Source organism: Cydia pomonella, chromosome 14 (assembly GCF_033807575.1).
Source record: "Cydia pomonella isolate Wapato2018A chromosome 14, ilCydPomo1, whole genome shotgun sequence".
Classification (NCBI taxonomy): domain Eukaryota; kingdom Metazoa; phylum Arthropoda; class Insecta; order Lepidoptera; family Tortricidae; genus Cydia; species Cydia pomonella.
This window is the reverse complement of record NC_084716.1, coordinates 12,690,156-12,762,244: the sequence shown is the minus strand read 5'-3', so window position 1 is coordinate 12,762,244 and position 72,089 is coordinate 12,690,156. Positions and strand designations below refer to the sequence as shown.

Below are 72,089 nucleotides of genomic sequence, written 5' to 3'. Positions count from 1 at the left end.
ACCGACGGTCGTAGCGCTACGTCGTAGCTGATAACATGGGTTTCCCGGTATGTTGCGGAAATGTTGCGTAGAGGCAAAACGATAACGTGTCGTGATTAGCGCTGAATAGGTTAAAACGACATTCTGAAATAATATAAAATTTGACATAAACATTTAAGTAATTGTATGTATGTCTGGAACTAGTTTTGTGTAATACAAATTATTGACATCTATTAAAGCTTAAATAATTTTATATGTCCTGCACTAGAGGTTTAAATTTAGTATGATTATGTGTATGTTTATGATTATGTTTTACTATATCTCGGGACCATGGGGTCCAGGACAAAGCCAACATCGCAGAGGCCCTTTAAGACAGGTTTCATGTCATGTAGAACGCCCAACTTTATTATTATGACTTTTTATTTATTTAATTATGTAATTTATTTATTAATTAATGTAGGTAATTTGTATGCGATAGAATAAGACATACCTTTGTATATTTTATGTTGGGTGCTGTGATTCATGGCGCAATGCGACTTTAGAAGTATGTACACCATCCATCAATCTCTAGCTGCAAAATACCAGTATAAACTGGCAACTTTGCACCGGCACCTTAAGCTCTGGCTCGCGTTACTGGGCACGTGTGCCTGCAATTTGTTCTGGCAGTCGGTCGGTCATTAATTGCGACTGACGCGACCCGGTCGCGATGCTTTATATATGGGAAGACACGAGGTGAATACGGGAGCTCGATAAAACTGCGCCAAACTGTAATAAGGTAGAAGTACTAATGCTCGACGCTGCACTAGTACTCGACATGGGCAACTTATGTCAAAGTGACAAGGATTAAGTTCGAATACAGAAAAATCTTCTTTGTTCAAATTTAACCAAAGTGCCCATGTCGAGTACTAGTGCAGCGTCGAGCACTAGTACTTATACCTTATATGTGAAATATTTGAACCAAGATTCTAAAGTAAAACAGGAGTGGTTTGTTAATCTGTTAAGGTTTTGACATTGATATGATACGATTACACTATAGAGGTATATACAATAATATAGAGATGAAATGGGGGATGGGGGAAGTGACCGAACGAGATGCTCTTGCGGAACTTTCAGTAGGAGTAGCAGAGAAAGCGCTATTCATTATATTGTTTGTCCTTCTCATAGTCTCATTTGTCATTTCTGCCTACTTCTAAAAAGTACTAAGTGACGTACTCGTAGACATTTTTGTTACCCACCGTTTTTTATGGTGGGTAACAATGAACCAGACCAGAATTACGTAGGTTGTTTTTGGTATGTTGTCAGGAATGTTAAAAACGTGTTTTTTAATTTTGTCGCATTGCGTATGTTCTGTCCTCCTGTCTCTCACGGGCACACGCGGTATAGCAAATCTATACGATCCTACCATCTATGGATTGCACGCGCGAGTGATCGTACATTGGGGAAACTAGGCCTTATTGGGATTAGTCCGGTTTCCTCTCGGTGTTTTCATCATTTTCCTTGCGTTGTTCCGGCATTTTGCTCGTGTGAGCCTGGGGTCCGCTTGGCAACTAATCCCGAGAATTGGCGTAGGCACTAGTTTTTACAAAAGCGACTGCCATCTGACCTTCCAACACAAAGGGTAAACTAGGCCTAATTGGATTAATCCGGTTTCTTCACGATGTTTTCCTTCACCGAAAAGCGACTGGTAAATATCAAATGATATTTCGTACATTAGTTCTGAAAATCTCATTGGTACGAGCCGGGGTTTGAACTCGCCACCTCTGGATTGCAAATCGCACCAGCACTTCTTCTTACGGTATTTTCCTTTACCGAAAACGAAAAGCGATTGGTAAATATCAAATGATACGAGTATATTGTACGTAAGTTCTGAATAATTCATTGTTATGAGCTGGGGTTTGAACGCGTGACCTCCGGATTGAAAATCGATCGCTTTAACCGTTAAAAAACCAACGCTTCAAATAGATATTAATGAATTTGTCATAGGTAAAACCATAAACCCACAGGTAAATAACAGTCTTCCAAGAAAATGTAGATTGTTAACCAAGGGATGAAAGGCACACATTTCTGTCGAGGTAGTTTGGCGCTCGAACACAGTGAAGCGCCAATATTTCGAGACTTAAATGGTGCTCTTCACCCGAGTTAAATACTCTAAAACGAGGAAAGTAAACTACATGTGTATTTAGAAAAAAAATAAGGCGAAGTATTAATAAATAGTTTGAAGTTTACTTCTGTAGTACAGTATATATGTATGTATTGTAATTGATCGTATTTTATGGAATGGGGAGATAATTATCAGAAAGGAAGTTGTACAACAAATCTATTTAAAATCTACATTTTAGTTGCTTATCATAAAAAAAGAAAAAAACGCACTCAGAAAGTACAGTGCTCTAGAGCAGAAACGTATCATTTTCTGGACACATTTTAGAACAACAACGACCCACTTTAAGAGCATGAGAAATGAAGAATTAAAATGACTAATTTTGTCGCATGTCGCGCTTTTCATCGTGGCTGCGTATGTAAATTAAATTGAGAGAAGCTAGACATTCACGAAGTTTCCCCTTTTATTTTAATATGTAAACCCGTTTAACGCGACGTATCCCGCAATTGCGGATGCAAATTGAAAGTGTTACGCGGTACCCTTTTATTGTGTTGCTGCTACGTAGGAATTTTATTTCGGTTGGAACTAGAGTACATTTTAGAAAATGTTGCAGAAGTGTTTTAAAACACTTGGTAAGAATAAATACTCTAACTCTAATAAAACGGGACGATGTTCTTGTCTCTGGTGGTATCTGCAATACGACCACTTGGACACCAACATTTTTAAAAATAATCATTAATGTTGAGATGTGGCTGTATTGCAGGCAGCATACGAAATAAGTGACAGCAGCGCAACTTATCAAATAAACCGACAGTGACGTCGTCTATATTCCGCTGCTGCACCAGCAGTATTACTGCAGTCACCATCCGAACGTCAGCTTTAGCCATTATATTATATTTGACATTTGTATAACAATTGCATTTCTTTGTTAGCCTAATGTAGTGACCCACTGCTGGGCAACGGCCTCTCCTCGCTTTCTTCACTCAACCTTGTCTTTTGTAGTTTCCCGCCAATCCGGATAAAAATGCATCCAAGTCGTCCCGCCATCTCCTTTACGGCCTGCCTGCACTCCGGCCAGCACCATCTTTCGTGTTCCGTGGGTCCCACAGAGTCCCACTCGGTAACTATTTTGGCCTACCTTTCAAGGTGCATGCGACAGATATGTCCAGCCCAGTTCCAACTAAGCTTAGCGGTCTTGACACCTACATCTACAACTCTAATTTTTTGAGCGCAGTTCCGTGTTTCTGATTCTATCAGTTCTGCGAACACTTAGTATAGAACAGGCGTTAGGTTAATAGTAATAGGTATGTACCGAGATTTTAATTCCAAAACTGAATTAAAAAATGTTCCAAGATAGTTACTGGTGTATAAAGACTTCAATATATTTTGCTTAGTTTGCTTAGATGCTTAAAACTTCACTCTAGCAGCACAAAAGTGTAAAAGTCATCTTTAGGGGACGTCCGCAGTTGGTCATCAATTTCAATGTGTAGGGGCTTCCGCCACGGTCGTGACGGATTTACAGCGCGCTGAATTAGAGCAGCGGCGGCAGGGTTAACGTCACGGTACGTTACTTGTTGACTAATGGTATTATACATTACTGATGTGTATCGTATTAAACCATTATTAAGTTATCTAGGTAGGTAGAAAATTTGATAGAGAGAGATACAGGTTACACATTGATTAATATATGTATTTAGGGTAAAATATGACTAAGGCCAATTGTACTATAGAACGGATTTTTCTGCAACTATTAACCTCTCAACTTCCAGAACTCCGGAACATCATAATCTTAGTCTAACTCTCAGGTGATTTGTCACTTTTCGCTGACGCGATATCGCGTAATGTTAAGATTGAACCAAAAATGAAGAAATTCGAGATTCGAGAGGCCGTTTTAATTTTAACTAAACTTCAAATAAAGAGACTTTTGAGGCCTCAGATATTATTCTTTATCCAAACCAGTCCGAAATGAGAGAATTAAAAATGGCTTACCTAACCTAACCAAACCAGTCCGAAATGAGAGAATTAAAAATGGCGGCCTGTTTTCGTGATTTCGACTACAGACCCATATTATGAGGCTTTTGGGTTTTGAGGATAAAACGCGCAGTTTCCCAATGTATTGACAATGGCCCATTGTAAAGAGCCCTACCTACTCTATGGCCACGCATATTTACTTGCATAAGAGTTGATCTGTATAAAAAACCCTCTGCAAATCATTTTGGGCCTTCTTACTCCATATTAACTCCTTGATCGATCCTGCTCAAGTTTGAACTTATAAAATGACGTCATCTACGCTAGTACCTATTTTAATTTTATTTAGAACAAATGTACTAACTTTATCGTGGAACAAACTATCAAAATCGAAAAACTCAGAATTTCCGGAACATGCCGTAGCCAGTCTACGGAGTTGACTAAGAACTTCGTTTCGCTTGCTCGTTCGACAAGTATTTAATAGTTCTATTAAATATCTAATAATGTATTTTTACGAGTATTAGAACTGTGTTTCGTACCATGCAATGAGGTCAGACGTCTGACGGGGGTCCTTGTTTCACGCATCGCCGGACCCCGGGATTTATTGATGGTCCACACTAGCTGAATTTATTGCAGTTTGTGATACTGACACTATTGGCAGAGCTATGAAAACGATTGTTTATTTAGTTAAAAAATCTACAACAATATTTATTCTTGATAATTATTTACAACATATTTTTGTACAGAAACAGTAGATAATAAAGCAAATTACTAAAATAATGTCTAATTATAAAGGAAGCATAGAGTGCTCACTCCATACATGAGTTTTCTTACCAAAACGCTTATTATTTTCGTAGTCGACATCTAGCGTCACGTAGCAGATTTATCAGTACTGCTAGGTACTTGAGATTAGATGTCGCGACGAACGAAAAGTGTAAAACTCAATAATTTTCAGCCAATGTTATAACTGGATTAACCGGAACTCTATTTTCAACTCCGACTGCTTGTAATATTAATAGTAAGTAAGCATATTACTTATTTCTCTATGGTCAGCACAAACAGTAGCAAATGAAACGACGCCCCAAAAGTAACTGGCTGACTTCGAGTACTTTTTCAAATAGAGATACATAGTCGTACATAATTATATTCTCTATAGTTCGCGTTCAAAAGTATTTGTTACAGTTTAATTATTTTACATACGGAAATATGTATATATTTTTGTTAAGTTAATAAATAATGGTAGATAATTTTGACGTATGCGTCTACTCTCCTACTTAAAAGATGCTGACTGTACAAGACTCAAACTAATAGTAATAATATATAAAAGTTTGTAATAATCTGTCATTTTGATTTATGTACAGTTAGCAAAACTATTGGCTTAGCATCCCTGCATATTAAAATGTATGCAAGGGTACTAAGCTAATAGTTTTGCTGACTGTACCTATTTGAATAAAACATGAATTTACTTATTAAAAAGGCTTGTAATGTTTTATGAATAACGGGGTAAGTATATTAAATATGTCTGTAAATATCAAGAGGTAAATGCTACATTTGTTCCCATTTCGGGTCTTATCTCCAAACATGCAAACGTCAAACTGGCTCCACGTAGGTGTGCTACTAGAAATCAACCTTATGGGGATATATTTAAGCTCATATTGCAGTAAACGTCTTAAATACAATATTCAATATTAGAGCACCATAAAGTTTGTATCATCACGTAGGATCAATTCATCAGAAAAAAAATGATTGATCATTCGCTGGGAATTTTTTGAGTGTTATTTCACCCGAAAATAGTCCCTGGGTGGCTGTTTTCGGAGATCGAACTCGCTTGAGTTGTGCTCAATGGGAGATGAAGCTTACGAAGGCTAAGTTCATTCGGTGGTTATCTTAACAGGACGTGTTGCGTCTCGATGAAAGTCGTGCCATGAAAATGTTGAACATATGAAGAACCATGTCATACTGAATTGAGAATTCAACTTCGATGAATGCCGTTCATATAAGATTTCTTCATTGATTAAGTACGATATGACAAAGGGCTAATAATTTTGGTATTCATTGTTATTTTAGTCTTTAGGTTTAGGAACTATTGTAGTTTTTAGGGTTCCGTACCTCGAAAGGAAATAACGGAACCCTTATAGGATCACTTTGTTGTCCGTCTGTCCGTTCGTCTGTCTGTCAAGACCCTTTTTCTCAGGACGCGTGGAGGTATCAAGCTGGAATTTATATTAAATACTCAGATCTACTGTCCCTTGGAGCTATGAAAAAATCAAACTTCTAAGCCAACGCAATCAAAAAATACAGCCGTTTATGCCGTAAATTTCCGCATATTTTCGACACTCGCAAGGGGATCAAAACCTACAGGGTACTTCCCGTGAACTCAGAATCTTGAAATTTGGTACGAAGCAACATCTTATTGCACAGATAAAGGAAAAATTGCGAACACCGTAAATTTTTAGTTACATCATATAATAAAAATATTTTTAATAATTGAATGACTCGATTGTCGTGATGGGTGAACTTTTACTTATATACCTACAGGTTTGTACGGAACCCTCGGTGCGCGAGTTCGACTCGCACTTAGTCGGTTTTTTACATTATTATTTCTGTATTTTTGACTAGTATAATTGTTGTGTAATAGTGAATAGTGCTATTAAAAACGTTACGTTACATTTTTAAAGGAATTTTATGCTTGTTCTGTTCTTTCACACTCTGTTAATGCAAAGTCTGTGCTGTAGAGTTAAGTTTATTTCGGAAAACATTTCCCTGATCGAAAATGGTTCTTGAAGACCCGTATTCGATTTGCAAGACCTATTCAACGACACCCCACACAATAGGGTCGAAGCAAAACGAAACATGCCACACTTTACCTGTAGTATATTTTTTATAGTTTTTATTTTACAACTTTGTCGCTGGGACTCCTTTAATTATATGATCATAACAAATTGCAGCTTTCTAGCACTAATGGTCAGTGAGCTAAGCCGCAAATGGACAGACATGGCGAAACTATGGGGTATATGTATATGTCGGCGGCCGATCGTAAGATTAGGTAGATCGAGAAAGTCCTATGCGTATGGTGAAATTTTACGCTTTCGCGGGCTCCTATTTCTGGACAGTTTGCCCTTCGGGCATCTGGAGCAACCTAATGAACCAATCCTACATAATACCGTCAAAACATTACACAGGAACATTACGATCTGCCTGATCTTACGATTGGCCGCCGTCATATATAACTCTAAAAATGTTATATTTGTTGGTACGTAACTTTTTAATAGTTTTCAATGTAATGAAGCTTACTCGTAACACGATATAATTATCAACTGAAATGAAGGCCTTCGGCCACTGAAAGGCTTGGGCAATTTTTGTTTAGTATATGAATGATAACTAATTCAATTTATTAGCTATGTACGGTATGTAAAAAAAAATACTTTTTTACTGGAAAACCAGTCTTAATAAGCAATCAAGCAAGAATAAGCGAGGCCTAACCTACTGATGTGCCATCGAAAAAAAATCTTAGCGAACTTCTCATATTTTTTTATGGGAATCGAATTTTTACCAACTTTTTCGAAACTTTCTGCAATTTGCACATCTGTAGGTTGGCTAACCCAAAACAGACAACAGTGGTATACTCCTATATTGCAAATGCAAACGGGCCAGTCCCTCGAGAGAGCCCAAAGCTTAAATAATAATCGCTGTCTGTCCAGCCCGATACCATTTGGGACGACTCTCTGTCTATATTCACAAAACAATCTACCCGACTATGACCCATGTCCAGTACCCCTGAGGGCTTAGCCAAGATGATAATCGTACATCGTCAAATGCTGATCAAAAAGTAAAAATATATAGAGATGACAGATGCAACTAAATCTTATCTTATGTTATGATTTTTGGGGGCCCTTGCGGATACACTTCGACCCATAGGGATCTTTTGTACAGTTGCCCCCTTAGGAAAGATCCAAGATCAAGAGCTTTTTCGACCATCTCCATGTGTCGGATGATGGAGCTCAAGGGTAGCATTTTAAAATCCTTTGGTTTGAGATAGCCAAAGTCCTTCATTCTTTGTCTAGCGAGGGCGTGACACGAAAAATCACGTGATCATTCCATACATTACTTCACTTCCGATTGGCGTTTTCTATCAACGATTGTCACTTGACTAGGCTCCCTGGGCCCGAAAACTGTCATAAATATTCGTGATCTGCCGCTTATTTTACGAACTTGACAATTGACACCCGACTAGCAATTTCCTGTACATTTCTGGGTCGGTAAGTAACGATGGTACATAGCGCCAATTTTTACATGTTAGACCCAGCAATGTACGGTCAAATGGCAATGTCAGGCGACATTCAGCGTCGTGAAACAGGCCATTTAAACTTACATTGGGACATCAAAATTATATCTAAAAGTGGTGCATGCAGTTCGCTCGTACCTCTCCGGCCCTTCATGTACCTATAGGTGCGAGTGAGACGCACGGGTGATTGGCATCATCATTTAGATGTTGATAACACAAAGTGATAAATATGAAGATAGTTTATTATTCAAGTAGGCATATTACAATGCGCTTATGAACGTCAAATAAAGTTACTGCGGCTCTAACCCTACACCTCTGACCCAAGAAGGTTTAAATCCTCCCTCAATTGGAGGAGCGTTTCCCAATATGGACCGGTAAGAAACTAGGCGGGACACATCTTTTCAAAACATTACATCTTATAATTAACATGCATTAAAGAAGAAAAAAATACAACTTAGATTACTATAGAAAGTGAGTTTTAATTTGCCTGCAGGTTTATACTGGCTTAAGTATGACCAAGTTAAAGGTACATTTTGTGAATCAACCATTGCATTAACATCCCGTTCGCTTAACCAACTCTGCAATCGTAGACTTAGTTATATTATATCTAGATTTTCAACCCTGTTTCTGACGTCATACGGTTGAAATCAGAATTATATCAAAGTTAAGTCGTTGTGTTAATGCGCGTTTGAATGCTCTCTAGTCTCTCTCTTGGTTAAAGTTTGGTGGTAAGCTTTAATTAAGTTTTACATCTATAAATGAATATATATTATAAGATTAATTGTTGCACTAAAGTCATATGAAATAAGTATACAATCTTAAACGGAAAGTGTGAACATTGAGTTGAATATAGAAGTACATTTCAAATACTCAGGAAGGCAGGAATTAACAACGCGCAATTTGTGTTAAGTCTTACCTACCCAAGTAAAAATTTAATAGGTACCTACCTAAAGTAGATTATGTTGAAACTAGGCTTTACCTACTACTAACAGACATTATGTTCGTCTTTTGTATGTTAAGGTCTTCTTTTGTGCGATAAAGATTAAATAAATAACTAAGTACTAGAAAACTATATTCGTAGACTTATTTACCAACCGCAACCGTCTGAGTCTCATTATCTTGCACATTAGTTACTTAATTAGTAATTTAATGAATAAACTTTAAAATTAAATCTGCAATGAAATTTTTATGAGAATCCAGCCATTTACTATTTGAAATTGTGGTAAATAAATACACATTACTAAAATGTTTCCAATACAGTTTACTTAAATCCCGTTGCACGCTAAAGATATTTATGTTTTTGTATAAAACTATGTAAGCGGATTGTATCGCGTATAATGAATTAAAAATACATGCTGACGTGTCCTGGGATGTATTTTAAATTTATTACAGGCGATATAATCCATTTATATAGTTCTATTTTACGAGTAACTATCGCGGTAACCAAAGACAATATTATGTTTATTATTTATGAAAATATACGGTACCTAATATCACTATATACCTAATTGCAAACATTCCAATCTTTCGGTATGCTAATTCAAAAGATAAACTATACCTACCTAATCTGAACTGATAATCAGATAAAATCATAATAGATATATCGGTAATCAGGTAATAGATATCTATTTTAATTCATCGCAACTCTTAAGGTTTAAGATAAGATAAGATTGCAACTAACATGAAAATAATGTATGATATGAACAACGTTGGCTCATTAATACATAAGAGATCTTTTGTTGCAGTATTTTGCAATATGTTCACCTCTTAAGGGGCTCCCCGCGGTTAACATTGATTTTTGACTAGTTTTGAGTCGTTGCTCCTACATTAGCACTATAGATAGAATTATAAGACAAACGACTATCGGTTCTTTCTCTCCATCTCTCTTTTATCTCCATTCTAGTCTGCCGGATTTTGAAAGAAATGAACACTTATTAGTATTATTTTTTAAACATTGTCTAAAAAACACTTTTTTCGTTACTCGATTGCTGTTAAGGATTTTACATGTACGAAATCTACTCATTTGTGTTCGTCTTCGACGTCTCTAGAAACTGGTCAAAGTTTTAAATTTTAAACTAATTAACACAAAACTTATGGCCAGTAAACCAGTTTATGGTCTAAATTTGTTCAATTTTGATACCAAATATCTCGAAGACGAAGAACTTTGAAGTAAATATGTGATACTATTCTGCTTACAGCCGTTCCTGTTAATATGATTAGCTACAAAAATCATTAGAAAACTAAGGGATTCAGATCGAAGGTCATTGGCGTTGGGGACCCTCTTAAGAGGGAGGTACCACGTGATCGTCCATACAAAAAGAGAAAACGTTTTTCCACTTCAGAATATTTTCCATTCTCCATGATTTTTAGTATATTATTGACACAATGAAAAACTTCCTTTCCTTTTCCTTTTTTTCGAAATTTGCAAATTTTTTTAGTTTTTAAAGTTTTTTTTTTAAATTAATACCTAGAATATATTGTACTAAAGCGATCAACTAAGTGATTTGTTAAGATTTAGTTAGTGGAAAACGTTTTCTCCCGAAATGGAATTTCATAAAAAAAGTACCGTTATTTCGCTAGGATCGCAAAACTATTCTTCCCTCTTAATGATACTTTTTGACATCTCATATATATTTTTTTCCAACGGTTATTATAGTAAAAGCCACTCAAAATGCAATAAGGCAAGCGAAATTACCCGAGCATTATTCCTTCAATGCCCTGAGTGAGCGGCATTCGAACTACAAAAATCTGTTATTGAATTGTGACTATTGATGTGATAATTTAAATGTCGACTTCAATATAAATATTATTCATGTGAAACAACTAATTGTGACCGCGGCCGGCAAATCGTCCCCCTTTGTCGCTTGCCATAAGGACTACTTGGGAGACAAGGAACCATGGCCAAGTACGAGTATCAAGATCAAGTCTCAAAAGCTGTAATAGTTTTGCTTGCAGTGTCCCGGAGAGGCATAGGGCGCTGTTGTTTCTAGCTGTTCAACCGTATGTATTTATGTTTGTTATGTTTTAGTTGATCATGACATTGACTTATTAGATATATAGTAGTTATGTATTCTGTACACATTTATATGTTGTATTGATTTGTAAAAGAGCCCTTGGGGCCTAATTGGAGAAAAAAAAATTGAATTTTGAATTTTGACGCCTTGTCAGGTTATTCCTATAAAGATACAAGTAAATCTCGTTCTTATTGCAAGTGACAAAGTGGGAAGTGGCCGCGGTTACATGACGCTGATGATGTGGCTAGCAATGCCACTGAGCGAGCGGGACAACAATATAATTATTCGCGTGCGACAGAGATAGAAAATGGCGTGTTAATGTACGGAATTCTTCGTGTTAGCATCCATAATTTAATCTTGTACTTGGACTCAAGAATTTGTGTACTTACTCAAATCTTTTATTTATATCAATCTCTAGTTAAAATATATGTTAATTATTAATAATTCAGTCAAAACAACCTTCGTAAACATGTTCGGTTACATGTAAAATGTTTACATAATCTGTCATATTTGTTTACATTATTGGCCATTTCCATTGAACTAAGATGATTAAAGTCTAAACTAAGAAAATATTGTGCCATGAGTTTGAAAGCTGAAGAAGATGGTGCTTTGCGGCGCCATAACGTGTCGTGGTTTAAGCGGCCCACGGATTACCAAGTTCGTCGGACGATATCGGCCTGTCAGTTATTCGCGATTGACAGCTTTAGTGAATAACTGACAGGCCGATATCGTCCGGCGAACTGGTATTAGTGGGCCCCTTTACAAATTTAAATTATCTAATACAATCAATGAATATTTGGTAGGTAAATGTCAACATACAATACCAGGATGATAGCAAAATTAGATCAAATTGACATCAATCTGTAAGTTCGAATCGCCCTAAAGCGGCTTCAACTTTATATTGGAATCGAATGAATATTGTCATTATAAGGGTCTATCGCAACATTATGCTTGGAGGGCTGAGTTTATTGCTTTAAGCGCTAAATTTGTTGTGATGGCCTCTTTTTTATACATAAATGCATAAAAAAAGGACATTGGATTCAGTTACAAACGTATATTCACGCTCATGAATTTTAAGTCTATTACGCAAAGCGAAAAGTTAATTGTGATTTTATCCGTAAAAATATACAGTTCAAATCTAACCTTTAACAACATGGCAATACGAGTGAAGGCACGCGTCGTCGTGAATGTCACGTTCTATAATCATTATTATTTAGTAGGCATTAAGAGTTAGATGAGGCAAATGTCGCCAATTACACAACTGGATCCTGGAATTGTTTTGTTAATAAAAATACCCAGAGTGTAGGTAGTTATAAAAAAAATGCCTAGTTTGGTCAGACTTCTCGATAGCTAGTAAAAATGAAAATATCCGAGGTAATTTTATAAATAATAATAATTCAGCCTACATACGTCCCACTGCTGGGCACAGGCCTCCTCTCATGCGCGAGAGGGCTCGGGCTATAGTCCCCACGCTAGCCCAGTGCGGATTGGAGACATACACCTTTGAATTTCTTCGCAGATGTACCTATGCAGGTTTCCTCACGAACTTTCCTTCACTCTTTTCTTTCCTCAGCTGGTGGTAAATGTCAAATGACATTTCGTACATAAGTTTCGAAACACTCGTTGGTACGAGCCAGGATTTAAACCCGCGGCCTCCGGATTGAAAGTCGAACGTCATATCCACTCGACCACCACCGCTTTTTTATTAATTTTATACCTAATAAAGCCGTTTTTAGTTGAATAACTGGCAAACGGGTATAGAACCAAAAATGCCGGCATTTCCACCGTATATCACTAATAAATTTGTGACATTAAATTACATGTTATTTGATCGTTACCTTTTATACCTATCTGTAATGAATTCGTTGCCTTGAAGGGTATTCTCGTCTCTCGTCAAGTTATTTCATCGTTGACTCGAAGCAAATATAATTCTTGCTGGTATTTCGTTTTGTAACTTTGCGAATAGAGCCAATATCTAGTTATATTATTTTACTGTTATAATAAAATGAAATTTCTAAAAGATTCGCAAAAGATATATTTCATTTCTGTCATTCCTTTGGCAAATATCGAGTAGAGAGACAAGGTTATTGGTTTACTAAAAATACTCATATTTTACAAAATATGTCCTCAGACAACAAGTTATACACATTATTATTGGTTTTCGGATCAATATCCGATGACTCAATGTTTACTTAAAGTAGCCTATTATCACCGAAGATAGGCCAGAAAACTTGGATATGATGCGTTTAAAAGATAAATTATAATGAGATTATATTCACTTTGTAGATTGGGTATTGGGTATACGAAATTTTATTGACCCAATATAATCTGCATTATAATTTTTTAAGTGTTGTCTTTATCAGTAAAGACAACAATATTTATGAATTATGTATGTAAATATAATAATGAAATCTACATTGATTGTTTATGTAATCAGAAACAAATTGTATTATACACAATCAGACTAGTGAAATACTTAATTTTTCTTTTATTGTACCGTAATTAAAAAATATGTTAATCCCATCCTCGTCGCCAATATAGTATACGGGGGTTGCTGAGGGATGAAGAAACGGAACACAGCGTTGTTCGTACGGCGTTTATTCCAGAACTGATTTTTACATCATTATCCACATGATATTTTCATACATTAGTTGAGTCTACCCTAAGTACATACTATATCACAAAACTCATACTCTTTAGTGTGACAAGACACTAAAGCAAAAAGGCTCAAAACATCATTTTTTAAACGTTTTTTTGCACGTCTAATACCTACGTTAATAGTGTCAGTGATAAGATAAAACTTAGGTGCAATTGATATGTGTAGCATGCGTCACATGCGTGACATGTGTAGGTATGAGTAAGTACTTGTAACGTGTGGGCGGCATACACAACCTAATATAAAAATTTCAATCCGTCTGTGCAGGATACCTACTCTTGAATCAATTATCCAACGCATTGTTTCACTCTTTATTTCATTAAAAACCTAAAATAAGATGATAAGACTATTGAACAGAGATCCTAATAATAATAACGATGTAACACTGGCAATAGAAGCAGATGATTTGAATCCCTCGATGCCCGCTGTGATGAGCGGGAACTTATCCCCACAGAGGCCGTTGAAGTCGTCCAGATCGGCAGCCCAGTACATAATTCCGGCCAAACCCATTTCTTTAGCGTATCGTGCCTGTAGAAGTATGTATAAGAAACATGAGCATTTTCTGAACAAGAAGGTTGTTCTCCACAAGAGATTGACAAGAGGTGTGTTAAGTAAGAGCTAAACTAAATAGGGTTCGTTGAATACATTATCGATCGGTTGATCAGTTTGTATTATAGGTAGTTTGTACAACTACAACATTTGAGGATTAAAGAGTTATTAAAATATACATTTTTAATATTACGTTTGGAACAAACATTAAATTTCATATTTGATTGATTTCGGATTCAGTGCACCGTTAAAGCCGATGATACAATGAACATAAATTTCAAATGGTACATTTAAGGGCACCTCTACACGATGGCCCAACTTAGGCCAGTCTAAGGGACGCAGCTATGCGGTGGAATGAGATAGCAATATCACTTATTCCCTCTAACGCATAAATGCGACCCTTGGACTGGCCTGCGCTGCATACAAAAATTGCCAAAATCTTACCTTAGCATAGATAGTGTTAGGATTATCGTAGCTGACCCACAAGTGATCCTTGTTGGCATACACGTAGTTTCCCTCTACCTCAGTGATGTTCCATGCAGATGAATTGTTTTTTTGATCTTCGCAGATCTAAAAACAAACATCTGTGCAATATCCAAAACAATGATTGAGAAAATCAAGCTGCGATGGAAAGGTAAGGTCGCTTGGCAATCAGCTGTTATAGAAAATGAGGCCCGGACACGGGCCGGTCTAGCGTGAGTCATCCTTAAGTTTTATTTTTAGTGATACTCGGAAATCTGAGGATGTCACTCACAGGATGCCGAATTTATAATGGTTGATTTTAAGAGGATTATTAGCGGAGAAAACTCACATGGTGCTACATGGCTACACGTCGTATTCACCATTAATGTCTTTACCTCTCAAACTAAAGTAAGTATAAAACTAAAAAACTTACTGTCAATCATTCCAATAACAGAAATTGATATAGGTATCCATTTATACTTTAAAAGAGCCAAATCCATGGTTACTGTAAAAGAGCCAAATCCATGGTTACTGTCAAAAGGAGCGGTATAGTGATTGATACCTGGTAATTATCAGAGCTTGAGGTAAGAAATAGAACAATGCCACTTACCTCATAGTAAGCCAAAACGCCGTCTTCGTTAGTATAAGGGCCACCTTCTCCTGGTCCGTCGAAGGGCGCCCCCGTGCTAGTGTTGTCCAGGCTGGTCAAGTTGAAGGTCTTTCCGTAGGATGCTAGACCAAACAGCAGCTTGGATGGAGACGCGCCGTTTTCGATCCATACGTGGACAGAGTGGTTCTGTGGAAATTATACATAGCATGCATGTATGCGCTGTTGCAACTGCTGGTTTTACTGTTTATGTATCGTTTTTACTAGGTAATTTGGCAGCATCACCAAATATGGCAGCGCCACTATCACCGTTGTATTTTTTTTATTAAAAATACATTTATGGCGGCGCTTTCACACTCTGTCCCATGCCAATTAATTGGCTTAGACGGAGTCTCCTTTTAGTATAATCCTGTTTTATGTGGATTATTTTTTGGAATGCAAAAGTTGGTTAGCATATAAGTTTATGTTACGAGTATTACTATAATTTTATTTATTTACTAGAGGCAAAGGAATTGCTTACACCATTCAAATTGACATCAGGGCCATCTGTTTCCTGCGGGAAAAGTGGCGCGTTCGCACCAGTTTCTGGATCCCAGATGCCGTGAAGATCGTATGTCATCAAGTTTATGAAGTCCAGGTATCTGTAAAACATATATTTATTAGCCTGGTCCAAATATTTCAAAGCTCAGATTTATTTTAAGGAGTATTTCATTCGCAAATTATTCCTCTTTTGTATCCTCACGTACTCATTGAGTGCTACGACATCATAGGACAAGTCAATGTGTTCCTGGGTAACGGCCACGGCTGAGGTCAGTAGATATCCTTTCGGAGTGAAAGCTTCCTTTAATTCCTTTACCAATAAAACGAACTTTTCCTGAAATTAAATAAAAAATATTTTTCAGCGGAATGTCTGGCTCAAAGGCCTCAAAATATGGCTTAAAAGGTTCGTATTAGTATTTTAGTGGGTTGTTAGAGGGCTCAAAATAAGGCTTAAAAATGTACGTATTAGAAAGTACCCCAACATGCCTAGATAGATAGAATATTTGCTACCACATATCCTCAACGAATTATCCGAAGTAACTTATAATAACATTAGTAACAACCCACATAAATGTAAACAAATATTGAAAGCCGCATATCTTAGGTAAGATAATCAAATGTATGTCACACTTATAAGAATATCTCATTTCACGAAGGCGGGTATAAGCGGAACCGAGATCCTAACACCTTAGAATAGGGATCAAGATTGCCGACTTCGTGATATGAAACACTCCATGGTTTTTAAATGTAAATAATAAACCTACTTATATAATATTATAGAGTGTAAGAGCGATTCCAGCGGCAGTTAAGCCCTAGGAGGCTTTGTTCGCTGGAATTATCTTGAAAATGTATAAATTTTTTTGTGTTAATAAATAAAAAAAAAAAAAAAAAAAAAAAAGATATGTTTGTGGAAACCTGAATTAACTCAAGACATCAATCGAAAACACATCTAACCTTATCAGATTCTAGGCCTCCTCGTTGTGAAGGGTACTCCCAGTCCAAATCTAAGCCGTCGAAACCATTGCTGTCGATATACTCGTACAAATTTTTGACGAAGTTTGCCCTCAGAGCGTCGTCGTTGACCACCTGGCAAGACAAAATTATATTAAGATACTTCAGTGAAGCAGTAAAGTTAGCAGTTTTCGATAATATTCATTAGCATTAATCTATTGCTTATAATTCACGTTTTAACTGAACCTAAAATTACGAGGTTCTTAATTCCTCAGGATCTTGGTGATGTGCAATTATCAAAATTATAAAATTGCGGCTTTAAATGCCAAACTATGTTGTGAAACCAGTGTTTTGGTTAAACATTATTAATATAGTTAAATTATTAATACCAAATATTTTTTGATATTGCCAATGAGTAAAATTTCAAATAACAAAATAACGAGAAAGCTCGGTAACTTAGTTAGATAGTTATTATTCCATAAATTATCTTACTGGCGAAAAATTATCCGAACTCTCTACCCAACCGCCAACAGCAGCCAAGATTTTTAAATCGGCATTCGACTGTTTCAAGGCTATGAGATCGGCAACGGCATCTGAAAAACAAAAAATGTCCTACCGACAAAATCGAAAATGTATTATCTGTTTCTCTGTCACTCGAATGGCCTGAGTACTCGGTACCTACTAACACCAATCTTGGTGTTAAAGGAAGAACTATAATTGTTATATCGCAGCCGCGGGAAACGGGCATTGTGCACGTCGTACAGGCCTCGTTTCGTCATTCACCGTAATGACAGAATACATAATTATTTTATCATACTAGTTTTTCCGTCAAACGTGGATTCAACAGGGTAAGTCAGGTTCCCCGTGGGCCCGTCGAGCAAGAGGAATGAGTAGACGATGTGCGTGCAGAGGTCCGTGGGCAGATCACTGACGCCGAAGCTGCCGGCTCCCGGCCTCTTGTTGGACCATTCGCCGTAGTAGCAGAAAACCACGTCAACTGATTCTGAAAAATTATACCGGTACTTTGTCAATCTGGTTTTGTACTAGTCCAGTTTACTTCATTGTTTTCCACTCAAACAAGCTTTGATTATGTGAGGTGCATAATATATAAACCAATAGGTAATCTACTTAGTTCTCAAATCCATCAATTACTTAATAGTCTTGGTGAAATAGCTGGGCTTCCACCCGATGGGAAAAGACTACAAGGTTAAGCTCACTGATTCAAATCCAAATGATGCTTTCCGAGAGCAAATACCCAAATCACTATAGGTGTGCCTATAATGGTGCATCCACACCGCAGTTAACTTTTGTGAAGGAACTGTGGAGCAACACTGTGTAACTTATTTACATTAGGTACTCGTAACTTACCTACAGTTATTTAACTGCGATCTAGATGCACCTTAACATTTGAAGAGATCCTCCTATATGACCAGGACTGAGATCATCAGATCATTGTCTTCTTTCTTTTTCTTATGATAAAGCTTCACGGGAAGGACAGAAACATTCAGCAGTAGCTGCCTGTTATTTACATTTAATATTTAATACTTACCACTTCTAGATGATGCTCCTAAGCTAGGCCAAGCCAAGCCAAAAAATAGTAACACACCGAAAAAAAGTAAGCGCTGCATTATAACAAATGGCTAATACGCAACTAATCTTAATACCTACTATATTTCCATTATATATATGTTATCGTTAAGATAACATTCAGGGTCCCATTCAAAACGATTTTAGTGAATTATCATCACATTGCCAAATTCATGACAATAACGATCAAGTCAATTTTAGCTAATCTGCATATATTTATTGAAGAAGTTTCTAGCTACAAGAAGTACTTATAGTTTTATCATGAGTAGCTATTTAAAACCATGTAGTTTTACATCTAAAAATATTAGAAGATATAAATCTTGCAGTTTTAGTTTTTAGTTTTAATATTTTTGTTGTAATTTTTAATATTGATTAATTTTAGTTTAAATTTTTTGTTGTAGGTTTTAATTGTTATTTTGATTTAGAGGATATTGTAATAATGGTGCAGATCATAGGTGAGGCAAGTGCATGCACCGTTCCGTTTCTTCAAATATCATTTTAATATAGCTGCAATGTGCGACTTCCTAAGTATAGGTACACTAAGCCCTCGTAGCACACGTAAGCACACGTAGCGTAAGCGTAAGAGACGCGTAAGCGTATCGTACGTAGTATGTATCGTTATACGCGCGTAGAACAAGAGCGCTACGAGCACAAACAACTTCAAACAAGTCCGCACACGAAGAATCGTCGTAGCGTAACGTATGAGGTTTCCGTCGTCATTACGACAAGCGTAGCATAATGCACGTGTAAAAAACAAAACTTCAAATAGTAAAATAATCTTCATTTGACGAGAAAATAAGATCGTCGATACATTCACCGAAGACATCTGACGCCAGCGACTTCATGATTTCAACTAATTAGATTTTACTTATAAAACGATTAGACGATTATGCTTACGCGACGCTTACACGACGCCTACGCGACGCTTGGTGCCCAGAACTCTACGCGTCTCGTACTCGTAACGTTTTTACGATACGCTTGCGCGACGCTTACGCTTACTCTCCGTGTGCTGAGGGCCTACGTCGACCTTTTATTAGTAGGTATATTGTCAAACTTTTATGTGTCATGAAATGGCGGTATATAAACCTCTGCTGAGCGTTTTAGATACGTAAATTATATAAAATATTCGAGAAATGCGGTCGATTATTACTTCATCCATTACGATAAAAATATTTAATGAGATCTCGATCTGATTTAGCTCAGTCTATCTGTTGTTTATCAGCCGGTTTGAAACATCTATAAAAGTCTAGACTCGGTAAACGACGGATAAACATCAATTGAAATCGCAAATCGCAAAAGTTATAATCAGATATCGATAAGCAAATTAGGTAACGCCAAAACGGACCGGCATACAATACATATTAGATAATCGCAAACAAGTATTTTAGTTGACGTGAGGAATTCTGAGGAAGCTATAGAACGTGCGCCGTGCGCGCGAGGGCGGCGCAGAGGCGTGGGCGTCGCTCGTGCAGCCGCTCCTCTACTCCCCCTTCTTTTAAAGAAAAAAAAAAATAGGCAACCACCAATAGTAGATTGTTAATCAAGGGATGAAATGGTGCTTTCATTCGAGTCAAACACTTTACGTTTTAACATTTCGAATAGGAGGAAAGTAAAATACACGTGCATTGTAAAAAAAAGAAAAAAATACTTAGAAAGTACAGTGCACTATATAATAGCAGAAACGTATCATTTTCTGAACACTTTTTAGAACGACAACGAACCGCCTTCATGGGAAATCAAAAATTCTTATCGAATTATATGAATTTGCCGACATTGCCGCTCCCCTCTAGGCCGTCGGCTGCCGACGCCCTTGCGCAGAGACATGGTGGGCAAGCACGGGTTTGCTTGAAGAACACCGAGCTCAGGGTGTCCAGTGTCCACTGAACTGTATAAACACGTTTTGAATCTTTTTTCGCGAATAGATAAGAGGTTTAGGTTGATAAAAAAACAAAATATTGGCATGCTTATTTCTCACGCCAATAATTAGCCTTTATATAAATGATATGCTTAAAAAAAGAGCATGCAAAAAATCTATTTTTCATATTAAATGTAAGAAGAATGCGTGAAATCATCGGAAGATCAGCGCTGGAAGCCACCAGGAACATGCTGAGATGAGGCCATTTGGTGGCACTTTATACTTTTTATGTTTTGGTTATATTATGTAATTTGTCTTGTTTGTGTTTACGATTAAAATAATTCTATTCTATTCTAAGAGGCGCGGAGTAGTGTCGGAGGCCAAGATCCTTTTTGGTTAAGTAAGTAATAAATAAATAATAATAAGTAAGTAATAAGTTAGGGAAGATCTCTTAGTATAAATTTTACGAAGCAGCACGGCAGCTGCCCTCAGTGCCCCATTAAAAAAAATTACCTGTATATTTAGAATGGCGTAGGATGAAGATAAGGGTAAAGTTCTATAATTTCGTTCATTAATTCATTCAATAAATACTCTCAATCAGTTTAATAATTTTATTTATATTTTAATTATTACATACAAATTACACATGCATGTAAAGTACATATTTTACTCTGTAATAACAAAGAGAATTTAAAATAGAGGTGGATTATCAAAGAAAACTTTGTAGCCACAGTAAATTTACTGCCATCTTTCGACACACGATTAAAACTTTTAGAACACCATTTGGCTTTGATCCTTATTCTTATACTGATATCTTTGATAAATATCAAACAGTGGCGCCATCTAATATCGTTTCGAGTGATGGCACCATAACCTTCAGGTTGTGCCCGGTAAGATGACGCCACTTTTTGATATTTAACAAACTCAATACATATCAGTGAAAGAATAAAGATTAAAGACAATGGCGTTCTAAAAGTTTTAATCATGTGTCGCAAGATGGCAGTAAATTTACGTGGCTAACTTTGTAGCTTTTTTTTGACAATACACCTCTATTTCAAATTCTCTTTGGTAATAGTTAACTTAATTTTAACTATTGAATATCTGTTTTGCCATATTATGATAAAATAACAGGTATATGGACTATAGTTTTCATTAGCATAAGAAACGCTAATCCACATATATCGTCGGTTTCTACCCTTATTTCTGCACCTAAATAATTTGGATTGAATTGAAAACGAGCCCCGTTGCACAAGTTTGTTTAGAGGCATGATTTGTATCCCTTGACGCCCGCTGAGATGAGCGGGAACTTTTTCCCGCAGAGGCCGCCGAAGTCGTCCAAATCTGCGGCCCAGAACATGATGCCGCCTAAACCCATTTGCTTCGCAAAGCGTGCCTGTAAATTTATACGAAACATTAGAATGATATCTTTCCCATTACGGAACAATGGTGTTCCGGACATTTGAGAGGCGTGCGCGGAGCCCAAGCCAACACGTAAGTAGAGGCCCTTTTGACACTTATGCACTTTAATGAAATGTAAGGGGTACACCGAGGGGATACTGCTTTTGCCCTAGTCATGGGACGCGCGCCTGGGTGTAAGGACTATTGAGAGTTGATGGAATCTAAAAAGATCTATGCTGCATGAAAGCAATGGACTTAATTCTAGGCTATGGGATATAAAACCTAACGCCTGCCTAGTAAAAGGTATGCAATTTTATTTCCGGAAGACGGTGACTCGCCCCCACAAGATGGACCCGCACATAAAGTGACATCTAAGATGGCTCAAAGGCAACAACACCGGTGTGAGGGCTGACGGTAGAAGACATGTAGCCAACTCGCCGCTTTTCCACATCTACCCTCGAGAACATAGCTCTCGCGACTCCACTCTGGACGGCCGGCCAAGGCAAATCAGCGGCAGAGAATCCTGTCCCACCCACCCACTTTCGGGTGACAGAACTCCACAGGAGCATGCGGGTACGTGAGGTAGCGACCCCATGAGCTGATAGGGAGTAGCGACCCCCAACAGCTCGCTACAAGCTGCCATGCGTTGCACTGAATGCACTGGTAAAACCAGCGGGCGATGGGGTCGTCACATTCTTTCGATCTATTATTAGTTGTTTTCCGCTGAAGTTAAACAACAAATCACTTGTTAGGGTGCTTAGGTTAGATTAGATTTTATAAGAATAGCGAATGTTGTAAGTGTAAATGAACGCTAATCTTTTAACGATCTTACCTTAGCGTAGATAGTGTTAGCGTTGTCGTAGCCGACCCACAGGAGGTCCCTGTTGGCATACACGTAGTTGCCCTCTACCTCAGTGATATCCCACGCAGAAGGATTGTTCTTCTGGTCTTCGCAGATCTAATACAAATGTCAAATCAAGCTATTTATTTATTTACCAATTTAAACTTTATTGCACAATAAAAAATAAGTACAAATGGCGGACTTAATATCTTAAGGCATTCTCTACCAGTCAATAATAGGGTAAAACCGAAATTCTCGAATGTGGGTGCGGTGAGAAAAATAATTCAGAAAATATAACAATTATACACTATCTTGGATAACAATTTTGGACATTGACGACATTATTTACAATGTTACACATATTGTATTAATTATTACATATATATATATATATATATCACCTAGCCATCCAATACGATCGATGCGACTGGAGCAGCTTCCAACTTGAAGAGTTGACGCGAGCTCCCCACAATGATGGCTTGGCACTTTGGCAATGTGAGCCAGGTGAGCATTGTGGACAATGGTTTATTTTATGTGTGAGTTTGCGTAGAGAACTTAAACAAGTTGAAAATTGTGCCCACATGTGACAAGCTGCATTATCGGCCTGACTATCAACCAATTATAAAGTTTCATGTCAATGCAGTAACGGTCACTTGCACCACCCAGGGTTAGCCACTAACAGGGGCATTTACAGTTAGCCATTAACCGTTAACCCAGGGTTAAATTTTACTGGTAACTCCGGGCTTAACCGGTTAACCCTGAGTTAGTGACTAAGTTACCATGGATGGCGCCAGTGGCCCATATAAATACCAATTTTTATCTTAAAAGTGGATTTTCTTTAATTGCGACCTAAAATTAAATTCATGAAACACAACAAGGCCAGTTACCTCATAATAAGCCAAAATGCCGGCTTCGCCAGTGTAAGGACCGGCTTCTCCGGCCCCGTCGAAAGGCGCCCCGGTGCCGGTGTTGTTCAGACTGGTCAGGGTGAAGGTCTTCCCGTAGTTCCCTAGACCGAGCAGCAGTTTGGATGGAGACGCGCCGTTTTCGATCCAGACGTGGACAGAGTTGTTCTGCAGAAATATGATATACCTATGATAAAACAGCCGAGTACTTGAGAACTCATTCATTGTAGTTTTCTAAGTCTGTCTAAGTTAGTAACTATTAGTAAGTCCTGTTTTATGTGGACTGTTATATAAATCCAAAAGTATGGCAAAGCATATGCTTACAACATTCAAATTGAGATTAAGATCATCTGTTTCCTGGGCAAAAAGAGGGGCGTTGGCGCCTGTCTCAGTGTCCCAGGTGCCGTGAAGATCGTATGTCATCAGGTTAATGAAGTCCAGGTATCTGTGAAACGTATAAGTAATTATTCAAATTTTAGTTAATTTATTGAGGACTAAACTAAAGGACGGGTCAAACACAATTTTCTTTTATGACGCCAGATTCTTCTTATCACACTTTGGCTCTTTTATGACTCGCCAATGCGAAATCAGTGCGACATCAGTAGGTATTTTAAATGATGGGCGGGGAAGCTGGTGTGTGTCCTGCTCCCCACAATCTTATACATACTGTATAAGTAACTACTTTGTCCACTTTTCGCTATGCAGCAAAGTGGTGACCAGTCAGATAGGGAATTTCTTGCAAAAAGAGAAATTTCTGTTTTGTTTCATACGTACTCGTTGAGTGCTATGACGTCATAAGACAGGTCAATGTGTGACTGCGTGACAGCCACGGCAGAGGTCAGTAGATATCCTTTAGGTGTAAACGCTTCCTTCAACTCCTTTACCAACGAAACGAATTTTTCCTGAAAATATAAATGAGCAATATTTTGATTTTATAGTGCATTTGTTGAAAAAGAAAATGCTGGTGACCTAGCGGTAAGAGCGCGCAACTTGCATCCGGAGACAGGTTACAACATGGTTTATAAAAGTAGCGTCATAAAGAAGCCGGACATTTAGTTAGCTTGATACAGACGGTCTCCGAAGTCCCATCATGGGGCTTTAAATTCAGGCGTCGATTCTAGTCGCTATACTGAGCTATTTTTATTATGAGACCGACCCCGAAATTACTTTTGGCATTTCCATAGAAAACATTTAAAGCCCCATGATGGGAGACACTTAACTACCTTAACCTAAAGAATTCGAGAAAAAAAAAAGGAGAGAAGCGTAAATGTTTTTGACTGGACCACACATCTAACCTTGTCTGTCTCTAGGCCTCCTCTTTGCGAAGGGTACTCCCAGTCCAAATCCAAACCATCGAAGCCATTGGTGTCGATGTAGTCGTACAAATTCTTAACGAAGTTTGCCCTCAGAGCGTCGTCGTTGACCACCTAGCAAGACAAAAGATACGCTAATGAAGCAGTTGGTAGGCATAGAATGATTAATTCATTCAATTAAAGGATTCACTGCAACTATGGATCAAATACAATTATTTTAAGAAATATTACTTCGATATCCATTAAGTATGTCATAAATTTTCTTACCGGTGAAAAGTTATCCGAACCCTCTACCCAGCCGCCAATAGCAGCCAAGATTTTCAAATCAGCATTGATCTGTTTCAAGGCTATGAGATCGGCGACAGAATCTGAGAACAGATATGTTAATACATGGTTGAATAGTTTAGGTATCACTTGTTCATACATGAACAGATGATGACTCAAATCATGTATGAACAGCTGTTCATAGGTACATGGTTTGAATAGTGTAGATATCACTTGTCATGTGATACATGTGAAGCGTTAAATAGTATTTACAGAGGGAGAGTAGGTATATGGAACAATTTGATTAAAAAAGTGTCAGATTCGGAAATGAAAATTGTCATGTATTCCTATTTAATGGTATCTACTCAACACTTTTAACTCGTTGGTTTCACTATTGAGTAGTAATGATAATTATTTATAACTAGATCAAACAGAGATTCAAGAGCAAGAGCATAAGTCAGGTTCCTCGTGAGCCTGTTAAGCATAAGGAACGAATACTTATGAGAGCCTATTTATTTGCCGTTGAAGCCAAAAAGTCATAACAGAATACGCCACTGAGTGGTTACTTTAACTTGCTACCTACTTTTTGCTTCAAACGTGGTTCCAATAGGATTATGGTGCTCCCCACGGTGCTCCCACATCAGCTGTTATAAAAAGTTATATAACATTGTGTGACAGGGATAGCACGATAGTATAGATAGTGTTTTATTATATTGTCCCTGTCACACGATGTTATAAAACATTTTATAACAGCCTATGTTTTACCACCATTGGATCACTTACTGGTCTTGCCCTCGTTAGTAGTATCTTCAGGTATAATAAGGTTCCCCGTGGGTCCGTCAAGCGTAAGGAACGAGTAGACGATGTGCGTGCAGAGGTCGGTGGGTAGATCGCTGACGCCGAAGCGGCCGGATGAGGGTCTCTCGTTGGACCATTCGCCGTAGTAGCAGAATACAACTGAGTCTGAAAATTATAACAGATATTTTGTCAACACTAATAGGTAATTCAATTTTCAAACGCTTTACTGTAGTCACACTACTAGATGTACACTCGGCGTCAAAAAAATCGCGACTCGCGCAAAATTCGTTTCAAGCAAATATAGCTCTAATGTTATTCATCGTAACCTATCAATATTGGTATCATTTGAAAGCACAATTAAAGCCCTTTAAGAAAACATGTCTAACATTTTATTAAAATCAATAATCGCCAATCTACGGGTGGTTACTGAGAGAATTAATGAGGTGTTTCTCATAAACATAGTTTTTTCTTTAAGTTTGATAAGCTACTTAACACATTATTAAATTGTCTTATGTTCGATATTGCACTTTTTTGATTTGACTTCACTTTGGGGTAGGTAGTTACATGGAATTTGATTTTTATAGAAATTTGTCTCCCATAGAAAAACTACTCCTGACTACCGAAGATGAAATCCAGTTTATTGGTATAATTTACTCGTAAGATGATATTCCTAAAAGCATACAACTAGTTGTGAAAATTGAAATTCAAGTGTGGCATTGTGGAAAACGGCAGGTGAAGATTGTCAAATTGTGTTGTACAAAAAGTTACGAAGTACATTGCAATAAAAATGAGAAAACTCAAACATTCTGATATTTCTCAATATGATTTTATTGTTATTGTATAGTATTTTATCTACAGATTACTGAAAAAATAAACCGCTTCATAATTAGTAAAAAATTAAAAAAATATACTAGATAATTCACTGCCACTTTCTTACTGAACCACTCCTTAAATGATTTGTTCAATGGTGGATGGTATTTTATCTTCTAAAGTTACTCACCACTTCTAGAGCTAGGCTTAGCCAAGCTGCCAGCTAAACAGAGCAATGCCCCGACAAAGAGTAAACGCGTCATTGTAAGCAATAGCTAATACTTGACTAATGTTATAGTCAAGTATTAGCTATTGCCCATAGTTCCCGTATATATATAGTTGTATTATATCTTTAAGATAACAATCAATCAAAAACGATTTTAACAATTCATGATCACATCGCCAAAATGACAACAATCTCGTTCATTAACGATATGTAGGTAATTACTAAAATTTTTGCTTATCCCTCTACCCTGATGCTTGGACGATTTTAATAAACAGTCCAAAATACCATTAAAATAATTGATGACCGTATTGCAATATCCACAATCACATAACAACTACAATCAACCCAAATAAAATACTTGTCCTTAAGGACTCCATTTTGATCATCATCAACAGTCCAGTTTCACCAAATAGTACTATTTAAATGCAAATGTTTGATTTGTAGAAAATATAATAATCACTATAAGCTTCATTACGGTGACTGTTGTTACCCAACCAGTGATAACCAGCCAAGAAACTGACGTTAAATGTAAGATTGCATATGAATGTATATTTCCTACGTACAAAATAAAAATATCATATTTTATGATTATTATGATGTTGAGGCTGCCGAGACATTGCAGTGCATCCCGTATATTTGTGGAGGCGCGTACATCTGTAAAAAGTCATCTGACTTTTTCGCCATCAGGCGAAAAAGAGTTGGATCACTGCTAAAACGTATGCGAGGCAGCAGCAACGACCTTCTGAGAGAGTTGGCGGAGCGCCTTGACCTTCCTCTAACTCGCTATTGTATAGTATTTATCGCCCTCATTAGGTATTTTAACATTACATAAATCGGTTCTAGGTATAGGTATTCTGATTAGTAACTAATTATGATAAATAAAGTCAACTCATTAGAACAACGTCAAACTTTCTTGTATTATTGAAATGCCGCAATAGATAAAGCCCTGCTCAGATAAATAATTTGGCGTAACCATGAGTTCAGTAAAAGTTTCATTTTCTGAAATTTAAAAGCAATCCGTAGGTAGGTACACAGCTGTACGATACGATAAGTATCCACATTTCTATATAATTAGTATGGATGGTGACTTGGGTGGGAGAACTTACTGTACATAGTGCAGTCAGCATGAAAAAGTTGTTAAATATACCATAACACATCTTTTATTAAAAGGATCCAAAATAGGTATGTCCGGGGGTCTTTCAAAGTGGCCGAAATACCGCAAAAAATGCAAGAGAACTGCCTGCGCTGGTTCAGCAACGTAATGCGCCGAAATGAAGACCACATGACTCGAGAGGTACCTACTAGCTATAGAAGAAGACAAAAAAGGGAGAGGCCACCCACCAACCACCTGGATGCAGACAGTCCAAAAAGATTTGCTGACGATGGGCTTACGCCAGAAATGACGCAAAACCACTAAGATTGGCGAAAGAGTATCAGGAGGGCTGACCTCAAATAGGGATAAAAGCCAGGGGATCAATTGATTGATCTTTTATTAAAGAAATAACGCGCCGCGCACGATAGGCGTGGCGTTCAAAAGATTAAAAAACTAAAAGTTTTACCACTTCCATGCTTGTACATCAAACAGATGTGCATGTTGGTAAGAGAACACCCTGAATTTTTTGAAAAGCAAAGTACCTTCTATCCAGCCTGCCGAGTTCTAGAGTTAAGCTTCAAAAAAACAACTCGTTCTGTATGGCTATCCAATATAACCAGCTGCCTAAATGTATCTTAGAATGTCCCACAAACCGCTTTAAGAAAACACTTACGGAATGGCTACTAGACAAATGTTTTTACTCAGTAAAGGACTATTTAGCAATTGTACCAAATATCTAATTGCAAAGAATTATTACGAGTACTATAAAATTGTTACCTATTGTTTTGACTTGTAAATAAGTATTGTTAAATATTGCATGCCTTCGCTGGTAGAACATAAGATACTTTTTTTAATGTTATCACCTCATGTATTTAACTATGTTCTTGCAATAAATTATATTGATTGATTGATTGACGCGTTTGCGTTAACTCTCATTTTGTATGGGATTTTGAGTTTCCAAAACGTCCCCTTTGGCGCGCTGTTTCTAAATCCCATAAAAAATGAGACTTAACGCAAACGCGTACGTCACGTTTCGCTATGGGATGCGCGTGATGGCGTGATGACGTAACGTGACGTACGCGTTTGGGTTTAGTCTCATTTTGTATGGGATTTTGAGTTTCCAAAACGTTCTGCTTGGCGCGCTGTTTCTAAATCCCATACTAAATTAGACTTAACGCAAATGCGTACGTCACGTTACGAAATCGAATAAATTTACACTAGGGGCTCTGAAATCTCAAGTCTGACTTAGTCAAAGCCCAAACAAATGACGTTTTCGGCCTTTGACTAAAGAATTTTCGTCAAACCGACTTATTTTATATATTACTTATTTGATCGTCGTAAATCGGGGTTCGACCAGTCAAACTTAATTAGTCATAATTTATTAGATTAGTTTGAATGTCTATTGTTTAGTAGTTTGTATGTCTTAATTTGTAAGATTTGTTGTATTATAATAAAACGTATTTTTTTAATTTTTATGGTTATTGTTTTAATATTTTCGTAATTAAAATCTCGTTTCCTGAGTCGACGGAGCCCCGCGTAGCGCCCTATTTTCAGTTTGCCCATCGGGCATCTGAAGCAGCCTAACCAACCTATCCTACCTATCTATTGGTTTAATATGACTACAGTCAAAACGTTACACAGAAAATTTACGATCGAGCGGATTTTCCGAGTATAGATCGACGTTTGACCGACCGACTAGGCAAAGCCCGAAACAGATTATTTTACTTTCTAGGTTTGACTAAAAATACTTCAGTCAAAAGCCGAGATTGGAATTTATTTCGAGGTTGGGCCAAAGGCTTTGGTTAAACCTAGGATATTCCAGGAAGATACTGCATATCGACCTTTGACAATGACATATGTACTGATGTTTAGGGAGCTCGCAATGAGAGCGATAAGAGATGTATTTCTGTCATTTTCGCTGTACGTGTAGAAGCAACCCTTGTATGATTTAGTACCTATAGTAAAAACCTAAAAACTCATGTTCAACACTGCTCAAACTATAAGTATCCTTAGAATAAATTTTGCGCAAAGCACATTAATTACATATTCATTTATTGGAATTAAAATTTGTCGTTTTCATTGAACTCTTATGCAGTGTGTAAATCGAATTCGGGCGATAACTTAAATCTTTATAGGTAGGTCGCATGAGAGGAGGCCTGTGCCCATCAGTGGGACGTATATAAAGGCTGAATTATTATTATTATTATTTACTTATATCTAATAGTGTTTTAGTTTATGACCCCGTGATACATATATATATATTTTTAAATTTACCGAGCAGTAATGTGCTGCGATTATTATGAGACATAACATGTCATGACATTACGAGATACGATCACCAACCAGCGTTGGCAGTTACTTTAAAAAGCTCGTATCTCGTAATTTGTGTGTTGCCTATGGAGGATGGATACTGGTATTCGATAATATCGAAATTTCGCTAATATCGGACGAAATGCGGATGTTCTATTATCGATATTACATTAATAGAACACCGGTGTTATCAATATTCTCATTTTTAATATTAATTTTAATCTACGCAATGAGTTATAAGAGTCAAAAGGTAAGTACCTCAATTTACTGTGATACCAAATACTTTGTTTCCTTTAAAAACAATGTGAATGTAATTGCTTACCTACATTGCTGGCCGAATTATTTTGTATGGTTTATATTTTCTTTGTATCTAAGCAAAATTGATCTCAATATGCTTCTTATCTTAGTTACACAAATCATTATTTGTTTTTGATAAGTACTTAGTTAATAAACAAAAAACTTAAGTCTGAAGAAACTAATATTAATTAAGTGCAGGGTTTTAATTCATAATAGTTACAATAAAATAAAATAAGCAAATAGGTCAGTGGTGGGCAAAGTTTTTTCAAGAGGGGCCAAAATGTTTAAGAAATTTAAGAGGAGGGCCAGAATTGCAGCAAAACTGTATTTTGATTTGCGATTATCATGAGCCAATGCCATATACGAATTATTTCATATTATGACTGTCGGCCGGATAAAAGCCTTTCGTACTTTGCCCTCCACTAATATAGGTAGAGTTCGATACTAAGTAAACATTCTCGAATCAGTTTAATAATTTATCTTTATTTCACTTTTTACATCCATATTACAAAAACCTAAATTGAATAATACAATTAAACAGACATACTAATAATAATAGCTTTGCGGCACTGATAATAGAAGCAGATGATTTGAATCCCTCGATGCCCTGCCTGATGAGCGGGTACTTGTCCCCGCAGAACCCGCTAAAGTCGTCCAAGTCCACGGCCCAGTACATGATGCCGCCTAGACCCATTGCCTTGGCGTATTGTGCCTGTAATAAATAAAATAAAACTTTGTTTTTATCCAACTGCGTCAGAATAAGGGTAATGTTTCTCGAGCGTTTGTCTGTATGTCGATTTCTTTGCACATTCTACAGTCTAAACGGCTGGACAGTTTTTAATATATGAGATGTCGTTGAATTTGTCAGAATTTTGGTAGTGAATATGTGGTGTGTGAGTGATTGTGGCTATATCAATTATGAAAATGTAGCCAGTAAATGAAAAAAAGGGTTATTTTTCTTACCATAGCAATATATAGGTATCAAATGAAAGCTAGTAAAAGACCATTTAAAAATATATGTAAGCAGTTGGGTTTTTTTATATAATATGTAAGCAGTTGGGGTTGGGGGGGGGGGGGGGGGGGGGGGGTAATTCCTTTTGTTCACCAAAGATGTGAGAGCTAGCTCATCAGCGTGTAAAATAAAAACTACCGAGTAAGCTACGAAATTAGTTTCCATCTGTTACTTTATTATATTTCCAGATTCTGGGAATACAGCAGATGTGCTCAAATCATATCTTACAGCTGGCTATATTAGACAGAGGGCGGTGAAAAGTTCCACCGCTGGTCGCTTGATAAATTAAAGCGTTCTAGCGCACACAGAGTGGCGAGCAATCTTGCGTTCCGTTTTTAGATTTCCGTACCAAAAAGGTACAAAAGGGACCATTATGGTGCGACTCGTCCACTTGTCTGTCACATTTTTAAATATCGATAAATACGTAAGCTATAGATTTGAAATTTGGAATAGTTAGGAACAACGCTAAGTCATTTGAAAACGCTGAAATTGATTTTTTTTTAAAACACGAATGTTATAGGAAAAATATAATCACACCCCTATTAATAAAAAAAAGAGTTATAAACTCACTCACTCTTTTGATTATCAAAAAAATTGATGATAAAAAGCACTTTCCAATTTAATTTGTAATTTAAGTCCCTTTGCCTACGCCTTCTTTCTAATAAAACATTTTTTTAATCGTTTCACGCGATAAATAATTATCCTCGAAAAACCAACATACATACAGGTCGCCCAAATTAGATAGCCATACATACAGGTCGCCCAAATTAGATAGCCAATTTGCCGATAGATGACGCTGTACACAATATGCTCAGTATTCTTCTGATCAAAAGTTCTTCATGTTTATAGTTACATGAAATAATTGAAAGTTTCTACGGAAACCTCGACGCGCGAGTTAAGAGTGAATTAAGTACCTATAAATCTTACCTTAGCATAGATAGTACTGGGGTTGTCATAGCCGATCCAGAAGAGGTCCTTGTTGGCATACACGTAGTTTCCTTCCACCTCGGTGATATTCCATGCAGAAGGATTGTTCTTCTGGTCTTCGCAAAGCTAAAATGTAAAAGGTTTATAAATAACTTTATTACACAAATTGACTAAGTCCCACAGTAAGCTCAATAAGGCTTGTGTTGTGAATACTTAGACAACGATATGTATATATAATATAATATATAAATATTTATAAATACTTAAACACACACTCATGACTCAGGAACAAATATCCGTGCTCATCACACAAATAAATGCCCTTACCAGGATTTGAACCCGGGACCATCGGCTTAATAGGCTAGGCTAGTGCCTAGTGGGTGTCACTAAGGGAGGGTGGGTAAGGGTCACCCCTTCACTACACATTAGACCAGACAGGTCGTCAGGTATATAACTGACAACTTTATATTCTGAGATTTGTATGTAAGTGCGGTAAGGCCTACTGACATTTCTCAATCGTTAACGCCTAGGTATAATTCGAATGGCGACTAAAGAAGCATTAAGGTGACATTCGGATTACAGCAGCAACTGTTGCAATGTACTGCTTCGGCGTCGACGCGGGAGCAGTCAATTTTTTGTTTATAAAATGAGTGTCGGATTGAACGTTTTGATCGCGACAGTAATGACTAATGAGGTAGTTAGTTAGTTAGTGCTTCTCTTCTATTGTACCTTCAGTGTACCTCTGTAAACTATGAATAAAAATCAGTGTACCTCTCCATGAAACGAGATATTTAACAAAAAAGGTCCACCCTCCAACCTGACGTTCGTATACATTCAGCTTGAAATACCGTGTTGTGTTCTCCCAGGGGTTTTGAGATGTGTATGTTCAGGTCCTCCGAGAAGATATCACATCCTGTCCCTTCATTTGTTTTTAAGCCATCTGTGAATATTCTTATGACTAATGAGGTAACAAACATCACTAATGTCCCGTCTATGCGGTCTATTATCACTTCTATTAGCGTTAAAATTCTATTAGTGTAATCTTGGTTAGAGTTACAGCTTTAGGGCAAGAACTCAAGGGCACGTACCTCATTGTAACCAAAAAACCCGCCTTCCTGAGAATAAGGGCCGCTTACACCAGGCCCGTCGAAAGGCGCACCAATCCCGGTGTTGTCCAAACTCGTCAGGGTGAAGGTCCTTCCGTATGCTCCCAGACCTAGCAGCAGCTTGGATGGAGACGCGCCGTTGGTAATCCAGACGTGGACAGAGTGGTTCTGTAGGTATTAGACATGAATATACCGCTGAGTACAATACAATACAACAGAATACTCTTTTCTGCACACCTCACGCAGTTTACGCACAATACATGTATAGAAACTTAAACAAAGACAATTTATCGCTTAAGAGCAATCTCTTCCAGGTAACCTTTGGGTCGAAGACCAGAAAATATATAATGAGTATTTTAATACAGTATTTTTGAGTAAACATAGAATGAGTATTTTAATTACATAAGAAAATATGAAATTGCCACACTTTGTCATTGCAAATTTTGTGCAGAGTTAGGTTGATCTGACTTTAACACCATATACTGCTAGACGGGCTATAATTGTATTACCTAAGTCACGTTAAGTAAACAATTGGTAAGGGGTAATTTAATAGAGCAATAGAATTGCATACCACATTCAGGTTGAGGTTGGGGTCATCCGTTTCCTGGGGGAAAAGGGGCGCGTTCACGCCTGTCTCCGCGTCCCAGGTGCCGTGATAATCATACGTCATCAGGTTTATGAAGTCCAAGTATCTGTAAAATGTGCATAAGTAGGTGGCTCAAAATTATTTTCGTTGTCTTGTTTGTGACCACTCTGACACGCTTAATTTTTTTGTCTTTTATTAAATAAATAAAGAAGTCGAGTGTTATTGCGGCTTTCTAGCTGTTGATTGATACATGAGAAAAATTAAAAAAAAAATTTGCTCCCATACAAAAAGATCCACTCTGTCACTTTTTTGGGAACAAAAAACAAGACAACGAAAAGCCTTTAGCCTATTTAACCTTTTGAACGCCAAGAACAGTAAAGTGGTCGTTACTAGTCGCAGAAAGCTAATCGGGACTGGAACTTCAGGTGGCATGAGCTTTCTCTGCCAAAAATGTGGGAGGTCGTGCCGCTCACGCATTGGCCTCCACAGTCACCAAACCCGTTGTCTAAACAGCAATGCTTAAATCGTCTGCAATAGACGCAAAGGCCTGTGATGACTAGTCGTGCCCACAGCGCCAAGGTGTCAAGGCGGACGCTGTCAAAGTAACCTTCACACTTTCGAATAAGGTATACATTAGCTCCTTTTCGCCCGGGATGTTGGCACTTGAGTGATGTTTGTTTTTATGACATAAAGCGTTCAATGGTTTAACCGTAATTCAAATTATCAATTTGGTCCAATTTAGGCCATACACAGATTAAGGCTGATTAGGGTTCCGTACCTCAAAAGGAAAAAAAAATGGGACCCTTATAGGATCACTTTGTTGTCCTTCTGTCTGTCAAGACCCTTTATCTCAGGAATGCGTGGAGATATCGAGTTCAAATTAATACTGTAAGTGGCAAGATCGATGGGGCGTTCTTGGTAATCAGTGAAAGACAGTGTTAACGACACATAGTTTATTTTTTAAATTTGGTAGCAGTGCACAAAAAAAGGTAACACAGTTCGTGTAAAGGTGTAGTACTACTACTACACCCACAAGAGTATGCAGGAGCCAGTAATGCCAGGTCCAATCTGACAATATCAGAAGATACATGTCCTAAAAAGCAGATTAGAAATAAAACTCAGTAGATAAACTTTACTCCATGAAAATTAAAAAATGCATGTAATATTTGTTTTATTCCTCGGATTATTCATTTTATGATTTATTTTCATCATTTTTATTCACAGAAAAGGACTAAAATTATTTTTATTGATAGCAATCACTCTCAGCACCAACTAGACCACCGGCTACCACACGTAGTAATCAGTCTCCGAGAGTCTCTAGTTAGAGAGTACACACAACAAACAACATACAAACAACAAACAGAATACTTTGCATAGTATACCCGTGTCACCTATCGAATTTATCAAATAAACAAAAATCAAACTTTGAACTTTAATCTGTTTGAACTTAGTATTTATGGAAGTCAAACGCTTGCGCATTCTATGTCGACGCCACTGCCATCTAGCGAACGGTGTGCATACTAATGTCTAAGACACGCTATAAAACTGTGAGACTAACGCTTACGCGATCTAACTCGACGCTAGCGCCATCTAGCGAGCAATTAGGTAAACTTTCCGTATTGGAAATTGTATTATGTTACGATACCAATAATACCATATACCTTCTCAGGTCTGTAGTCCCTTGAAGCTGTGAAATATCAAACTTCTGAGTGAACGTAAAAAAACGACCGTTTGTGCCGCAAATAACGTATTTCGACACTCTCAAGGGCATCAAAATTTATAAGTAAGGTACTTTCTGTAGACCTAGGACTATGAAATTTGGCAAGTAATATCGTCTTATATTACAAGTACAGGAAAAAATCTAAAAACTACAAATTTATAAAAAATCCGTACTTATTGAGTTCTGGGACGTCATAGGACAGGTCAATGTGGTACTGGGTGACGGCGACTGCGGAGGTCAGCAGGTATCCTTTAGGCGTGAACGCTTCCTTCAACTCTTTTACGAACAAAACGAATTTTTCCTGAAATATATACGCTAATTATTAGCAGTTGTTTATTTTACAGTAAACAACCAACAGGTTGTGTATTAGTGTTATTGATCAATATTTATTCAAATTCCAAAGTGTTTATAAAATAAAACTTAGAGAGGTGTAAAATATGGCTTATGAAGGTTTATGTATAAAGCAGCTGGGTATATTTCCTTACAGCTGCCTTGTATAAATACATATTTTTGTGGGACCTTGGCAAACCTTATACATATTAACTTACACGAATAACACGTGTATGTTTTACATATTTAAGTGTAGTGTGTGTCTACACTTTTACTGTGTAGAGCGTAGTAGCCGGATGCTTTCTTCTTCTTCTTCCTCGCGTTATCCCGGCATTTTGTCGCCCGGTGGCCGGATGCTTCAAACAAACCAAAACTGACCTTGTCTGATTCTAGGCCTCCTCTTTGCGAAGGATATTCCCAGTCCAAATCGAAACCATCGAAGCCATTGGTGTCGATGTAGTCGTACAAGTTTCTGATGAAGATTGCCCTCAGAGTATCATCATTGACAACCTGACCAGAGAAATAAGCTGATATTATATCGGATAACGTGTTAATAAATAAAAGTAGGTACTAGAATAAATATTTATATACCAGAATTCTTGGGTATTTCATAATGTTTCTTACCGGTGAAAAGTTATCCGAACCTTCTACCCAACCGCCGATAGCAGCCAAAATTTTCAAATTGGCATTGGACTGTTTCAACGCTATAAGATTCGCTACGGAATCTGCGAACAGATGTACAAACAATTAATGTCGCTATAACTATTAGTTTTATTTAACGACTTAGGCGAAAAGTCCATAATAATGGTTAACCCGTGGTCATGTTTCAGTACCTAAGAGAAAACTCTACCTAAAATACCTGCAAGAACCTGGTCCAAACAAACATCTGAACAAATGTACATGCGCTAATTACAGAGAATTGCTCCGGAAGTGTATACATAAATTTCAACTTCAACTTCAAGTTCAACATTTATTCAGCAAATAGGCCACAAGGGCACTTTTACACGTCAACATGGAATTTACATACAAACAAAAACAAGCACATCAACAATTAAGTATAAAATACAATTCATTGAAAATATTAATGCAAACTACTTAAAGTATTATTGTTTAAAGAAAAAGTAAGTGAATTATTATTATTACTTAGAGATGTATAGTCTCTAAATGTCGAATTACAAAAAATAACTAAAATAATAATAATACTAATAGGAATCAGGCGTTCGCGGGGACGGATATTGAGCCCCGCGACTATATTGCCAATCTCACGGAGCGCATCGACTTTCTTAAGCAGAAAGTGTATGCATGGGCAAACCGTATTCGCCGCTACAGAAAGCGTGTGGATCGATTCCAGCAGAATCGTCTTTTTCAGAGTGATCAAAGGAAGGTATACCGAAAGTGGGAGGAAGCCAACCTTCGGGCGTCCGACACGCGGTCGCCGGATGCTACTGCCATGACTGATTTCTGGCGTAGCATCTGGTCAGTGCCTGTCGAACACACCGAGGGGGATTGGATGAGTGTTGTCGAGCGTGAGTGCGAGTTTATTGAACCAATGGGGGCAATTACCATCAGCCCCGATGACGTAAGTTGTGCCATCCGCACGGCCCAGAACTGGAAAAGCCCTGGGCCGGATGGATTGCACAACTTCTGGCTAAAATGGTTCCGATGCTCGCACTCATGCTTGGCAGCACAATTTCAACAAGCCCTCGAGCTTGGTTCTCTCCCACCTTCCTTAACAACTGGTGTCACCTTCCTGCTCTATAAGTCCGGTAGTACCACGGAAGCAAAGAACTACAGACCCATCACGTGCTTGCCTACACTCTACAAGCTCCTTACATCCATTTTGAGATCAAAAATAAACGCGCACATTGTCGCAAACAACATTTTGGCCTCCGCTCAAAATGGATGTAGGGTTGGGTCCCGTGGTACTAAAGAGCTCCTCCTCATAGACATGACCATTTGCCAACAAATCCGGCGGAATAAGGGGGCCCTCTCTGCCGCTTGGATTGACTACAAGAAGGCCTATGATTCGGTGCCTCACTCATGGCTGGGGAGGGTCTTAGAGCTGTATAAAGTTGATACAGCTTTAAGAGCCTTCCTAAGCGCGTGTATGAGGCAGTGGACCACAGTCCTTCGTCAACCAGGAGGTGGGGATGACCGCCCTGGCCCGCAGGATTTTATAAGGATTGAGCGAGGAATATTCCAGGGTGATAGTCTGAGTCCCCTGTGGTTCTGCCTAGCTCTGAATCCCCTCAGCACCCTGCTGAAGGATTCGGGACTAGGTTGCCGGCTTCGGAGAGAGGGTGAAGTCATTTCTCACCTTCTGTACATGGATGACCTCAAATTATTTGCACCAAATAGCCAAGACTTGTTGGAGCTACTGAAAACCACCGAAGTTTTCAGTAGTGCCATCAACATGGAGTTTGGTGTCGATAAATGTGCGGTTATGCATGTACAGCGGGGGAAGGTTGTAAATTCAACAAATTTACAACTATCTGAGGCAATGTCTTTCAGATCTATCTCTGAATCAGAAACCTACAAATACCTTGGTATGTCACAGTCGTTGGGTATTGAGGACGAGGGTATTAGACAGTCGGTGAAGGAGCGCTTTTTTAGTCGGCTCACAAAAGTCCTTAACAGTCTTTTGTCAGGAGGCAACAAAGTGCGCTCCTTCAACGCCTGGGTAATGCCCTTACTCACATACTCCTTTGGCATACTAAGGTGGACTCAGACCGAACTGGACGCCCTGGACCGGAGGGTCCGACTACTGCTCACCACACACCGTATGCTGCACCCACGCTCGTCAATTATGAGATTGTACATCCCACGGAAGTGTGGAGGTCGAGGCTTCCTAAACGCCAAAGATCTCCACAACCGCGAGGTGTGCAATCTCAGGAATTATTTCCTTAACAACGAGTGTGGGATGCATCGTGATGTGGTGGCAGTAGACAGGAACCTCACGCCGCTCTCCTTGGCAAACGAGAACTGGCGCAAACCTGTGGTACTAAGTACTGCGGATCGCAAGGCGGCATGGGAGAGTAAGGTGCTACACGGGCGGTTCTACAAGGCCCTAACGGGATCCGACGTAGACCTGCTCGCGTCGGTGAACTGGTTACGATTCGGGGACCTCTTCGGAGAAACCGAGGGTTTTGCCTGTGCAATTGCGGACGAAGTTATGATGACGAACAACTATCGGAAATATATCCTGAAGGACGGTACGGTCGACATTTGTCGGGCATGCCGCCGTCCCGGTGAGTCACTCAGGCATATCATTTCCGGTTGTTCTCATCTTGCTAACGGCGAGTACTTGCACAGACATAATCTCGTAGCCAGGATTATTCACCAGCAACTTGCTCTTTTATACGGCCTTGTGGACCGCGAAGTACCGTACTACAAGTACTCACCTGCGCCAGTTCTTGAAAATGGTCGTGCCACGCTCTATTGGGATCGATCTATTATCACTGACAGGACTATTGTAGCCAATAAGCCTGACATCGTGATAATAGATCGATCGCAACGCCGGACCGTGCTCGTCGACATCACCATCCCCCATGACGAGAATCTCGTGAAAGCCGAGAAGGACAAATCCAGTAAGTACCTAGACTTGGCTCACGAGATAACCGCCATGTGGGATGTTGATTCGACGATCATTGTCCCGATAGTCGTTTCAGCGAACGGTCTCATAGCGAAGAGTCTCGAACAACACCTTGAGAGACTCTCGCTAGGTGGTTGGATCAAGGGTCAGATGCAGAAGGCGGTGATCTTGAGCACGGCGCGGATAGTGCGGCGGTTCCTCTCTCTGCGGCCCTGACCACCGGCAGCTTGGGCCTTGCCCCGCTGCTGGCGGCACCCTAGGTTAGGTTTTTTTATAATGTGTTTATATTTTTTGTATTGTTTTGTAAGTGTTTTTATATTTTACTTTTATATCCATATTATAAAAAATCCTAATCTAAGACATTAAATGAATAAAGAGATACTAATAGAAATAAACAGATACAAAAATAAATTCTAAAATTATTTAGAGGTGTAAATATCTCTAAATGTCAGAACTAAATGACTTTTATCAAATTATCCTTAGAGGTGTATAGAGTCTCTAAGAGTCGAAATTCCGTATAATTAAAACATTCATTAGGATAAAAGAAACATACGAGAACCGAAAGAGGTGTCTCACTGTAATTATACTCAAAAATAAAGTTAGCTTAAACAGACCAGTCTCCATAAACAGCACCCGTTCACGAGTATGACGCGTATCTCAGCCATCACCTCCCTCAACCTTCATTCGGGAAAGTGGCGACCCGATCAATGAAGACACCCTAAGCAAAGACTTTTAGATCACACCAATTGCACAACAGTAGATGTCTAAAGTAAATCAAAGGACATTTGGCTAATTATTACCTTCAAAGAACCTCATTTTATTAACTGTATCGAGAACTATCAAATGAAGTACACAGATCCTACAGCTATAGCGGAACTACATAACAACTTTTTTATTAATATATCTGTTTCAAATAGCGTGTCGCAGGACCAGTCGTATTTAGGATATCGTATAAGTGCAAAAACTATCTTCCTTAAACCTTGCGATAAACGAGATATATACAAGATTATATTATACTTAAACTATAGTAATTCAGTAGGCATAGACAATATAGCAACCAAAATACTATAAATAATATTAAAGTACTATGCAGAGGATATCGCCTTTCGGCTCACACAAATTGTAAAGTCCTTTGAACGAGGTAAATTTTCCATCAATCTTAAATGTTTAACAGTCGAGCCCATATTCAAAGAGAATAACAAAACCTCTATGGATAACGTATAGTGACGTTAGAATGTCATAAGTATTGCGAATATCAGGCTTTGAGTACGAATTGCACAGGTAAATATAGGTAATCAGGTAAATACATCAAAAAGATCGCATGAAACCGGTTTTGGTAGTTTTAGTAGCTGCCTTTAGATCCTTTTTCCTTACATAGGTTAATTCAAGGGGTTAAGTCAGGATTCCCGTAGAGTCGTGAGAAGCATGAGTAACTATGTTAGAGGAGATTTAGGTTAACAATACCGTCAAACTAACATTATAGAGGAAATGATAGTAACCATCTCATATTAATCATGTTCGCATTGTCTCATCAGAATATATTATACGAAAGTAAAATCCTGGCGATGTCCATTTAGCTCAAAACTTTTGTTTACTATGCGAGTGGTCTGTTAATATGTATAAGATTTGATGACAGCGGATGGTCTTATACCTCGTCTGCTAAATTGCTAATTCGTATACGTATACAACCTTAAGAATAAGACTCAAATAATCATAGTAGATGTCAAAGAGGAAAAAATATAACTTACTACTTTTCCCTTCATGCGTTGATTCAAGAGGGTAAGTCAGATTCCCCGTAGGCCCGTCTAGGGTCAGGAAGGAGAAGACGATGTGTGTGCAGAGATCCGTGGGTAAGTCGCTGACGCCGAAGCGGCCGGCACCGGGTCTCGTGTTGGCCCATTCGCCGTAATAGCAGAATACCACGCCATCTGGTTCTAGAAAATAAGGTAATAAATCAGTGAGGTTTTTTTTCCACGTTCCCATCGCTTTCAATTCTCTACTTTCTCTTTTTCCCCTTTTGTAAGAAGCATGAGTTAGGCGTAGGTATATGGTAGATGGGTGACTTACATAAATCAATAGCTAATCTAGTACACAAATCCATACCTAACGCGTAGAACGATGATCCCTATGACAATTTAATTTTATATGGAGTGGCTGGCACCTAAAATAATTGTGGATATTTTTTGGAGGTTTAGCGCAGTAATTTATTTAGATTTTTTTTTATTAAAATGTAATCTGTTTCTTTCATAAAAAAACATGCATTTTACAAACTTTAATCTTTAATCTTAAATTAAAAAGATTTTTGAGTTAATCAGTCTAGGTGTGTAGAATTAATTATACAATACTATTACATCTTTATTATATATATAGATATTTAGGTAACAACAATTTAGAAATGCAACGTTTAAGTACTAATAAATAACTACCTTTAGTGAAGTCCAATTTTACGTTTTTAAATTATTAATAGCAGTTTTTATACGCAAGTATTTAAAATGTAATCATAATATTTAAAATGTCATATACATCATTGGCGATTCTCGTGGATTTGTACGGAGGTTGAAAGTTTTCTTTGTATACTAGACACTGAAATATTTATTAACTAATTAAAAGAAAATAGCTATACCCACGAAAATAAATTTAAAAACAAGTTTGTCAGTAGAAAAAAGGAGTGAATTTCAATTTTTCTATGGTAAGATAACCCTTCGCGCCTATATTTTTTAAATTTGCCGTTTTTTTATACTAAAGGAAATGGCTTGACAGACTATACTTACCATTTTCTGAGGATGTTCCGAAGCCGGGCCAAGCCAAGCTGCCGCCAAAACACAGCAGCCCAACGTAAAAGAGTAAACGCGTCATTGCAAGGAAATGCTAACACGTAACTAATCTTATTGCTAATTTGCCGATGTAAGTATTATCTTAGAGATAACATAAATGGGTCCTAATCAAACCTATTAATAGTACCCAATCACATTGCGCAATTATGGCAATGACATCATCAATTTATTCCAAAAGCGTCAAATCAATCTGTCCTGCGTCACCCAAAACATTCCTGCTATAGGGGATGTTCAAATGGCAACTACAATCTTGGAGGAGTTAACAACTGGAGACGCCTTGTCTATATTTGTACGTAACGTACAAATAGCCATCGTCAGTTTTTTTTATTATTTTTTTGTAGAAGTAAAAATTGAATTATGAAGGAAAATGTGATACCATTCCCCCTCTTATCTTCGAACTTTACCGATGAAAAATTATGTATTTCTTACATAATATTAACATTACTATAAATTTTACAGCAAAAATATAATCATACCTCTATATTGATCAAATGATCATTTAAGTTTGTAATTTTACGTGTGTTTATTACACTTGAAATTTCTATCAGATTACACCTTTTCTCAAATAAAAGAACAATTTATATAATCGGTTTATATGATAGAGAATTATCCTCGAAAAACCAACATACGTGCATTACATCGCGCAAATTAGTTAGACGATTTGCCAATAGATGGCGCGGTACACAATTATACTTAGTAAAAGTACTTCTAATCAAAAGTCTTTAGCCTTTATAGGAACACTAGGTAATTCAAAGTTTGTACGGAACCCTCGGTGCGCGAGTAAAACTAACTCGCACTTGGCCGGTTTTTTCATTTATAGTCAGCTTTTTGCACTCATAAAATGTTCATATACGTGTTGGCTTCCCTTCTGCTCATTTCAATTATCCTTAAACGTAAGCGACATTCTAGCCCTGGAAGATAAACAATCAACGTAACCTTCTCCAATGTCAAACTTACTTGTGACTGATATGCCAGTGGATAGAAAAAATCCTGTGCTCATTACGTATATAAAACAGCCAATTACGAAATATATTCGATAATTAAGCATTAGGTATAGACGACCGATAGAAAGATCAAACCGGCTGATAGCAACTAATAATAATCAAGTAAAATTGATATATCGATTAGACACCTGGGCAAAACGAAGAACTGAATAGGTATTATTATAATATGTATCAGATGTATATGTACCTGCTTGATAATCATAAACAAGTATTATAGTCCATACATTCTATTTCTAAACGAATACGAGTACAATCACTCTAATCCCAAATAAAATAAATACACTTTTGACGCACTCCACCATTTTGGTGCTCGAAAATGTTCGAGTAATAGTTTCAGGGTGAAATTACTTGTATTTTCATCCGAGTTGAAACTTTTCATATACCCACCTATCGACATATTTCAATATATTTTCAGTGCATATGGTGCTTTAGTACTTTGGCGTTGGTACTTTAGTGCGGTAACTCGCACTATACGTGCGTATGTCGGAAATTCAAAGGGCCATATGTACTGTAAAACGTTGTACAATATACGTGCGGAGAGGTAATTCGCACTTGTATCGTAATGTACATTGGATTGAATGTGAATTGCTTATTTTTCGCACTTGTATCGTAATGTACTATTATAGATCACATTAAAATTATACATATGACGCTCCGTGAAATATCGAAGATGAATGACAAAAGATAGCCAAGTGCGAAGCGGACTCTCGTTGCAAGGGCTTCGTACCATCCCACTATTTTACGTTTTTCTATTTTTCTTTGAACCGATTGGTTAAGGGATTATTATTGTGCCGTATGTTTCTAGTTATAACGAGACTAAGCTTGAGCGGGGGCTTGGTTAGATTATTGGTTTACTTACCGAACCCTAAAAATTAAGACGACAGGGTTTTTGAGGTTTCGTGCTTTAAAACAGGAGCCCTGGTGTTTTATACAATTCCTTTAAAATCAAACACTGAAAAGATAGGTAAATTAACAGGTAACAATAACATTATACATTGGGACCGTGCGAAGTGCATGTCGGGGGCAAGTAAAGCGATCCCAGCGCATAAGGTGGTAAAAATTAGAACTAACTGCGGATAGCGTCTTTAACATTCCGTTCAAGTTATTTAGCTCGAAATGAAACTTTAATTTACGATCACTCCTGAAATATTCATTTAAATTGTATTTAATTTGATAATTATTAATACTGTATCCGTGTAAATAGCTTTGCAAATGCCACATATTATGTGATCTTTTTCAAGAAGTTAAAAATGGGTAAAGTAAGTTATCCTTAAAAGATAGACATTTAACATCGTGGACTTTTATGGAGACCCATGAAAGAGAGAACAGCACCATACATTGAGTTGTTATAGCTCAAACGGATTAGGCAGCGTTTTCGATTAATTCTCCTAGCTGGCGTGATGTTACAAGTTAATATACCTGAACCTTCCTTAAGAATCACTCTATGGATAGATAAAAGTCGCATGAAAATCCATTTAGTAGTTTTTAGTTTTGGAGTATAATATGTAGTGAATTGGCGTTTTTCCCTAGATTCGGCTGCTAGGTTGCGTGACAGTCGTGCACATAGCGAATACAGTGGTGTTCCTATGACTAGCTTAAATCTAAAATAGGCCCTTGAGGCATTGTACCAAGGATGCTGGCGGCATTTCCTCCTTGTATCGCAATGCTGATACGTTGTGCGAGGAAGTCACCAGCTCTTCGGTCACCAGTCAGCCAGACGCTTCGCGATTTCTGCAAAAAACTTGTGCGCGCTGGGACCCCATGGACTTTCAACGCCAATAGGTACAAAATGGTACTCTCTACCGAGGCTCTTATATTTATTACGTTTCGAAATTTGGGCTGTTTCCCCCGCTCCGCCCGCTTTTACATAAATTCGTTGGAGGTGGGACGGTGCCAGTGTGTCTACGCAGGCAGCATCCCACACTAACATCCGTCCCAAGCTCCAAGAAACCAATGACACCCCATCAGGCCTCTTGCCATCATCCCTGATACTGCCAGTCGGCAGAAGTAGACAAGGCGAGAAAAATATTAGGTATAGGTATTACCATGTTTTTTGGCACCGCACCTGTACTTACACTACCTACCGTCAGTAACAAAATTCTAGGAACAAATTCCACCACTATACAATGATGACAAATACAATACAATGAAAAACGTACGGCAAATTATCATAATATAAAATTAAGAGTAAAATGAATATAAATTTACATTTGTCTATATAAATGGTTCATTTGTAATTATTTGCGTTTTAATGCTTGATTATCAATCAAGACAGCAGGTGTTTAAACACGGAATACAGTAGATTACAGGAGTATATAAAGTCGTACATTTTCAACTGAACCCCAAGTGCTATCTCAAATTTTATAAAGATAAGATAGAGGTATTAATAAAAGGCATTTGGATATCGTTATTGGTAGCCTTTGCTCTATTAACCTTTAACAATGAAGGTTTTAGTACTTTGCGCGTTGTTGTGCTTCGGCGGTAGCCTGGCTGCATCCGTCAGTAGTAAGTTTAGAAGTACTAGGTTATCTTTTAATTGCATGGTATATTGTTCGTTTTGTTTTGTGGGTATTTTGTGATAGGTTTCATTTGCAACACCTACTGACATACTAGGGAACAAATCAAATTATTTTATTAAAATCAAATTATAAATATTTTTGATTTGTGTTTTTTTAAGTAGTTACACTACTATATAACTTATAAACTGAAATAGATATCATATATTTTTTTCCACTTGTTCACTTTATATTATTTTATGTCTTTCTTCTTCTTGTCCGTTACCTTTCGTGATTTTTCACACTTGATGGTCTCATCGGAAGATCAACGCTGGAAGCAACTTGCTGAGATGAGGCCATTTCGTGGCACTTTATACTTTCTTTTTTTTGTTATATTATGTAATCTGTCTTGTTTGTGTTTACGTATAAAAAATATTCAACTCTATTCTATATACCTACCTACCAAAAAAAGTGACCAAGTACACCGGTGAACGAGGCGGGAATCGGACCCGTGTGTTCATCTAACTCGGCTAACATCTTAGGGCCTACCGGGCTACAGCAAAAACCGAAATTCGCAAATGGCGGGGATTTTTCTCTTTTATTCTCACTAATACGTAATTAGGGTGATAGAGAAAAATGCCCGCAATTGACGAACTTCGATTTACACAGTTATAGCCCTGACCACTAGTCCACCCGGCCACGGCGGCACCGGTACCCGTCCCAAATTCTCTGGTGTATGCTATCTTTGAAAGGCGTTTGTGATCACCTACTGACATATGTAAGTTTATTAATTTCCGCTTCCGAAAGTTTGTCTGGAAGAGATCGCTCTTTAGCGATAAAAACCTGTTGCAAACTCTCTAATTGTGATGCTGTTTTCTTTCTGTATCATTTTCTTCTATTGATGTGTGCAATTAAGAGAAGATATTTGTGTAATAATTATTAGAAAAAGGAAACTATAAAACAGTTTAAAATACCATTCAAATCGTGACATAACATCACGACAAGCCCAAACGGCTGGCACACATTGTTGCATTACAGCATTTACAGCGTTCCGTGATCTAAATAATCAATTCACTTTACCTCAAGCACTTTTATTGCAACTTAAAAGCAAATCGCCATTGAGGAGTTGTGTTCTCGACTTTATCAGTAGTTCCACTTCACCAAAAAGTATTTAAAAAATTGCTATGAGTATATATGCCTGTAAGATTTCAAGAGTTTCTGTTCTCCGAACTCGATTTTGACAAAATGAACCTTAAAATTATACTATTTTTAGTAAAAAATTAATTTTCCAAAGTTCATAAATAACGGAGTATGATGTAACAAATATATATTAACATTAAAGCGAATTGAGAATCTCCTCCTTTTAAACTGTAAATTTAGTCGGCTCTTTAGGGGATCCCGGGATCCAATAGGGTTGTTTCCATCTACAAAACTTAGGGCAAAATTGTATCCCAATAAATTTTGGAATATAAGAACATGTTAAACTACTTTAAGGGGACCTGTAATGACCATATTTTTGTAAATATTTAATTTAAAATATCTTTTGGCACACGTCACGTGAGCAAACTCGAAACGTCATTGAAGATTCTGATGACGTCACAACTCTCGGATTGACACTATTGACAGTTAGGCGCTAAAGAACAAATGACAAATGTCAGTTGACAGTTCGTATCTTCTACGTATGTATGTAGTTGTGTCAAACCGTAAACTGTGACTTCACACAATTTTCAAAGATCGTTTTGGGGGCGAAAGCATCTGTCAAAATATATTTTGTAAATTTAACATATTTAAAGCCGTTTTTAGTATATAAATTGAATTTTAGGGCAACTTTTAGTTAATATAGAACGTAATACAAGCGTTTCAAAAAATTGGAAACAACCCTATTCGGTAATCAAAATGAAGAAATAAATATTGAATTTTCTAAATTACGTTAATATTTGCATTATGATATTGAATTTTCTAAATTACGTTAATATTTGCAGCGAGCGGCGTCGTGGTCTGCTACTACGGTGAATGGTCCAACGAGAGGACTGGAAACGGTCGCTTTGGCGTGAGTGACCTGCCCACTGATCTCTGCACGCATATCGTCTATTCGTTCCTCTTGCTTAACGGAACCACGGGAGGCATTATTGCTCCTGAAGAAACTACTTACGAAGGAAAGACCAGTAAGTAATCTATCATATTTATCCCTGCATTTTCTTCTATCATAAATATTGGTGCCTAGTCCTAAGATTAAGCTTTGGTTATTTTTTGTCGAAAACTAACCACTGGTCTATCACTGTCACAAACTAGGGTTAAGTAAATTCACTAGTTCGTCAAGCACAAATGTCATTAATTTGTAGGTAAAGATAAAACAATTTAAGTGAATTTCTCGATAACAAAGATGAGCTATTTTAAGCGCACCCACAATGATGAATGTTACGTGTTGCAGATACTGTTGCTGACCTCATTGCGTTAAAAGAGACGAATGCCGATTTGAAAATCTTAGTTGCTATTGGTGGTTGGACTGAAGGCTCAACAAACTTTACAGCCGTAAGAAAACTTGTATTCAAAACTTCTCTCTTGTTGGGTAGCTAATCAAATACGCAAGGTCCACCTGTCTCTATGAAACCACCTAGACTTCCGTACATATATACGTTACATTACTGACATGAATTTTATTTATTTGGTGTTCTGCCTTTTCGCCGAAGTTTTATTGACCGAATTTCACTTGCCAGGCAACTTTTTGCAGATAATTCACTTTGGCAACCAACATTTGGCAAACTTTCGTTATGACAACGTTTTACTTGGTAGAATGATTGTTAAGTAGATTATTATTCTGGCATATGGAATACATTTGTTTCGCCAAATCATTCATTTGGCATAAATAATACGATAAAGTCTAGTCATTTGACAAAGACAACACAGGTGCGACCACGAGCGAAGCCAGGAGTGTATTAGTTGAACTGCGAGCTTTTTGCATCGAACGATGTTACATTACAAAAATTAAGTTTTTTATGTTTCGTATTAGACTTAAAAAGTCATTATTCTGCTACCTAAAACCTTGCGTTTTAAAAAGTGTATTTCTAAGTTGTTGTCCAAACATACAAATGCTAATTGTTAGGTTGGGAAATAATATCAATTATTTTGCTGAGTTGCTACTTGATCATTCGGCGAAATGAAATTATGCGAAAAATTGGTTGGGAAATTACATTCGGGAAAATAATTTTTGGCAATGATTATGGAACGTTTTTATTTACCTTGTAGTCAGTTGCTTATCTTTCCTACTATTTATCGCAAGTACCTTAAAAAAGTCTCTCTGTGGTATTTAAATATTTTTTCATTTCTCATGCTTTGAAAGTGGGTCGTCGTTGTTCTAAAAAAGTGCAGAAAATGATAGGTTCCAGCTCTAGAGCAGTGTACTTTTTAAGGACGTTTTTTCTCTTTTTTAACGATAAATACCTAATTAATATTTTGGTTTTAAATGGATTTGTTGTACAATTTCCATTCTGATGATTAATCCCCATTCCATAAACAACAATATTTTTACCTAAATTGTTAATTTAAAGTGATGGCAGAATACTACGAAGTTTATACAAACTACCTCGACAGAAATGCGTGCAATTCATCCCTTGGTTAACCATCTATAGGTACTAATACGTGTGTAGTCAAAATCTCGCATGCTTAACATTCTCGTTGACAAAAAATGCTGTTTTAACTAGTCCTTAATTGAAATTTTATACTACTGAGCAAATGTTTATATTTTTATAAATATGCAGGTTGTGAACAACGATACTTTGAGGGCAGACTTCGTCAGTAACTTGTACAACTATATTGATTCTAACGGCTTCGATGGTTTGGACGTGGACTGGGAGTACCCTGCACAGAGAGGTGGAGCAGACACTGATAAGGTAACTTACTTACTCATATTTCCCTTTTTTGTCCGTTATGAGGGTAGGGTAGGGTAGTAGTTTTTACTGATGAAACTATGGCAAGTCGGTTCTGGCCCGCCAGTTCTCTTATTGTATTATAGTTTTTTTTTATTATTAATATAACGTTCTTTCTTTTAGATCTTTTAACTTTTCTTCCTTGTAATCGGCATTTCAACAAATCCAAACAATTTCCTCGTTATCTACGTACCAGAAACGACAAGATTTAACACAGTAAGTTATGTGCATGTTTCAGGAACAATTCGTGACTTTAATCAAGGAGTTGAAGGAAGCCTTTGCAGCGAAATCTTATCTGTTGACCGCTGCCGTCGCCGTCACCCAGTCACACATCGATTTGTCCTACAACGTCACCCAACTTAACGAGTAAGTGTTGAAAGAAATAAGATTTACTAACTCCTAAACCAATTATTTATTTATATATTATTTTCCTGTAAATGGCTATGAAATAGGCGATCAAATTCTTATTAAAATACTTAACTACACTTAATATATATTATTATGGTATAATCGTAAGCAAATCAACCTAGCTCCACAGTAATGACAATAAAGCTTGTGTTGTGGGTACTAAACGATGAGAGAATGGCGATATTTTTGTTTTTCCATTTGCATAATTTACTACTTTATTTTTTCTCAATACTTTCCTTTCCCTATAGCATTTCTAATAATTCGTATATTTTCCTATTATATTTATTTTACAAATGGCTTAGTTTCCTGATAGGTTTTCTATCCATTCGCATAATTTGTATAACTTTTTGTATTTTGATGTAATCTAATGTTATGTAATGTCAATCAATATACTAAAAAAAAAAAAAAATTGGATCTCCGGCACGTCGGCCGCTACCGCGGCACCACGCTCGCTTCGTTCGCTTGACTTCGTGCACTATTTTGGTCGCACTTTATCTAAGACGCTCCTCCTCACTTCACTCGTCGTCGTACCTATCTAGACTATCAAATGATACTCTTCCGTAATTTTAAACAAACGAAATAAAGTGGGAATGGTTAGAAATGCTTTCAGGGAAAGAAAGCTGTAGAGAAATAAAATTGTAAAAATTGCGAATAGTAGAAATCGCAACTTGACGATGATATGTATATAATAGATAAATATAGATAAATACTCCTTACCTCTTTCTAGATACCTAGACTACATCCACCTGATGACTTATGACTTACACGGCACGTGGGATACTGTAACTGGAGTAAACGCGCCCCTCTACGCTCAGTTAACTGACGACTCCTCCGTAAATTTAAATGTTGTAAGTAATCCAATCACTTAATAGTTCTTCCTCTAACGTATATAAGGTAGGTACATAATGAATAAATATTTACTTCACTTTTTTATATTCTTACATAATGTAACTACTCTTTATATGTAGTAGCTTAGCATTTATTTAAACCAATAATCGGAGTATTTTCGCAGACAATGTAAGCGTAGTTTTACCAGGAATTTTCCGTAAATCGACAACCGTTGTGCTTATGTTGCGTAATAACAAGGTAGCGCTACTATAACGGCCCCAGCTCCACTACGAAACCTGGCAAGCTTTTCAGGTTAAGGTGTTTTTATTACAGAACAACTCCGTTCACGTCTGGATCAACAACGGCGCGACTCCCTCCAAGCTGGTGTTGGGTCTGGGAGCGTACGGAAAGACCTTTACCCTGACCAGTCTGAACGACACTTCCACGGGAGCGCCTTTCACCGGAGCCGGAGCAGCTGGCCCTTATGTTGCAGAAGCTGGAGTTTACAGTTACTATGAGGTATGCACATACAGCGAAGGAATATGCATAGATAAAGCTTTCAGTACGGCTTTGATTTCAAGTAACGGTATATTTGACTGACAATTGTCACTATAAGTTATCCTTTCTTCATAAATGTACCCCTCCCGCAGCTTTGAATATTACTTGATACACAATTTCCCGCGATTAAAAAAAGTTGTGATTGGTGAATAAACTAACTCCCGCCATAAAACCCAGGTTAACTTTTCATTTTTCAAGGATATGCTGCAATAACATGAAACTTAACATATGTCTTTGTCTGGATTTAGTTTTTGTTGCTAGAAATTGTAGTAGGTCCAAAGATAACAGAGCAAGTAGAAGTTGAACATAGAAATTTTCTACACGCTCTATTTTGTTTGACGGTTTTTATTTACGTCCAGATGTGCGAGTAACCTGACGAATTGACGATACTGCATTAAAAAGTTTTGTAATTATTCCAGATTTGCGAAGATCAAAAGTACAACGCCACACAATGGAACATCACCGAGGTAGAGGGCAGCTACGTGTATGCTAATAAGGATCTCTTCTGGGTCGGCTATGATAACCCCAACACCATTAAGGCTAAGGTGGGTAGAATGTGGCTGGATAATAGAGATTTAAAAGGAATTAATAATACAGCATTGCGATTTAGCGGAGATATGCCACACTTGACACATGTTAATTGTAGTCTGACTTCTTGATATTATTTTATTTAAAAAAATCTTCGTTTTCCAGGCACAATACGCCAAGACCATGGGCCTAGGAGGCATCATGTACTGGGCCGTAGACTTGGATGACTTCAATGGCCTCTGCGGAGACAAGTACCCTCTCATCTCAGCGGGTATCGCTGGATACAACTCTTCCTAAATATAAGAACAGTGTTGCTACAAAAAGTATATATCAAAGTATTTAAATAAAAGATTGAAATTATGTGCATTTTATTTGTTTAACCACTTTATTTTGGCGCTCCCCCGGATGCGTTCGTATAAAGATAAAGTTCCATATTTCACATATATTTTACCAATAACTTAGGGTCGGTTGCACCAAATCGTCTGTCGCCGTTAAAGCGTACGCTATATTTTTTTGAACAGGAAGTCTCATAAATAGTGCACAGCTGAGTGACATTGAATTAGTCTGAATCATGGTGGTTGATGTAACTGGCCCTTAGTCATGGTTTATACACAAATGCGATAAAACTTCCTTAGACTAACGAGTACCTTACTAAAAATCACAATTAATTAATTCCTGAGGAAATTATAAAATGATATTGACATCTACAAAAACTAAAAAGTAAACCTAGGGTTTCTGATTTCTCGACCTTTTTTATTTCTCAAGGCACGGGAATTCTCGACCAGGATTTCTCGAGTATCTCGAGAAATATTGAAGATTTCAAAAAACACCATATTATTATATATTTTTTGCATTATTACAAATTAGACTCATATAGGAGAGTAATAACATAGGAGTAGTGCAGCTGTGGTCGGGAATCCGAACGGTACCTTTACATTGCTTAGAGTAGTGGTCGACCTGGGGTATCTTGCTGTAAGTTGCTTATATGTTGCGCTTTCTCGAGTTCAATGTCTTAATAACATTATTCAATTTAATTCAATTAAATTTCTTTATTACAGATAACAAATGATCCATATTACAATAAAATGATTAAAATAACGTAAATTAAAAAAAAAATGATTAAAATATTAAAATTAAATTTAAATCCTATACAAATAAAAAGGTACATTTTAGCGTTACATATAATCACAAAATAAATATTAATAATGGTTAAAATTCTGCCTATTAATTAATTACATGCAGATTATTCCAGTGTCTAGCTTTGGGAGAGTCTAAACTGCTAGCGATCACGTCCAGAATGCTGTTGTTACTCCCGCACGCGGCGCATTATGGAGGCTTAATATTTTCCGCTTTCGAATAATGGCATGGAAGCCGTCTACTCGCGCTTCCGCAAACATGCCTGATGCGCTGCAGTACCAGGGCAGTCCCAACAGCATCCTGAGCGTGTTATTGTATTGCACACTCAAGGCACTGATTGCCCGCTGTGTATAGTTCACCTACAGCAGCACGAATAAAAAGACTGGCAAAATGCCTTAAATAAAGTAATTTTTACTTTATTACTGCATCGCGCAAACCTGCGAGCCAACATATTCCCACGAACAGCCAGCGCCCTACGCTCCCTCTCAATGTCCAGGTCGTCCGAGAGGCACTCCGTGACCCAGTGACCCAAGTACTTGAATTTAGCGGTTCGTTTAGTGGTACTCCATTTAACACAATTTTCGGGACCCTGTCTAATTTAAAACCGCGCGACTGAAATACGAGTACCTCACTCTTCGTCGTGTTGTACTTAAGTCCATGAGCCACCGCATACCTCTCACACTCGCCAAGCAGCCTACTAACTGCACACACCGAGGGCCCCAACAGCACCATATCGTCGGCATAGCTAATGTTGTTCACCATTTTACCTGCCACACAACAGCCAACCCTGGTACTGCTGAGACTCTCTATCAAGGAGTTAACATACAGATTGAAGAGTCGAGGAGATGTCAAACCACCCTGCCTCACTCCACACTTCAATCTGTACTCTTCCGATAAAGCATCTGCCCATCTTACGACATCTTACGATTATCCTAGAGCCTTTTAATTTGGACCGCCTCGATAAAATTACGACTACGAAACTCCTTCTATTGCGACTTTGAGGAGGAAAAAATACTGAAAAGACTGGCAAACCAAACAAACGTCACTTTGCACGCACAAAGCATCTCGGTAACAGCTTACAGGCCAATTTCGAACGTCCACTGACATCAGAATGCACGAATGATATATGAAACATTTTATTTAGTTACGATTTATTATAAAACTCCTGTTGATATTTCAGGAAAGGTATTCGATGTAGAAAAATGTGATATATATAGCGTATTAAATTACCAAATCCTATAGAGATAAAACACTACAGGGTGAAGCTCTGATGGCCCTCCTTTTGCCGACGAAGATGGACAGGGTTATACTTTTACCATTCAGGGGATGACCGGATGACCGACTGACTGGGCGTTTGGAAACGGAAAAATACTCTCCATTTTCTCTTCCATTCCCATTCTGTAGCTATTAGTCACCAGCAGGTAGATTACCAGCCAGGTGCCGCATATTTGTATGAACCCACATCAATTGAACAGCTTGCTACTTTGGTGTGCGGTATTCATAGCACCAATATAGGTCCTCACTGGCTTAAAATGCAAAAAGTTTTTGTATGTTTTTGTTGCATGTTAAGACGGTCTAATGATGCAATTTTGAAGTCGTTTATTGAAAATAGGTCCGTTGGCACCGTTTGGTGTATCTTCCTAATCAGCATGCTCTACCCTCGCCTTTCGGTTGTAATGGTCATATTTGATAACTGCACTGTCACAAGAACTTGGCATCCTAAAGAGCTCCCATGTTCTAGGAGTCAGTTTCCACTTACGTATGGGCGGTCACCATCCATCAGTCGCAGAGGTTAATCAAAGGTAACGTTCGTATTCCCAACCGCAGCTGCACTACTGCCGCAGTATGGCAGAGTGACAATACTGCTGACTGCATTATTGACGCATATGTCTAAATTGCGGGCAGCAGCACCAATTTTGAAATTTGCGGCAGTAATTAAGTCAGCAATACATGACTGCAGGAAACGTCCAATTTTATATAAATTTATCGCAGACGGCAGTATTGTCGCGCTGCAATACTGCTATAGTAGTTGACTGTAATGCAGTCAACGGCAGTAATGCAGTCGGCAGTAATGTCGCGCTACAAATTAGTGGTTAACCTTGGGTATTTTGCTGTAGGTTGCTTATCCAAAAGAGAATTTGGAATAGAGGTGTATTGTCAAAGAAAACTTTGTAGCGACGTAAATTATCAAAAAAAAATCTTAAATATCAAAAAGTGGTGCCATCTTACCGGGCACTACCTAAAGGTTCTGGCGCCATTGCTCGAAACGATACTGCTATACCTTTGGCCTTTTATCTATTAGAATAAGGATCAAAGTCAAATGGCGTTCTAAGTTTTAATTATGTGTCGAAAGATGGCAGTAAATTTATGGCGCTACAAAGTTTTTTTTGACAATACAGCTCTATTCCAAATTCTCTTTGATTATATGTTGCGCTTTTTCGGGTTCAATGTCTTAATAACATTTTTAACAATGTTTTAATGGGGAGCGTTAAACTCCTTCTATTGCGACTCGAGGACGAGGGCAAACCAAACAAACCGACACGCACAAAGCATCTCGGTTACAGCTTACAGCCCAATTTCGAATGTACAGTCAGCGTCAAATACTTTGTAGCAGTCAAAGTGGCCAAATAGTTCGGTACACCATACTAAATATATGGTGTACCGAACTATTTGGCTACTTTGGTTGCTACAAAGTATTTGACGCTGACTGTACACTGACATCAAAATGTACGACTGATATATGAACTATTTTATCAATTATCATGCGTCTCGTGCGTGAGTACGAGCGAAATGCACGATAAAAGAATGACATCTTTTAGATTTTAATGACATCAGCTTACGTTCGAATTGGCCTGTTAGGCAAAATTTTTTTCATATGTCCATCTGTTCGACTCTACAGGGCGCACTTCTAAATCGATTTCCGTGATTTTTTTTGGGTAGGTTTGATAACAGGGTGGTCCAGAAATATAAAATTATGAAAATTCCTTTTCCATGCGAATTTTTTTTTATTCCAATAAGTATACGTAAAAGTATCCATAGCAAAATTTTGACCAATTAAACATCATTTAGAGGTAATTAAACAATTCTTCCATACAAAATTGTATGAAAATAAATTGACCCCTCAATAATTCTGCTTTGGAAATGTCTTTTAGGGCACTTGTAAGTACTCACGAGGAAAAAAATGTGTACGCATTACCATGTTCTTTAGCACCGCACCTGTACCTACACTACCTACCGTACACACATTTCACCATTATACAATTATGACAATGACAATACAATGAAAAGCGTACGGTAAATTATCATAATTTAAAATTAAGAGTAAAATAAATATACATTTACATTTATATAGACTGGTTCGTTTGTAAATATTTGCGTTTTAATGCTTAATTATCACTACAGACCAGCGATGGGCAATTTCTTAAATATTTCACAATTTTCTTTAACGGTGACATTTTTCAACTGTTGAAAATGATACAATTGAAATGTTTCTTGTAGAAATGTAACCGCATAAATTTCACTTAAATTAGGCAATATATACATGATTATTATTATTATTATTTACAATAACATCAATGGATGTTAGAATAGGGCCCATGGTCAGTTTTTTGACGTAGTTTAGATATAAAGTTCGAATAAGACCTTTGGACACCGTTTTTGTCCAATTTCGGAACACAAATCTTACTCATTTTTATTAACTGGACACAATTTTCGGCTCCTCAATTATTTTAATACACTCAACTACTCAAACAGCAACAAAAACTATCATTCAGCCGATATTGTGGAAGGTTTGTTTCGGACTTTCTTACATACAAATGGTATCTCAATGGAGTCCAAGAATTGTAATGTATGTCTGCTCAAACTTGTCCATAATACTTGTTTTTAATATTGCCTGATATTGTAGAATTATTGCTAGTGTAGTATCAACCATTTCCAGGTAAGTATATCAGTTTTGTTAAAAGGATAATTTAAAAAAACCGACGATTATTGTTGATTGTAGATTTCATACAATGTAATTAAAAAGACAGCGTCCCACGCCTAATTATGTAGAAAAGGAGGTAAAATGTTTTTTTTTCCCACTGCACCCACCTTGACACATTTCAGATTGGCCCTATGGTTGACTGGTAAGATACCCCGCAATAGGGTATTCGACTGTATTTAAGGTGGTTCGATTTCCATACAAAAAACGATTGCGTTTTATGAAGTCATTACACACTATTACTACGTAAATATGTGCGCATCTATCTACTTTCGACTATTCGTCTGCGCTAAATTGATAGAAAAACTATGTTTCATACAGAAACCACGCAAAAAACGTTATTTTGGTGTTACTTTGATAGAAAAATATAACGTTTTTTGCGTGATTTCTGTAAGAAACATAGTTTTTCTATCAATTTAGCGCAGACGAATAGTCGAAAGTAGATAGATGCGCACATATTTATCTAGTTATAGTGTGTAAGGACTTCATAAAACGCAATCGTTTTTTGTATGGAAATCGAACCACCTTAAGATAAATTATTTCACACCATGCATGAAATAAAGCACCAGATAATTATTAAAAAAACTAAATAGGATAGAAATATAAAAATGTGCCTTGAAAACCTAACTGCTTGGCATAGAGAACAAATTGCCAAACGTGAACTATGCATCATTGAAGAGTTCCGTTCTGTTCATCATCAGCAGTTCCACTTCATCAAATGTCACGTCTACAAATGTAAATACTTGATTTGTTAATGAAAATACTAAGATCACTATATATATGCCTTTAACATTTGAGGAGTTCCCTCGCTTCCTCATGGACCCCATCGTCAGAACTCGAACTTGACAAAAATTTGTCTTGAAAATCTAATTTACATAACAAACACAGCAAAGAGGAGAAATCGCCAAACGTGTACTATGCGTCGTTGAAGAGTTCCATTCTGATCATCATCAGCAGTTCCACTTCATCAAATGTTACTTTTTTAAATATAAATGCTTGATTTATCAAATAAAATACAAAAATCACTATATGTTTCTTTTTATCGCCATCAGCTAAATTGGCTCTCCATCCGTCGTCGTAGGTCCCTTAGAATCCTGAGTATTTTAATCTTCATTTTGTTCGAGCCTTCCTCTCCTGGTTATCTTAAACGTAAATTCACTTTCATCACTCCCCTCCAGTCCAGAATGTGAACTTCGTTCCTCCCGTTCTCTCAAACTCTCGATTCCTTCTCAACGTACTGGTTTTATGTCTAACTCTTTCGCCGTTGATGCAATCCGTCTCTGGAATTCCCTCCCTCTCTTTATTCGACAAGCCCCAAGCAAACCCGTTTTCAAACGACTACTTCGCAAGTATCTTCTGTCAGAAGAATTTAAATAAGGTCACCATCATGTATATGTACATAATTATATGTATTAGTTTATCTTTTATACATTATATAAGTCTTCTTCTTCCTCGCGTTGTCCCGGCATTTTGCCACGGCTCATGGGAGCCTGGGGTCCGCTTGACAACTAATCCCAAGATTTGGCGTAGGCACTAATTTTTACGAAAGCGACTGCCATCTGCCCTTCCAACCCAGAGGGTAAACTATGCCTTGATGGGATTAGTCCGGTTTCCTCACGATGTTTTCCTTCACCGAAAAGCGACTGGTAAATATCAAATGATATTTCGTACATAAGTTCCGAAAAACTCATTGGTACGTGCCGGGGTTTGAACCCGCGACCTCCGGATTGCAAGTCGTACGCTCTTACCGCTGAGCCACCAGCGCTTCTTATACATTATATAAGTAGTAGTATTTAACTATTTATATATTTTTAATATTATTTGACTTCACGTTTAGTTTTTTCCTTATTATTTGTTATTATTTTTTCCTGCACCAACATACACAAATGTCTCTGTTTGACCCAATGGTTGACTGGTAGAGAATGCCTTTTGGCATTAAGTTCACCATTTGTACATTTTTCTATATGTGTGCAATAAAGTTTAAATAAAAAAATATAGAGCTCCCTCGATTCCTCATGGATCCCATCATCAGAACTGAGTTTTGACAAAAACGGAACCAATCTGTATATATAATATAAATTCAAACAAAAAAATAATTTTCAAAATCGGTTCAGAAATAACGGAGTCATGGAGTAACAAACATAAAAAAAAAAAAACAAAAAAAAAATACAACCGAATTGATAACCTCCTCTTTTAAAATCTTGAAGTCGGTTAAAAATAACTTTCATCATCAAAACTGAATGATTTCCTTTTGTAATTTCGAGTCATATAGCGACACTGAGACATAATGGCCCATTTTTACTGATCAGTGTATTCCGTGGCTCTTATCTTCTACCAGCATTCCAGACCTATATATTTAATGATCGACAAATGTACGGTTTGCAAGTGTTACTCTTAAAAAAATTGCCGGTATCTCGTTGGCTCATGGAATTCATAATATAATTAAAAAGTGCTTTGGAGTCAATTCAGGCTTGCCTTGGTTATTATATTCGTTGGCCAGCCACTACCACTTTTGGGATTTATAGTCAAGGATACAAGAATTCTATACATAGTAGAAACTGGTACATTTTCTGTACTGAAATGACCCACTGTGTCCCTTTTCCCATGTTTAAGTTAGAATTTTTAAAATGTACAACACGTCTCCGCAGAGTTTCTTGTTTCGACTCCATTCTAACAAAAACAAATGTTTGAAAAAATTAAACATTTGAAATTCAGGAATCTCAAATGAACTAGCTACAACTTTATTAACAGCTTTTTTTGTTTATATCGATAGTTTTGTTTATAAGTCTACAGAAAACCATTCTTTTTTTTATTATCACCCGTTATCTGCTATTTATTTTGCTTCGTATGTGTAAATTAAAAAAATATACATATTATCATTTTTCTCTCTCTTATTCGTTATCCAAATAAACCATAATATTCGTAATAGTTTTATTGAGCTTTATAGACTTCGCTTGACATTTCATTCTATTTGGCATGCTGTTAATTTCGATATAAAAAATATGAACAGTTTTGAGATAAGAAAGCAGGCAGAGCTTTAACGAATTTTATATCTAAACATATTATATATCAAAGTTGCCCCGCCGCGTCTTTTCACTAAAAACTCAAACACCAAGAAAATTATAAAGAAATATAAACGAAATTTCCCATTTGAAACTTACATGAAATTTAAGTCTAATTTTCACCTTCAAAGTTACAGGCTGCCCATCACTAACCAAGACAGCAGGTGTTTAAACACGGAATAGTCGTACAGCAGATTACAGGAGTATATAAAGGTGTAGTTTTCCAACTAAACCCCAAGTGCTGTCTTAAATTTTATAAAGTTAAGATAGAGGTATTAATAAGGCATTTGGATATCGTTATTGGTAGCCTTTGCTCTATTAACCTTTAACAATGAGGGTATTAGTACTTTGCGCGTTGTTGTGCGTCGGCGGTAGTCTGGCTGCATCCGTTAGTACTCGTAGTAAGTGTAGAAGTACTAAGTACATCATCTTCATTTCACTTTGTGAATAATCTGTAACCTTTTAATTTGAATTATATTACCTGTATTTGTGTTGCTGCTTTCTTTCTGTATTATTTTCTTCTATCGATATGTGAATTGAACAGTAGTTATTTGAATAATCTTTAACAGAAAAAGTAGTATATATATATTTTTTTATCATATAGGACGCAAACGAGCGGACGGATCACCTAATGGTAAGTGATTACCGCCTCCCATGGACACCCGCAACACCAGGGTTGTAAGTGCGCCGTTAAGATGGGAGTACGCTCTTTTCTTGAAGGTTTGAATGGTGTATCGGTCCAGAAATACCGCTGGCGACAGTTAATTCCACAGTTTAGCTGTGCGAGGCAGGAAGTTTCTGGAGAAACGTACAGTTGAGGACTGCCAACCATCTATATAAGTGGGGAGGATGGAAATGTTCCTCGGAGCACTCCCCGTTATACGTGCGATAGAAAATGCAGAGCGAGGCCACATCTCTACGCAGCGTCAAGGAGTCAAGCCGACAGTCGACAATTCGAGTCGCTCTTCATTGGATGCGGTCCAGAGGGTTCTAAACTGGTACTGAGGTGCCCCTGCCCATAGATGAGAACAGTATTCCATGTGTGGGCGAAGCTGGCTGATGATAATGGACTCCATCATGATAAGGGCTATTGACCTGTAGTTGTTCAGATATGCACGAATCGGGTACATCAAAGCTGACTTTTACGAGGTCGGGACTACACTAGAAAAGTAAGATAGCAGAAAAAAATCGCATCCCGTCCCAATCTGCTATCCATATTAAAAAAAAAATCATACTTATGTAATGTGTATATTTTTTACAACGAATCGGTTTATTTTGTGTGCATATTAAAATAAGACATATATAATTTTTTCTTTTTAATTTTTTTTTCAAGTGTTTTATATGAAAACGTATAAATTAAATTTCTGAAGTGAATTTAGCATCTCGATTTACACGAAAGTGATACCAAACGTAACCATATAGCAAAACTTTTTTTTTTACAAATTTTAGAGGCAAAAAAATTCCAGGCTACCCAAAATCAGAAAGAAGTTGGGATATAATGTTTACTGTGATTTAACTTATATTACTCTTCCAAACAACTGTACAGATCCAGATCGCGCGAGGCTTTTGGCGGTCGGAGCCCAGGATGCTGGTTACAAACGACATGCCCATCCTTCGTCTAATACTGGTACTTTCTTGAATCCGACCTCCCTTAGACTGGCTACTGGTTTGCGACTCGGGGTTTTGGTGTGTACGCCACACATATGCTTTTGTGGCACGGACGTGGACCGACTAGGTCACCATGGATTATCTTGTCAATAAAGTGCAGGCCGTTTTTTAAGACATGAATGATTTTTTTTGCAGAAAGTAACTGGTGGCTTCCTCGCACAACGTATCAGCATTTCGATACAACGAGGAAACGCCGCCAACATCCTTGGTTCAATGCCTCAAGGGCCTGATTTTGATATAAGAGATTTATTAATAGTAGCCACTGTATATATCCATTTGCAAATAATAAAAAAAATACCAATTCACTTTACCTCAAGCACTTTTATGAGCAGAAATTGCTTCGCAACCTTAACATAGAAAACAAATCACCGTTGGAGAGTTGTGTTTCTAGGAGGAGTTCCAGTTTACCAAATAGCACTTACAAAACTCGCTGCATATGCCTGTAAGATACAGAAATTGATTTTGACTAAATGGACCTGCAAATATATTTTTTTTAATAAAAAATCCAAATCAGTACATAATAACGGAGTAAAAATATATAAAAATATTAAAGCGAATTAGGGCTCTTTAGGGGATTCTGGGATCCATTTCTGTAATCCAAATGAAGAAATAAATAATTATACAGAATTTTATAAATTAAGTAAATATTTGCAGCGAGTGGTGTCGTGGTTTGCTACTACGGTGAATGGTCCAACGAGAGGACTGGAAACGGCCGCTTCGGCGTGAGTGACCTGCCCACTGATCTCTGCACGCATATCGTCTATTCGTTCCTCTTGCTTAACGGAACCACGGGAGGCATTATTGCTCCTGAAGAAACTACTTACGAAGGAAAGACCAGTAAGTGATCTATCATATTTACCCCTGCATTCTCTCCGATCATAAATATTGGTGTCTTGTCCTACGAATAAGATTAACCTTAGGATATTTTTGGTTGGAAACTAAACAATAGTTAAAAGAAGAACTACTCACAAACTAATAGAAAACTAATCACAAACTAGGGTTAGATAATTCACTTGTTTGACAAACAAATACGTAAAAACAAAGAACTAGATCTCGATCGAGATCTAGGATTGATTGAAATATGTACAGTCAGCGTCAAATACTTCGTAGCAGTCAAAGTGGCCAAATAGTTCGGTACACCATACTAAATATATGGTGTACCGAACTATTTGGCTACTTTCACTGCTACGAAGTATTTGACGCTGACTGTACCATACATTTTTAGGTAAAGGTAAAACTATTTAAGTGAATTTCTTGATAACAAAGATGAGCTATTGTAAGCGCACCCACAATGATTAATTTTACGTGTTGCAGATACTGTTGCTGACCTCATTGCGTTAAAAAAGAAGAATGCCGATTTGAAAATCTTAGTTGCTATTGGTGGCTGGACTGAAGGCTCAACAAACTTTACAGCGGTAAGAAAACTTGTATTTGAACATTCATAGATTTAAAACATCACTCTTGTTGGGTAGCTAATCAAATACGCAAGGTTCATCCGACTCTATGAAACCGCCTAGGTTTGGACATGACTGCTATATTGTCTTTTATTTGGTGTTCTGCCTTTCCGCCGAAGTTTTATTGACAGAATTTCACTTGCCAACCAACTTTTCTCAAATGATTTACTTTGGCAACCAACATTCAGCAAACTTTCGTTATGACAACGTTTTACTTGGTAGAATTATTGTTAAGTAGATTATTATTATGAAATACAACATACATAATACATTCCTTTCGCCAAATCATTCATTTTTCAAAAAAATAAATAATACGATAGACTCTAGTCATTTGACAGAGACAAGATAGGTGCCACGACGAGCGAAGCGTGGAGCGTGTTAGGTGAACTGCGTTCTTTTTTGCATCGAACGATGTTAAATTACAAAAATAAACTTTTTATGTTTCGTATTAGACACACAAACTCATTCTGCTACCTAAAACCTTGTATTTTAAAAAGTTTATTTTTAAGTTGTTATTCCAACATACTGTTAGGTTGGGAAATAATATGAATTTATTGAGTTGCTACTTGATCATTTGGCGAAATCAAATTATGCGAAAGGGAAATTACATACGGCAGAATAATTTTCGCCAATGATTTAGAGAACCTTTTTATTGAACTCGTAGTCAGTTGCTTATCTTTACTATATTTTATCGAAGGTACCTTAAAAAAAGTCTCTATGTGGTATTCATATATTTTTTCATTTCTGAAAGTGGGTCGCCGTTGTTCCAAAAAAGTGCAGAAAATGATACATTCCAGCTCTGGAGCAGTGTACTTTCTAAGGACGTTTTTTCTCTTTTTTTACGATAAGCAATAAAAAAATTGGTTTTAAATGAATTTTTTGTACAAATTCCATTCTGATGATTAACTCACCATTCCATAAATAACGATATTTTACCTAAAGTGTTCATTTAAGGTACCATCAAGAAATACTACGAAGTTAAAGCAAACTTCAACTATTACGTGTGTAGTTAAAATCTCGCTTAACATTCTCGTTGACAAAAAATGCTGTTTGAAGTAATCCTTAGTTGAAGTTTTGTACTATTGTGCAAATGTTAATATTTTATAAATATGCAGGTTGTCAACAATGATACTTTGAGGGCAGACTTCGTCAGTAACTTGTACAACTATATTGATTCCAACGGCTTCGATGGTTTGGACGTGGACTGGGAGTACCCTGCACAGAGAGGTGGAGCAGACACTGATAAGGTACCTAACTTACTCATATTTACCTTTTTTCCCGTTATGAGGGTAGCAGTTTTTACTGATGAAACAATGGCAAGTCGGTTCTGGCTCCGCCAGTTCCTTTAGTGTATTGTAGTAAATAAATCTAACGTTCTTTTCTTCCTTGTAATCGGCTTTTCGACAAATCCTAACAATTTCCTCGTCATCAAGGTACCAGAAATGACATGATTTAACACAGTACGTTATTTAATATGTGAATGTTTCAGGAACAATTCGTGACTTTAATCAAGGAGTTGAAGGAAGCCTTTGCCGCGAAATCTTATCTGTTGACTGCTGCCGTCGCCGTCACCCAGTCACACATCGATTTGTCCTACAACGTCACCCAACTGAACGAGTAAGTGTTGAAAGAAATAACCTTTACTAACTTCTAAAACAGTTACAATGGTACGCAAATCAATCTAGCCCCACAGTAAAGTCAATAAAGCTTGTGATGTGGGTATTAATGGCGATATTTTTGTTTTTACATTTGTATAATTTACTAAGTACTTAATTTTTTCTCAATAGTTTCCTGTCCCTATAGGATTTCTAATCATTAGTATATTTTCCTATTATAATTATTTTTCAAATGGCTTAGTTTCTTGATGGGTTTTCTAAGTATTTGCATAATTTGTATAACTGTTTGTATTTTGATGTAATGTTATGTAATGTAAATCAATATCCCACAAAAAAAAAATTGATTCTGGGGTACCCCGGCCGCTACCGCAGCACCACGCTCGCTTCGTTTGCTTGACTTCGTGCACTATTTCGGTCGCACTTTATCTAAGACGCTCCTCCTCACTTCACTCGTCGTCATACCTAGCTAGACTAAAATTATACTCTTCCGTAATTTTAAACAGACGAAATAAATTGGGAATGGTTAGAAATGCTTTCAGGGAAAGAAAGCCGTAGAGAAATAAAATGGTAAAAATTGCGAATGGCAGAAATCGCAATTTGACGATAATATGAATATAATATATATATATATATATAGATAAATAGTCCTTACCTCTTTCTAGATACCTGGACTACATCCACCTGATGACGTACGACTTACACGGCACTTGGGATACTGTGACTGGAGTAAACGCGCCCCTCTACGCTCAGTTAACTGACGACTCCTCCGTAAATTTAAATGTTGTAAGTAATCCAATCACTTTAAAGTTAATATTTCTTCCTCTAACGTATATTATAAGGTAGGTACATAATGAATAAATATTGACTTAACTTTTTTATATTCTTACATAATGTAACTACTCTTTATATGTAGTAGCTTAACATTTATTTAAACCAACAGTTGGAGTATTTTTGCGTACAATATAAGCGTAGTTTTACCAGGAATTTTCCGTTAATCGACAACCATTGTGCTTATGTTGCGTGAAAATGAGGTAGCGCTACTATAACCGCCCCAGCTCAACGAAACCTAGCTTTTCAGGTTAAGGTGTTTGTATTACATATATTGTTTATTACAGAACAACTCCGTTCACGTCTGGATCAACAACGGCGCGACTCCCTCCAAGCTGGTGTTGGGTCTGGGAGCGTACGGAAAAACCTTTACCCTGACCAGTCTGAACGACACTGCCACGGGAGCGCCTTTCACCGGAGCCGGAGCAGCCGGCCCTTATGTTGCAGAAGCTGGAGTTTACAGTTACTATGAGGTATGCACATACAGCGAAGGAATATGCATAGACAAAGCTTTCAGTACGGCTTTGATTTCAAGTAACGATATATTTGATTGACAATTGTCACTATAAGTTATACCTTCTTCATAAACCCCCTCCCGCAGCTTTGAATATTACTTGATACACAATTTCCTGCTTTTAAAAATGTTGAATTTGTGAATAAAAAATTAGATGGATAAAATTAAATCAAATATCACCAAACCAATTGCGTGGCATTACAATATTTGACGTAGTTAACATGTGCGCAGTACAGTTGAGTCGCTCACCGTCGTCTGTCGTCCGACTTCTATAGTTATTCTAGTTCGTTTAGTACATAGTCTTTTGAGAGTCTTATATTGAGAGTCTCAAAAACCAACTACCGCGACAAAACCCAGATTGCCTTTTCTTTTTTCAAGAACATGCTGAAATAACATGAAACTTAACATATGTCTTTGTCTGGATTTAGTTTTCGTTGCTATAAGTTGTAGTAGGTCCAAATAAAATAGAGCAAGTTGAAGTTTTACATGTAACTTTTCTACAGGCTTTATTTTGTTTGACGGTTTTTATTTACGTCCAGATGTGCGAGTAACCTGACGAATTGACGATACTGCATTAAAAAGTTTTGTAATTATTCCAGATCTGCGAAGATCAAAAGTACAACGCCACACAATGGAACATCACCGAGGTAGAGGGCAGCTACGTGTATGCTAATAAGGATCTCTTCTGGGTCGGCTATGATAACCCCAACACCATTAAGGCTAAGGTAGGTAGAATACGGCTGGTTAATAGAGATGCAAAAGAAATTCATAATACAGCACTGCGATTTAGCGGAGATATGCTACACTTGACACATGACTTTAAGTTTTATAGGATTTTTTATTATGTTATGTTAATTGTAATCTGACTCGCAGCAGATTAACTTTGCTTCGCCACAGATTTTTTGATATTATTTTATTTAAAAAAAATCTTCGTTTTCCAGGCACAGTATGCCAAGACCATGGGCCTAGGAGGCATCATGTACTGGGCCGTAGACTTGGATGACTTCAATGGCCTTTGCGGAGACAAGTTCCCTCTCATCTCAGCGGGAATCGCTGGATATAATTCTTCCTAAATATAAGAACAGTGTTGCTACAAAAAGTATATATCAAAGTAAATAAAAGATTGAAATTATGTGGATTTTATTTGTGTTTAAGCACACCTTGTTCTGAAGCTTCCCCAGATACGTCCTTATAAAGATGACGTTTCATATTTAACATATATTTTACCAATAATTTAGGGCCGGTTGCACCAAACCGCAGAAATAAATATACTAAACATAAAAATCGAGAAAATTAGACATGACCATATACGATACTCGATCATATTCTCTCGTTTTGGAGGCCAAGACCCTCTTTACTGCGCCACAATAGTTAGATAGTTATATACGACAAAAAAACAAATTGCATTGATGCTCTAGAATATGCATTAAGATCAAAACGGAAGTGGGCCGGTCACGTGGCGAGAATGCACGAAGAGAAATGGACTAAGATCGTCACGCTGTGGACTAGGCCAAAAGGAACGAGAAGACAAACCAAACGCTCTTTGGGCAGACGACTTACAACGAAAAGTAAATAACTGGCAGGAATTAGCTCAAGACAGAGCGCAATGGCATGATTTGGAGGAGACCTTTGCCTGAGAGGGGGCAAACCTAGTAATTAATTATTTTATGTTAGTTAATTAGTTTATTTCGTGTACCTATAGCTTAAGTTGGTTATCGAATAAATGGGCTATTTATTTTATTTATGTCCGTGCTAGGGATTGCAAATATTGGAAACTTTCAATTCAAGTATTCGAATATTCGATTTTTTCTGACGAGATATTCGAATAAAATTCGAATATTTTTCAGAAATAAGAAAATGAACGAGAAATCGGTTTTTTTTTTATCGATGTACCAAAAGCTAGTTGCACGTATTGCAAAAACTGATGGTATTTTGCAAAAATTCACTTAATTGACTAGATTTTATCGTCCTACAGAGATGCCCACATTTATAAAAACGAGTCGAAACGCAAAAATTAGACGTATTCGATATTTCTAGCTAAAACTTTTAGTGTAAATGCATCGTTGCGTGACTTAATATTATTATAACTATAACCATCCAAACACGTAAGAGAAAATAAATAAATTAGTAGGTAATTATTTTCTGATTTATACATTTAATACTTATTTTTAGTCACTCAGTGGCATATAAAAAAAGCCTTTCATTCCAATGTATTTTGAACCGCTCTGTTCCAGTGGTTGTGTGAGAGTAAATGGACAGTTGAGTGGTTTAGCGTCGAAAAGAGTGTTAGGCAAGGATGTGAAGCGGCACCGTGGCTGTTCAAGCTACTCATGGACAGTAGTTTGCATTGAATTATTTGAGAAATGATGAATGTGAACTGAGAAGAGTGGGGTACTCGACAAATGTCTTCTTTAGATGGCCTGGTATTGCTAGCGTCATCGGGTGAAGAGTTGCAGGACATGGTAACTAGAATGCATGGGTCTTTTGAAAGGAAAGGAATGAAAATAAATGTAAACAAGACGAAAGTAATGGTATTTGGAAAGGGAGATTACATGACAAAATGTGAAATTTTGATTGGTTAAGAAAGAGTCAACAAGTGAAAGAGTTTGTGTATCTGGGAACCTTGTTCACTAGGGACGGTTAGCATGATAAAGACATTGAAAGGAGAGAAAATGCTTAACGCTTAACGCTTTTATGAGCAGCCAGAAGGTGTCATAAAAAGGATTGTTGGCTGTGCATAAAGGGGTGTTGGTGCCCACACGGTAGCGAAAGTTGGATATGGCAGAAGACGCATCAGAGCCAATTGGATGCAGTGGAAATGAGAGTGTCGAGAAGTGTGTGTCGTGTAAGATTACAAGATAGCATTAGGAACGTGATAAAGGAAACGTGTGGACTGAACGAAGATGTACTGACAATAATTTAAAAAGGTATGTTGAGATGGTTTCGACATGTGGAAAGAATGAGTAAAAGAAGGCTAAATAAAGAGAGTGTATAAGGGAGAAGTAGAAGGCGGAGCTGGAAGCAGTAGACCTCGGCGGACTTTGTCTGATCAAACCGGAGAAATCCTGATAATTTTTGATTTTGCTTTCTTTGAAATCGAGTTAGGTTTAGCTGTAATTTCACGATGCCTATCGAGAGAAAAACAATAAAAATTATATTTTTTTCGCATTTGGATACCTACCGTTTCTTATTCACTGTGAAAAATACCCGGCAAAACACGCACAAACTGTAACTATAGCGGATGAAATAGATTTTTTCGAGTAATAAAAAATATTCGAATATTAAAAAACTTTCGGGCCGAATATTCGAATAATCGAATTGCAAGCCCTCCGTGCCTTGGATAGTGCCAATGTTCACGTATTCACAGAAATACTACTTAACTACCTAAATTTATTTTTGACATGGCACACAATTGAAGAATCTTCTATTTAGGTACAAAAGCAGTCTACAATCTCCTTAGCTTGAAAAATCGAGGGAAATTCCTGTAAATGAAAATATTCTCGCGAATCCTATTTTTAAAATATCAGAAGGCGCTCTAATGGACGTTGGTTCCATCTTCTACTGAAATTCAATATTGTATAAGGTTGGGTGCAAATCAATTTCACCTTTAAATAGATACACTTAAAGTGGCATTAGTATTGCAATATTATCATCCATTTTCGTTTCAATTTCGAAGATAACTAAATCCGAGAGTTTTGAAGTACTTTGAGCGGATATCTTTATCAATTATAAATGCAAATGTGAACACTTGGGTTTATTTGCATCTTGAGTGGTATAAACATTATTATAGTTTTTTTCTCAGGAGAAAGTTAGGGTGACATTTGTTTTTTTTAATTCGTAGCTTAGAATATCTGACTATTATAGACACAAATAACATAAATAAATTTTTATTTTATTTTATTATTAGCCTATTTGTGTGTCCAACTGCTGTTTCCAATCCTCCCTGTGCTGAGCAAGATCCCGCCATCTCAGATATTATTATTATTATTATTTATAATAATAATAATTCTGCCTATATACGTCCCACTGCTGGGCACAGGCCTCCTCTCATGCGCGAGAGGGCTCGGGCTATACTCCCCACGCTAGCCCAATGCGGATTGGGGACTTCAGATATTATTATGTTATAAAACAAATATTAAATTTGAATAACGTTGTGTTTAATTATCATTTCAATTGTGTTCCGTTTTACACACAGAACACAATGCGATAGAGTTTGGCACACCAACAGCTCCTAATTATAAATTGGTCTGCGTAATGATGGACTTAAAATAGTATATATAGTTAATCTGGATTCTCCAATCCAGATTTTAAAATGATATATGAATATGCTATCAATGTTATCTAATGTATGTAGTTAAGAGGTGTACCTAATTAGTATCTCATCGTTTTATAATGTGTTTACTTTATACACCTACAAATTTATAACTAAAGCCAACATACTTAAACAACAACAACTTAAAAAAAACTACCTATGTTTCAGAACACAATTTAAGTTCTTAACGACATACTTAGGTTTTTTTAATATTCTTCGATATTTTCGAAATCTGAACGCCATCCCAGACGAGAATAGCCAATCGTATCAATTAAACGAACGAGATGTATCAGGAAATTGAGTGTTCGGCAGCTATTGAGTTGAAACAGACGGGCGCCGGATTGGCATGAGCCGATAATTAACGGAGAGAACTGTTTGATTGAAGCAACGAGGAACGTAAATCTACCTACGTACTGTGGATATTAATTAAGAGGAAAGGGGACGACCACTTCTTCATACAATGTTAGTCCTCGTTTTCCTCACTGGCCTAGACGAGCAAAGCGAAGCGGAAGCGCACTATCTTACCTTTTCTCAAAGAATCTCGAATTGCTTCGTCGGTTTTTTGAACCCTCATAACTTAAATTATATAAACAATATTCTCGGAATATAATGTCAATAATAGACTTATTAAGCATAAACAATTTTAATTGCATAGCTTTCATACTTTAGACTTTATTCATATCTGAAAAACTCCGATTTCGTCACTCACTACTCACTGATGATCATCAAAACCCTCCTGAAGTTCTAGGAAGCTGAAATTTAGTATTAGGATAGTATTAGTACACAAATAACAAAAACCAAGCCGCATATTTTGATTAAGGTGTAGAGTTTGTGAGGTTAGGTCTTGTAGAATTAGAAG

The 72,089-nt window shown here is 37.3% G+C and overlaps 3 protein-coding genes across 4 annotated transcripts; 1 reads left to right on the top strand and 2 right to left on the bottom strand.

Moving 5' to 3' along the window:
• Positions 1-13,926: 13,926 nt before the first annotated feature.
• LOC133525288 (probable chitinase 10) lies at positions 13,927-27,162 on the bottom strand. The gene is made up of 18 exons (XM_061861575.1): positions 27,071-27,162; positions 26,056-26,235; positions 25,276-25,376; positions 24,991-25,122; positions 24,470-24,597; positions 24,020-24,140; positions 23,678-23,863; positions 22,782-22,907; positions 21,816-21,944; positions 18,659-18,749; positions 17,927-18,112; positions 17,602-17,702; positions 17,113-17,244; positions 16,365-16,492; positions 16,139-16,259; positions 15,622-15,807; positions 14,994-15,119; positions 13,927-14,528 (listed from the first exon to the last, which is right to left on the bottom strand). Exons 1-18 carry the CDS (start codon positions 27,141-27,143, stop codon positions 14,328-14,330), a joined length of 2,448 nt encoding a protein of 815 aa, XP_061717559.1. The 5' UTR covers positions 27,144-27,162; the 3' UTR covers positions 13,927-14,327.
• A 4,107-nt stretch (positions 27,163-31,269) lies between these two features.
• Positions 31,270-43,487, bottom strand: LOC133524976 (acidic mammalian chitinase-like). The gene is made up of 9 exons (XM_061861151.1): positions 42,851-43,487; positions 41,828-42,013; positions 37,112-37,212; positions 36,866-36,997; positions 36,331-36,458; positions 34,423-34,543; positions 33,834-34,019; positions 32,746-32,871; positions 31,270-31,518 (listed from the first exon to the last, which is right to left on the bottom strand). The coding sequence occupies exons 1-9, from the start codon at positions 42,933-42,935 to the stop codon at positions 31,312-31,314; spliced, it is 1,272 nt and encodes a 423-aa protein (XP_061717135.1). The 5' UTR covers positions 42,936-43,487; the 3' UTR covers positions 31,270-31,311.
• A 2,768-nt stretch (positions 43,488-46,255) lies between these two features.
• Positions 46,256-68,050, top strand: LOC133524975 (acidic mammalian chitinase-like). Of its 2 annotated transcripts, none has more exons than XM_061861150.1 (9): positions 46,256-46,422; positions 48,395-48,577; positions 48,844-48,944; positions 50,171-50,302; positions 50,577-50,704; positions 66,239-66,359; positions 66,692-66,877; positions 67,518-67,643; positions 67,860-68,050. In XM_061861150.1, exons 1-9 carry the CDS (start codon positions 46,359-46,361, stop codon positions 67,989-67,991), a joined length of 1,173 nt encoding a protein of 390 aa, XP_061717134.1. In that variant the 5' UTR covers positions 46,256-46,358; the 3' UTR covers positions 67,992-68,050. The 2 variants fall into 2 exon arrangements, with proteins under 2 accessions (XP_061717134.1, XP_061717133.1); XM_061861149.1 differs by lacking the exons at positions 66,239-66,359; positions 66,692-66,877; positions 67,518-67,643; positions 67,860-68,050 and adding exons at positions 51,474-51,594; positions 51,908-52,093; positions 52,552-52,677; positions 52,826-52,990 and having other exon boundaries at positions 46,258-46,422.
• Positions 68,051-72,089: the final 4,039 nt, after the last annotated feature.

Coding starts and splice junctions, on each gene's coding strand:
- LOC133525288 (XM_061861575.1), bottom strand. CDS start 27,143: ATGACGCGTTTACTCTTTGTCGGGGCATTGCTCTGTTTAGCTGGCAGC. Junction 25,377..26,055: donor TACTAACGAGGGCAAGACCA/GTAAGTGATCCA, acceptor ATCTGTTCTCAG/ATTCTGTCGCCGATCTCATA. Junction 17,245..17,601: donor GTTCGGATAATTTTTCGCCA/GTAAGATAATTT, acceptor TTGTCTTGCCAG/GTGGTCAACGACGACGCTCT.
- LOC133524976 (XM_061861151.1), bottom strand. CDS start 42,935: ATGACGCGTTTACTCTTTTACGTTGGGCTGCTGTGTTTTGGCGGCAGC. Junction 36,998..37,111: donor GTTCGGATAACTTTTCACCG/GTAAGAAACATT, acceptor TTCTCTGGTCAG/GTTGTCAATGATGATACTCT. Junction 32,872..33,833: donor GGTTTTTTGGTTACAATGAG/GTACGTGCCCTT, acceptor TTTACATTTTAG/CTTTGCGAAGACCAGAAGAA.
- LOC133524975 (XM_061861150.1), top strand. CDS start 46,359: ATGAAGGTTTTAGTACTTTGCGCGTTGTTGTGCTTCGGCGGTAGCCTG. Junction 48,578..48,843: donor TACTTACGAAGGAAAGACCA/GTAAGTAATCTA, acceptor TACGTGTTGCAG/ATACTGTTGCTGACCTCATT. Junction 50,303..50,576: donor GTGGAGCAGACACTGATAAG/GTAACTTACTTA, acceptor TGCATGTTTCAG/GAACAATTCGTGACTTTAAT.